Here is a 72,089-nt window from a genome sequence, read left to right on the forward strand (position 1 = left end):
CGGTTCACGCTGATTACTACGCCCTCCTTCTACCGTTAATTTTTTTATTTTCAAATTTTATTCCCTTCCAGTGCTTGTGGGATAGTTTTTGGAGGTTCAAGCTTGACTATAAGTTTAGCCACTAAAATATGGATTATATTGTATTTGAATTGCATTCCCTTCCAGAGCTTTTGTAATAGTTTTTGGAGGTTCAAGCTTCACTATAAATTTAACCACTAAAATATGGATTATATTGTATTCAAAATAATTTTCAGTGGTATCTTTTTAAGTTCGGTTCACGCTGATTACTATGCCCTCCTTCTACCGTTATATTTTTTTTCAAATTTTTATTCCCTTCCCGTGCTTGTGGGATAGTTTTTGGAGGTTCAAGCTTGACTATAAATTTAGCCACTAAAATATGGATTATATTGTATTCGAATTAATTTTTCAATGGTATCTTTTTAAGTTAGGTTAACATTGTGATTAGTCCACCATCCTTGTAGCGTTTTTTTATTTTCAAATTTTATCCCTTCCAGTGCTTGTGGGATAGTTTTTGGAGGTTCAAGCTTGAACATAAATTTAGCCACTAAAATGTGGATTATTCAAAATAATTTTCCAGTGGTACATTTTAAAGTTAGGTTCACGCAGTGATTACTACGCTCCTTCTAGTGGGGTTTTAATTTTTATACTTTTTCCCTGGCAAAGAAAAGAAGGCGCGCAAGTTTTTTTGAGGTTCAAGTTTGACTATAAATTTAGCCACTAAAATGTGGATTATATGTAATGAAAATTATGTGACTACTCTCTCCATTTGTAAATATAAGTCTTTATAGAGATTTAATTATGAACTACATACGTATGTATATAGACATATTTTAAAGTGTAGAAAAGACTTATATTTAGGAATGGAGGGAGTACATTTTTATTTGAAGGAATTTTGTAGTGGTCATTTTTTTAAGTTAGGTTCAAGCTGTGATTAGTACGCTCCTTCTAGTGGGTTTTTAGTTTTTTTTTATATATTTTTCCTCTCTGACTAAGAAAAGAAGGCACACAAGTTTTTTGAGGCTCTACTTTGACTCTATTCTAGCCACTAAACGTTGGTTATATGTAACGAGAATTATATGATTACATTCGTGTATGATAGAATTTTTCAATGGTCAAATATTTAAGTTAGGTTCAAGCTGTGATTGGTACGCTTCTTCTGGCTTTTTTTCATAACTTTTCCCTCCAACTAAAAGAAGGCGCGCAAATTCGACTACAGATTCAGCCACTAAAATATGGGATATACGTAATGAAAATTATACGGTTACATTTGTATCCAAACGAATTTTTCAGTGCTAAAATTTTGAGGTTAGGTTCCAGCTGTGATTGGCCGGTTTGGAACTTGTGAGCACGGGTCAGCAGCAGGGCGGACAAGAGAGAAGTGAGAAAAAAAGGCTTGAGGACAAAAGGAGTTTGTGGGTGGAGCTGCGTTGTTGGGCCGATGTGGCGACAGTCCGGACGCACCCTAATCCTCTCCTTCATTTGACATCAATGTGGGGGATTTTTGACAGTCCAAACTGTTCAAGTCGGAATAGGAGAGATCACTGGAGGCCCGGTTTTGTCCGGATGATCCGTTCCAGACAAATAGGGTAGAAGTAGGGGGAGCCCATTAGAGATTTCCTTAGATTCTTTGGTTCTTTCTTCAGTTCAGATACATTTGGTTGACCCATGATAAGCGCTGGTTTGTTCTTTAAAAGTTCCTCTGTGAGGAGACACTGACCGGCCCCAGTTGACACCCTGCCTAAGTGGCTGGTGATGTTCAGACAGAAAAACTTTGGGAATTTGTGTGTAAAACTTTGACTAAGAGCAGCTCCTTTTCATGCCTGTGGCATCTAGACCATCTGCTGGTTTGGCAAATGGTAAGAAAATAAGCCAATGTGTGCCGTGGAGGTGTAGCTGAGCAGGGGACTTTGGCTAAAAGGGGCATGTAGTTGTTTACAGTACATCTTCAGCTGTTTTGACATTCCGCACGATATTCCAAGCCACGTACACGTTATCGTACTAGCGAATTACTACTCCCCCGTCCCATAATGTAAGACATTTTCACGAGCTAACATAGCTTGTGAAAGCGTCTTGCATTATGAGACGGAAGGAGTACTGTGTAGTTCTAAAAAAAGAAGCTAACCCCATATATCTAAAAAGTTGATCCAGCTAAATTCAATTCTCTCATCATGCAACTATGTCAACTCATCATGATGAGACAATAAAACATTTATTTTTTCAATGTAAATTGGCTCGTTCTATATGGTCAGTCATCCAAATAGCTTCTGGCTTGTATCCTCCTTGTAGTGTTGCTAATGTATTTGGCAACTGGCTACATGAGATTGATCATAGGTTTAGAACCCTTCTCAGAGTGGGGGCGCTTGCCGTTATTTGGTCGCTTTGGCTCTGTAGAAATGATAAGGTTTTTAACGATAAAAGTACTTCTCTTATGCAGGTTATCTACAGATGTACCGGGACTCTTCGTTTATGGTCCTCTCTACAACGTATGGAGAATCGAGACCTGTTTATGGAGGTGTGTACACGATTGGAGGCTACGGCGAGGGATACTTTTACCCAACATGGGTGGCAGCATGATCTTAGGATTGGTCTCCCTCCGCTTTAGGCGTTATACGGATATTGCATGTTTTCCTTGTATTTCGCCTTTTTTTTGAATGAGAGGATATTGTTTGGCTGTGTGCATCTTAGTTATACAGAGGCCGGGTGTAATGCTTAAATCTTTTAAGTAATAAAGCGCCCCTTTTCGAAAATGTCAACTCATCATGTTATCATGCATGAAAAAAGACAAATCTTTAATGCAACCACGTAAACTCACCATGCAACCATGCATGAAAAAAATCCACCTTTAAAATGCACCATGCATGCTACTAAGATTCAATAAATATTTGACAACTATAAAATAATCAATAAATTATATGTATTTTAGTTACAGTTCTCACAATTATAATCTAAATACTAATGTTACCGAAAAAGGCTTTCACCCCGCTTTATAAATAAAGCAAACCACCGAGCACAAAGTCAATAAGGTACCAACCGAACAACACACACACAACGCCACCGCAGGCAAGGTCCAACACACACGCACACAAACACTACCCAAGGTTCAGCTGTGGGCACAACACAACAAGCCCAGCACAGGAATGAAGCATGCACAACACATAAACGGCGGTGGCGGCGAGGTAGAGAAGATCTAATCCGGCTCTGGTGGTGGAGGAGGAAGCGGTGGAGCTATCCGGAGAGCCATAGCGCGAAGCTGGGTGATGATGGAGGTGATGGCGTCTCTCTCCCTGGGGCGGCTAAGCGGCCGCCAAAGCTGCAAGTAACCAGACCATTTGAACAAAGTGTCAGTAGCGCAACGAAGAGGGACATGCTGAATCACAAGCTTATTCCTAATAGTCCACAGCGTCCAGGCTAGCACCCCGATGGTCAACCACCTAATGTGGCGAGACGCGGGTGGTAACGCCTGAAGTTCGGTGAAGAGAACGGGGAAGTTGGTGTGGTCCCATCTTCCACCCACTACTTCACGGAAACAGCTCCAGAGGAACTGCGCGGATGTACAGGTGAAGAAGATATGGTTCGTATCCTCTTCAGGCCGGCAGAGCGGGCACCGCCCATCGCCAGGGCCGTTGCGCTTCAGGACCTCAACGCCGGACGACAGGCGGCCGCGAATCCATTGCCACAAGAAAATCCTAATCTTCCCAGATGGCGGTGAGAGCCTCAGGGCCCGGCGAAGGGGCTATGGCCTGGTAGAGAGATTTAGAGGAGAATTGTCCAGATGGCTCTAGCCGCCACCTGGTGCGGTCCTCTCCAATCTCCAGATCCGGCTCGTGCAAAGCAATGCAGTCAAGCAGGTCCTGCCACGCATCATTTTCCGCCGGTCCAAAAGGTCTCCGGAACGCGAGGTGCCCTAAGTCAATAAGGGCTACCCTACCGAAATCCGTGGATCTACCGCGATGGAGAACATATCAGGGAAGCGAGCCGCGAAGGGGGAGTCCCCAGCCCATCTATCGAACCAGAACAGCGTGGCGGTGCCAGATCCAACCACAATCGAGGTCCCGACGCGGAGGACTGGAAGGAGCTGAATGATGGATTGCCAGAACTGGGATCCGCCGGACCGCTGGCAGAAGGCGAGTGGCTGACCACGGAGGTATTTCTGTTGGATGGTGTGAAGCCACAAGCCACCCTCTCCGTTTGCAATCCGCCACAGCCACTTAGTGGGGAGAGCTATGTTCATGCGTTTGGAGGACATGATCCCGAGTCCGCCCTGATCGCGAGGCTTACAGATCTCCGACCACCGAACCATGTGGTACTTCTGCTTATCGCCCTCGCCATCCCAGAAGAAGCGCCCCTGGACTGTGGCAATCTCATGGTGGAGAGTCTCAGGTAGGTTGTAGAAGCTCATAATGAATAGGAGCAAGCTAGAGAGAGACGAGTTAATGAGCACCGTCCGGGCGGCCTTAGATAGCCAGCGGCCCTGCTAAGGTTCAATGCGCTGCTGAAGCTTCCCCACTGTGGGGCGCAGATCGGCCACCGTAGGCCTCGTGTCGCTAATGGGGATCCCCAAATAAGTCATGGGGAAGCACCCAAGCTGGCAGTTGAGGCGGTCCGCGATGCTCTGTCGTTCGTCTTGGGGGTATCCCAAGACCATGACCGCACTCTTATCGAAGTTGATCCTGAGGCCAGACATCTGCTGAAAGCAAAGCAGGAGGAACTTCAGGTTCATGATGTCGTACGCTGAGCCTTCCACCATTATAATGGTGTCATCTGCATATTGGAGAAGGGAAATCCCATGCCCGCCTACTAAATGCGGGACAATGCCCCTAATATGTCCCGCAGCCTTGGCTTTATCTAGGATGGCTGCCAGAGCATGAACAACCATGTTGAAGAGGAATGGCGAGAAGGGATCGCCCTGACGGACCCCACAGAATGTGGGGAAGTAAGGACCAATCTCGCCATTTATTTCACCGCAGTCCGCCCCGAGGAGACCATTTGCATCACTCGGGTCACCCATCGATCTTTGAATCCCTTCCGGAGCAAGCATTCCCGAAGGAAGGGCCAACTGACCGTGTCGTATGCCTTGTGGAAGTCTAATTTCAGGAAAACTGCCTTGAGGTGTTTGGTGTGCACCTCATGGAGTGCTTCGTGAAACACTAGGACTCCATCAAGGATATACCGGCCCTGGATGAATGCCGACAGATCCGGGTGTGTGATCCGGTCCACTATTGGGGCCACCCTAATGGCATACCCGTTCGCAAGGATGCGGAAGATGACATTGATCACCGTAATCGGTCGGAACTGGCGAATATCCGAAGCTCCAGTTACTTTGGGAATGAGGGTGATAATCCCAAAGTTCAGCCTGGTAAGATCGATGGAACCAACATAGAACTCCTCAAAGAGGGCCATCACCTCAAGTATAATAACCTCCTAGAAGGTCTGGAAGAACTTCACCAGGAGGCCATCCTGTCCAGGGGCCGACGAGGGATTCATGCCCTTAATGGCTGCCAAGACTTCTACCTCGGAGAAAGGGGCCGCCAGGGCCACAGTGTCCGCCGGCGAGACACGTCGGTGGGCCAGCCAAATGTCATGTGTGAGGGCCAGCCCTCCCCGAGGGGAGGCAGAGAATAGTGTTGGGGAACGTAGTAATTTCAAAAAATTTCCTACGCACACGCAATATCATGGTGATGCATAGCAACGAGAGGAGAGAGTGTTGTCCACGTACCCTCATAGACCGTAAGCGGAAGCTTTATGACAACGCGGTTGACGTAGTCGTACGTCTTCATGATCGACCGATCCTAGTACCGAAAATACGGCACCTCCGCGATCTGCACATGTTCGGCTCGGTAACATCCCACGAACTCACGATCCAGCAGAGTGTCGAGGGAGAGCTTCATCAGCATGACGGCGTGATGACGGTGATGATGAAGCTACCGGCGCAGGGCTTCGCCTAAGCACTGCAACGATATGACCGAGGTGGATTATGGTGGGGGGGGGGCACGGCACACGGCTAAGAGATCAATGATCAACTTGTATGTCTATGGGGTGCCCCTGGCCACGTATATAAAGGATGGAGGGAGGAGGAGGCTGGCCCTCATAGGGCGCGCCCAAAGTGTGGAGTCCTACTAGGACTCCCTAGTCCTAGTAGGATTCCACCTCCCACATGGAATAGGAAAAAGGGAAGGGAGAAGAAGAAGGAAGGAAGGGGGCGCCCCCTTTCCCTAGTCCAATTCGGAACGGTCCATGGGGAAGGGGCGCAGCCACCCTTGAGGCCTTTCTCTCCTTTACCGTATGGCCCATTAAGGCCCAATACGAATTCCCGTAACTCTCCGGTACTCCGAAAAATACCCGAATCACTCGGAACCTTTCCGATGTCCGAATATAGCCTTCCAATATATCAATCTTTACGTCTCGACCATTTCGAGACTCCCCGTCATGTCCCCGATCTCATCCGGGACTCCGAACAAACTTCGGTCATCAAATCACATAACTCATAATACAAATCGTCACAAAACGTTAAGCGTGCGGACCCTACGGGTTCGAAAACTATGTAGACATGACCGAGACTCATCTCCGGTCAATAACCAATAGCGGAACCTGGATGCTCATATTGGTTCCTACATATTCTACGAAGATCTTTATCGGTCAAACCGCATAACAACATACGTTGTTCCCTTTGTCATCGGTATGTTACTTGCCCGAGATTCGATCGTCGGTATCTCAATACCTAGTTCAATCTCATTACCGGCAAGTTTCTTTACTCATTCCGTAATGCATCATCCCGCAACTAACTCATTAGTCAAAATGCTTGCAAGGCTTATAGTGATGTGCATTACCGAGAGGGCCCAGAGATACCTCTCCGATACACGAGTGATAAATCCTAATCTCGATCTATGCCAACTCAACAAACACCATCCGAGACACCTGTAGAGCATCTTTATAATCACCCAGTTACGTTGTGAATTTGATAGCATATGATACGTCTCCAACGTATCTATAATTTTTGATTGTTCCATGCTATTATATTACCTGTTTTGGATGTTTATGGGCTTTACTTTACACTTTTATGTCATTTTTGGGACTAACCTACAAACCGGAGGCCCAGCCCAAATTGTTGTTTTCTTGCCTATTTCAGTGTTTCGAAGAAAAGGAATATCAAACGGAGTCCAAACGGAATGAAACCTTCGGGGGAGTTATTTTTGGAACGGAAGCAATCCAGGAGACTTGGAGTGTACGTCAGGGAAGCAACGAGGTGGCCATGAGGTAGGGAGGCGCGCTTGCCCCCCTGGGCGCGCCCCCACCCTCGTGACCGACTTCTTTCGCCTATATATATCCATATACCCTAAAAACATCGGGGAACAGAATAGATCGGGAGTTCCGCCACCGCAAGCCTCTGTAGCCACCAAAAACCAATCGGGGCCCTGTTCCGGCACCCTGCCGGAGGGGGGATCCCTCACCGGTGGCCATCTTCATCATCCCGGTGTTCTCCATGACGAGGAGGGAGTAGTTCACCCTCGGGGCTGAGGGTATGTACCAGTAGCTATGTGTTTGATCTCTGTCTCTCTCGCGCGTGTTCTTGAGGTGGTACGATCTTGATGTATCGCGAGCTTTGCTATTATAGTTGGATCTTATGATGTTTCTCCTCTCTACTCTCTTGTAATGGATTGAGTTTTCCCTTTGAAGTTATCTTATCGGATTGAGTCGTTAAGGATTTGAGAACACTTGATGTATGTCTTGCATGTGCTTATCTGTGGTGACAATGGGATATCACGCGATTCACTTGATGTATGTTTTGGTGATCAGCTTGCGGGTTCCGTGACCTCGTGAACTTATGCATAGGGGTTGGCACACGTTTTCGTCTTGACTCTCCGGTTGAAACTTTGGGGCACTCTTTGAAGTTCTTTGTGTTGGTTGAATAGATGAATCTGAGATTGTGTGATGCATATCGTATAATCATACCCACGGATACTTGAGGTGACATTGGAGTATCTAGGTGACATTAGGGTTTTGGTTGATTTGTGTCTTAAGGTGTTATTCTAGTATGAACTCTATGATAGATTGAACGGAAAGAATAGCTTTGTGTTGTTTTACTACGGACTCTTGAATAGATCGATCAGAAAGGATAACTTTGAGGTGGTTTCGTACCCTACAATAATCTCTTCGTTTGTTCTCCGCTATTAGTGAGTTTGGAGTGACTCTTTGTTGCATGTTGAGGGATAGTTATATAATTCAATTATGTTATTATTGTTGAGAGAACTTGCACTAGTGAAAGTATGAACCCTAGGCCTTGTTTCCTAGCATTGCAATATCGTTTGTGCTCATTTTTATCATTAGTTACCTTGCTGTTTTTATATTTTTTCAGATTACAAAAACCTATATCTACCATCCATATTGCACTTGTATCACCATCTCTTCGCCGAACTAGTGCACCTATACAATTTACCATTGTATTGGGTGTGTTGGGGACACAAGAGACTCTTTGTTATTTGGTTGCAGGGTTGTTTGAGAGAGACCGTCTTCATCCTACGCCTCCCACGGATTGATAAACCTTAGGTCATCCACTTGAGGGAAATTTGCTACTGTCCTACAAACCTCTGCACTTGGAGGCCCAACAATGTCTACAAGAAGAAGGTTGTGTAGTAGACATCAAGCTCTTTTCTGGCGCCGTTGCCGGGGAGGTGAGCGCTTGAAGGTATATCTTTAGATCTTGCAATCGAATCTTTTAGTTTCTTGTTTTATCACTAGTTTAGTTTATAAAAGAAAACTAAAAAAATGGAATTGAGTTTGCCTCATACGCTTCATCTTTTTAATATCTTTCGTGAGTATGATGGAAAGGAAAATTGTGCCAAAGTGTTAGAAGAAGAATGCATTAAAATGTTTGGCACTAAATCTTTGAATGATTAGCATGATTGCAATGTTGTTAGTATGAACTCTTTGAATATCCATAATACTAATGATGATTGCACTAGTCATGATGAAAATGTCTCTTATAAGCATGTCAACTTTTGTGGAGTGCATAGAGTTTTCAAGTACACACCAATTAGGGCAAATAGATTTTGCAAGAGGCATAAGTATTTAGAAACTAAATGGTTACAAGAAAGGCTAGATGTTTGTGCTGAAAATTTAAAATTTCTTCACCATACTTGTGAACTTTGCAATGAACATGGTCATTGAGATCTCCAATGCAAATTGTTTCATGATCGTATCGTGTCCAAAAATTGTGATGATTTGATTTCCCTTGCTCATCATAATGAACTTAGTTTGCTTTTGGGTTATGAAGAAATGAAACGTACAACTAAGCATATTCCAGAATATAACCTTGAGAAATTCCTCGATATTGATCTAGAAGAAATTTTTATGTATTGTGCGGTGAATTGCATTGAAAATCCTTATATTGCCAATTACATAAAGAAAAGAAAACAAGTAGAGGATGAAGAGAATACTAATGAAAGGGAAGAGACTTCCCAATATCCTCCTATTATTTCTTATGATGAATCAGGTAACGAGGAGAAGCCTTCTATTCAACCCATCTCATTAATAAGGAGCTCCAAAAAGAGGGTCAAACCCACACATAATGTGAAGAAGAAAAAGAAAAGACGGAGAAGCAAAGGTGAAAAGGTATCCCTCCCTAATGATGTTGCTCATATTACTCATTGTGATGATGATAATTGCTGTACTATTGGTGCCATCCATACTATTAATGATGAGAGTGATTATGCTTATGATAGGAAAAGGCCCAAGCTTGGGGATGCTATGTTTGATGAGAATGACATGTTTGAGAATATATTTGCTGAAATTAATGTTTTTCCCAAGCTTGGGGATGCTATGTTTAATGAAGATGATGTTATTAGCCTACGAAGTTTTGATATGCAAATTTGTTATGATAGCATGCCTCCTACTTATGATTATTATATTGATGAAAGTGGGTTTGGAAGAGTGTCAACTTTAGGAAGTAATGATCCCACTATTTTGGAGGATGTTGAATCTTATTGTGATAATTATGAAAGTTGATTTGGAGAGGTCATGACTTTATTTAGTGATGAATCCACTATTTCGGAAGAGGTTTCAATCGATTATGATGAGAACAAAGTTGCTACTTATGATGATTATTGTGATGAAACTTATGCTATAAAGAGTAGTGATGATTATATTTATAAAACTTGTCATGATTATGATTATGATCACCCTTTTTCTGAACATTAGTAATTTAATGTGGAAACCATTTATAGTATTCGAGTCTCTTATGATACTCCCACTATTCCGAAAGAGAAGAAATTTGCTTATGTGGAGAGTAATAAAAATTCTATGCTAGTAGATCATGAAAAGAATGCTTTATGTGCTGGTTATATGGTTGAATTCATTCATGATGCTACTGAAAATTATTATGAGAGAGGATCATATGCTTCTACATATTGCAATAATATCAAGTTTCCTCTCTATGTGCTTAAAATCTTGAAGTTATGCTTGTTTTACCTTCCTATGCAAGTTGATTCTTGTTCCCATAAGTTGTTTGCTAACAAAATCCCTATGCATAGGAAGTGGGCTAGACTTAAATGTGCTGCTCATATTCTTCATGATGCTCTCTTTATGTTTTAATTCTTATCTTTTATGTGAGCATCATTGAAATCATCATGCCTAGCTAGGGGCGTTAAAAGTTAGCGCTTGTTGGGAGACAACCCAATTTTATTTTTATTTCTTGATTTTTGGTTCTGTTTAGTAATAAATAAATCATCTAGCCTCTGGTTAGATGTGGTTTTATGTTTTAATTAGTGTTTGTGCCAAGTAAGACCTATAGGATCTTCTTGGATGATAATTATTTGATCTTGCTGAAAAAGACAGAAACTTTCTGCTCACAAAAACAATTGTTAAAAAACACCAGAAAGTGATAAAATACTGATTCCAATTGAAGTAGATCAATAATCAAATTATCTAGGTCGTCCTATTTTGGAAGATTTTTCTGAGTTCCAGAAGTTTGCGTTTGATACAGATTACTACAGACTGTTCTGTTTTTGACAGATTCTGTTTTCTATGTGTTGTTTGCTTATTTTGATGAATCTATGAGTAGTATCGGAGGGTATGAACCATAGAGAAGTTGGAATACAGTAGTTTTAAAACCAATATAAATAAATAATGAGTTCATTACAGTACCTTATTATGGTGATTTGCTTTCTTATACTAACGGAGCTTAGGAGTTTTCTGTTGAGTTTTGTGTTGTGAAGTTTTCAAGTTTTGGATAAAGATTCGATGGACTATGGAATAAGGAGTGGCAAGAGCCTAAGCTTGGGGATGTCCAAGGCACCCCAAGGTAATATTCAAGGACAACCAAGAGCCTAAGCTTGGGGATGCCCCGGAAGGCATCCCCTCTTTCGTCTTCGTTCATCGGTAACTTTACTTGGAGCTACATTTTTATTCACCACATGATATGTGTTTTGCTGGGAGCGTCATTTTATTTTATTTTGTTTTGCTTGCTGTTTGAATAATATACCAAGATCTGAAATTCTTAAATGTTAGAGAGTCTTCACATAGTTACATAATTATTCAACTACTCATTGATCTTCACTTATATCTTTCGGAGTAGTTTGTTTTTGCTCTAGTGCTTCACTTATATCCTTTTAGAGCACGGCGGTGGCTTTATTTTGAAGAAATAGATGAACTCTCATGCTTCACTTATATTATTTTGTGAGTATTTTAGAACAGCATGGTATTTGCTATGGTTATAAAATTGGTCCTAATATGATGGGCATCCAAGTTGGGTATAATAAAAACTATCATAAGAAGTGAATTGGATGCTATGATCGATTTGATGCTTGATAATTGTTTTGAGATATAAAGGTGGTAATGTTAGAGTCATGCTAGTTGAGTAGTTGTGAATTTGAGAAATACTTGTGTTGAGGTTTGCAAGTCCCGTAGCATGCACGTATGGTAACCGTTGTGTGACAAATTTGAAGCATGAGGTGTTTCTTTGATTGTCTTCCTTATGAGTGGCGGTCAGGGACGAGCGATGGTCTTTTCCTACCAACAAGCCTCTAGATCTTATCCTAGGCCTGAACCACCTGAACCTCCAATTACCGTACCATTGGTACTGAATACGACCACCACTCACACCTATTCCAGACCTTTAAACCCCTGACCACCTAGACCTCTAGTAGGAAAGCAACTAAAAGACCCAATCACAAAAATAACCCTCTCTATCCCCCTCAAAACCTTGGCACGAACACTTGTTTCCAGCCACCTATGGCCTTCCTCACAGCTCAAAACATGATAATATTAGACCTAATCCTGCACCTCCACCACCACAACCAATACCCAATTCAATACCATTAAAGGGAGTCAGTGGGCACCGTAAGTAGTAATCGAGAACTTGATGAACATACCAACCAGTATGTGAATCCGTAAGTGGAGGTTTTTTAGGCTATATCTAGCTTTCCCTGCCTGGTGAGCCTAGTCTTTCCATGATTTCAATTCAGAAGGACTATCTGAATGCCATATACCAATCTCAATCCTCCAGCTAATAACCTATCACACATAGTGTGATATCTCCCTTTTCTCCATCTGCAGAAACTCCCTTCCCTATGTGACTTCAGCTTTCACCGGATGCGGAATTCTCGTTTTGTCCTTGGCTTATTCTTTCTCATGTCTCTATATAGGTATTCTTGTCTCTCTGCTCTGTTGAGCCTTGTTGCCATTTCTTATCTCCGGCTATGTGCCCAGCCCACCCGATCCTATTGACCAGTGCTGTCTGACCGAAAGGGAAAGATTGGGGAGAATACCTTGAGCTTGCCTTTTCCATGGATACTCAATGGATTTCCCACGGCATTAAGGATTTCCTGTTTCCCCGAGTCAATCTTCCAGTTCCGGTTCAATGAAGACTATGCTTACTTTCCTTTCTCTTACTGGTTTGTGTTCTATCATGGACCTGTATTCCGTTCCTCGAATCGAGACTTTCTTTTGGTATGATTTTGATAAGAGTTTTCTATCAAAACTCTATGCCATCAATCACTATCCCCGGGGATAGAATCCAGCTCCCGGCGTACCTGATAACTACGCTCATATACGTCAATTCATGGAAGATGCTCAGGGGAACGAATCCATATAGGAAACCCCTCTAGGGGAAGGGACAACTGGTTAGTTTGTGTTAACATATCAAGGGATACCAATCATTGCCAGGTATGGTGGGAAAAAAGCAACCTATTGTATTTTCCTTACTCAAGTGGGCTTTAACTAGAACTGTTTACTTAGCTTGATCTTTGTGCTCTCGGCATAGGTAGGATGTATCTCTGGATTATCCATGGTATGCTTCCATTGTTGCACCTTAGTCCGGTATAGTAGAAGGCGATCCATGCTATTCATGAGTTGATAAGCTCCATTCCATCGATAGGGATCAACCCAGCTGCATGCTTTAAGATCCTAAGCTACACCACAGCTAAATCAACCAACGTCAGGGATTCTAGCTCAAGATCCACTTAACCACTGGTTTTTGGTTCCAGTGGCAACTGAACAGTTTTCCATACCATTTGTGTTTTACCACCCGGTATGGAGCCATCTTACGTTTCGTCGGGTGCTCTTTGCTTGAGTGCGTGGGACCCACTCATAAGGTTTGTTGGACCCGGCTAAGCCCCCTCCCGGTAGGGCTAGAGCGACAGCAAAGAAATGGTCTTCTTAGGTTTGGAAATTATACTACCTCCTGTCGAAGAGCCGTCCATCCACTTACTGCCTGCGACCGCCTTCTTGTCGCCCGCCTTTGTCTCTCCCCTCTTAGTGAACCCACTATCTTTAGTAAAGCGGTTTGTAATCCGTTCACTTCTTGACTTTCCATGGGTTTCTTAGAGAGCAGGTGGTTTTCAGTTCCCCACATTTGTCTACCCCTTCTGTACTGAGACGTGACTTTTCGTCGTCCCTCCATTAAATAAGATCCCTCACTTATAGCTCGACGGGCCCGCACGTGGACGGGGCATACAAATTCTTTTTATAGCGGGATCGTAACATCGTCTTAGTTTTGTCTACACTGGACAAACACGTGTTCCTCAACCCTAGGTAGTGCGTGACTAGGACACACCTAGCCACTCGAGCCAGACTATTGTCTACCTGAATAGCTTTTCGTTTGCCATTAACTGATCACCAATGTTGCGTAATGGTCACTTAAATACAGGGAAAGGTTAGAGGAGCATGTCCTTTCTTTCCTTTCGGTTTGGAAACCTCGACCTCCCTCTCTTCACTGATTGTTAGCGTGCGTTTCTCCGCTCTTGCTTCTTTATGAAAGCAACGCGGAAACGCACCAATCAGTGCTTGACACCCCCAGTAGGCCCCCTCAAGGGGGACGGACACCTCTACTGGGATGAAAGGAAGGTCGGTGGATTAGATCATGAATACTGTTTATTTCCTTTCATACCCAGGAGGTGAGGTAGAGATGGAGGGCGGCCCTCGGGGGGAGGGCCCATTACACTGTTATGTTTGTTAGCATACCAATTAGCATGTCTCATTGGCAAGAGACATGCACTAACAAGCCTAGTGCATAAAGGGAGCCCACCTCTAAGGGAGGTCCCTTTACATCAGAGGAAGACATACGAATCTTACCCCCTACGAGTCCGGTCTCCGGGGGCGCTTTATCCAATACCAGGTACCTATTTCCAGAGGTACCGATCTTCAAGGTACCCATTCCAAAGGTACCGAGCCTTTGAAATCATGCTTTGCTATTAAGGGGAATTCCTCCTAATGTCGGAAACTCTATTTATTTGGGATCGGTCTCCTCGATCGTTCCCTCAAGTGATCGGACACTCCTCGTCAACCTTGAATAAGACCGACATTATGAACTACCATCCACTTTCTCAGTAGTTTGAAAAGTGGCAAACCAGCCAATGTCACTTTTTTAGAAGTTGGAAACAAGCCAATGTTACTTTTTCAGAAGTTGTTGTGACCCATGTGAAAAGGCATATGGTGATCACTGAACCTTTTGATAGCGATGAGTTGTTGCTGAAGACTCTCGGTTTTCTTGAAACTTGGTAATGGCTGCATTTGGTTCGCTGAACCATCTAACGGGACCAAGGATAAGAGAAAGAGCAATGGAATCAGACTAGGGCGCCGTGGACTGGCCTACTGGTAGTTGAAAGGCGTGAAAATTCACTTCCGACTAAGTGTGTCACAGGAAAGGACCTCTTCCGAAATTCATGGACCTAAAATGGAACATGAAATGGAACAGGCGCCTGTGGCCCGGAAGACTGGTATCATAGCCTTGATAATGAATGGGGACCCATGCGAACTTAGTTAAGAGGTAGTTGAACAAGCTTGCCCCAACCGGCGGACGAAGAAAAAACCGACCAGCACCCACTTCTGGAGGACTGTCCGGAGAGGAAGAAGCAACAAACTCACTTCATACTAGCATCGAAAGACAAGAAGGCAGTGATCTGGTAGCGTCCTATGTTTAAAGCTGAACATGCACGGGCGTTATCGGGTCTCATTAGTACGTGACCCGCGCCATACCGAAGTTGACGCCGGCTCCATACTGGGTATGGGGAGTCTGATCCCAGGATCGGATCTCCCTCATGACTATGGACGGAAATTCATTATGCACCTGTCCACGGCAAATGCAATACTTTGGCGCGTTCAGTTAAGTAATGCCCCTTGTGGGAAACTACATTCAAGAACTAATCCATTCGACCCGATGAGGGTCGAAGCCACTGATCGAGTGCTTCTACTTGGTCATCATAGACCAGCAAATCCATTTGAGAGCTGTCTTTCTTTGATGGTAGTGTCCTTTCTTCACGCTCACCATCTCTGCAGAGCTTAACAAGATAATCCACGCCAACAACCAAAGCCAACAAGCCTTCTCTCAGAAGCTCTTTCCTCGTCTAAGCTTTTAGTAACATTAGCTGTCATCAATAGGGTGGAACACATTAACCAGTAGAAACCTTGCTTCAAGGTAGATTCTTACATGTTTGGAGTTTTGTCTGGATCCAGGTACCTCAACTATTGGCCTTACATGGCCTGACATGGGTATTCCCTCTTTCTAGTCCCACTCTTCTCCAACAGAGCTCCCTCACTGAGCGAGCATTCAGCATTCCTAGTATGCTCCACTCATTCTACGCCAAGCACCCAATCACGGGATCAGAATCACACTCTAGATCATACCTTTCACGAAAGAAAAGGACAGGCAGCCGCTGCTAAACCAGATCTCCATCTCTTGACTCCGTCAATCAATCTTACCTTTTAGGGCACAAAGGTATATTTACCATACGAGATGTGTGCACCTACTAAAGGGAATAGAAAGATCTTGGGCACAAATACTCCACTTTTCACGAAAGACATAGATTCACCAATGATTGGTTGGACTAAATACTACATTTATTTGCTCAGAAGAAGGAAAGTTGGCTGTGAGAATGATTTCTCGTACGTAGTCTTTCCTAGGACCATTCCAACAGGATGCTCAGAGGTGGGTGGAGAAAAAGCTCAAAAGGCATACTTCCTGCGCTTTCAGAGGATCTAAATCAGTCTTCATCCTTTCGCTTTTCAAAGCCCCTCGCAATATATATGTAAATTCGTTTCGCAGAAATTCAGAGATTTTCGATCTCCTCGAAAGAAAATGAGTTCGATCTGCAACACCGGTCTCGGCAGCACCAGGATAAAGACCTTCTTTTTACCCATAACCTTTCTCTGCAGCATTGGAACCAAGATCGGGCTTGGCATAGTTACGAGGTTCCCATTCTTTTTAACTAACACTAACTGAAGCTAACCGGAAGCTTTCTTCTCATGCGACTCTTGGATCGAAAAGAGGCTGCTGGACTGGACCACGGCTGAAACTGCCAGGCACGGACTAAAAGCTTTTATCAGGGATTCCCGAGTCAAACAACTACCATACATAGCATAGAGCTGGAAGCTGCACTAGTGTACAGAGAAGACTGGATGTGAACACGGGCGGACATTGGCTATGTATGGGGCACTCACTAATCACTATTAGCAGGAAACAACTAGCAGAAAGAAAGATGAACGCACTTTCACTCCTTGCTCTTCAGCACGTACTCACACGAGGGACTCTCAAATCTCTATTTCAGACCATAATCTTTCGATCCCTTTACCGAAGTGATTGATAGCAGGGCTAAAAAATCATAGGGCTTCTTCTATTTTTAGTGTGAACTCACTTCTATTCTATATAAAGATAGGGGCTTCAGTACTTGGCTGACCGCCCGGTGGAAGACCTGTTCTACCACACAAGGGCAGCTTTCGTAGTCCAGGATTATTTTCCTCATATGTAATTTCACCTCAATGTGGAAATGTCCGATCTTATTCCAAAATAGAAGGTCTTCATGAAGGTCTGTCTTGTTTCAGGAATATAGGTACCGAAGTTCAATAGCGGTAGGTACCAAGGAGAAGACGAGTCAGGGCCGATTGACAAGACTAGCTAGGCTGACCTTCCAGCCATACTCCATCCAATATCGAATGGAAGTGCTAAAGGTTTCATGTGATGCTGACCTCAATGAACCAGACCTCGAGAATTCGTTCATCCCTTCGCTCCGAGGATTGGTCGAGTACTTGGCCACATGCATGAGTAGGCCTGTTGCCGGGATGTCCCATTAAAAAGGCAGGTCCCATATTTGAAATACAAAAATAAGATCAGATAGCGCTCAAGAGGTTTTTCTCCATACGAGAAATCCTTCACTCGCTGGGAATTCAAATAGATGTGTTGAAGATCATCAAAGAAAGGAGAAGACTAAGCAGCTCAATAGGGTCTCAAGTACGACTATAGTACCAAAGCTTGGTGCTTCTACCAGTCAAGCAATTACCACGGGTGGATATTCAATAGAAAGCCTACTTGAGTAGGTCAAACAACGGGGATCTCTCAGTTCCAATGGCTGGATCTCAGAATCGCGTAGATGGGTAGAAGTAATGGGCAAACGCACCTAAGTTAGAGATTTCAACTACTACGGTAGTGATGGGGTGCCTGTTTACCTAAGTAGGCCTAGTTCTTTCTATAATGAGCATTCGCATCCGGGGACTTTGATCCAACTTCAGCTTATGGGGAAACGGCAAGGGATGCACCGGTATCTGGACACGTGATGGACCCAGTAGTAAATATTCCTTTGTGGAAGGCTTTGGTTATACCTGGGTGGCAAAGCGAAGTTTCTGGTGGGTAGGTGTCTAAAACAACCCTCTGCAAGGAAGCACGCCCATATCAATCCTTTAATCGGAGACTAGACTAGCGTTAGGAAGGACAAAGGAGACAGACAGAATTTACATCAGAAAAAAGGACTTTTTGAAGTTTGAGTGAGGATAATTGTCTTAAATTTCAGAGAATCGGCTGAAAAAATGCGGAATTGTCTTCGCCTTTGTAAGAGAAAATGTCCAGTAAAGCCTATCTCGCTTTTAGCCTTCATGGTGAATGGCCCACCCTTTGTTTGAACCTTGTCAATGATTGAACGAACTTACAGATATGAACTGAGTGCCATTTGATGAGTAAGATCGAACAAGGGAGAGGGATATGGAAAGGATGAAGTAATGAAAGAGGAAGTCATTGCTAGTAGTAACGACTTGTCACGATCCATTGGTTCATATAGAATCCATGTCCTAGGTCTATCAAAAAACATTCTTTTCGCTAAGCGTATATAATAAAATAGAGTGAAAGGGTCCACCCCAAAACCAAGGGGGTACTAACTAATAGCTGAGTCCTCTCCGAACCGCAGGAGATAGTTGCCCATCATACGACTCACCAACTTCACTTGCCTCTAAGGGGGGCTCGCTCCGGGCAGGTTCGGATCACTTACTATACACGGCCCTACGAAGGGGTTAGGAGCGTTTTCAAGATGATTCTTTCTTTGTCGAGACAAAAAAGGAACCCATCTTTTCGATTGAAAAATGTGAGTCTGTTTTGCCCACTTTATCCATCCCCCTCTATCAAAATGATCAAAAAGGCATTTCAAATGCTTCTTATTCCCGTGTTTGATCTTATCCATCTCTGCCCCGCTTCCATGTGGGCAGAGACCCCTGTAGAGAATGAAGAGGAGCCAAGGATCTTACTCTCAAGAGTGCTTCGATAGGCTCCACTCTCTCCCCTGAATAAGTCAGGCTCCGTTAGCCTGGGCTGAGATGGGGATAACGAGTCGACGATTGAAGCCCCCAACGTTTTGCCAGACACTGGACAGGGGTAAGCTCTGTAAATATGTAGAGCCAAGTGTAGTGTGGTGTAGTAGTAGGCACATCTAGGCCCCTTCCCGGCTACTGGATCACTCCAGTGCTTCGAGTACTACGGACCCTCTGCCATCCATTGCAGCAGAGCCGTTTCATGAGCGGGGGGGGGGGGGGCTAAGCGCAGTTCTTTGAATCAAAGGTTTCATGAAATCGAAATCGATTCTTTTTTAGATATCTGGATAGATGGATGGATCTATCTTTCTATTCAGATATCTTTTGCAATCAGCCCCAAATCCTTGATTTGGCCAGGAAACAAAGCACTGCTTTGGGCCCAGGAAGCGAAGGGAATGAGCTCGGCTGCTTCTCCCCCACACTTCTTTATTTCTCCATGCCCCTTTCGGATGCGCTTCGCGTGCCATTGGCGCTTTGCTCTCCTCTTATTTTTTCATTGGAGGGTTCGGATGGACTTCGCCGTTCTTTCCCAACGAAAATGGAAAGGGTTGTATCACATCGAGATGTCGATTCGTTTTCCGCCCCAAATAAGATGGGGAATTAGTCACCTCTGTCCCTTCATCTTTTTGAAAGGAATCGAGGCCCAGCGCGGCTCGTGTCGTTCCAACAACCGACGGGGAGCACCTCAGTATACGATCGCGCGCAGTAACAGGAAGTCCTATTACACCTAAGGCCAACTTCCATTCACCAAACCCAGGTTCATCTCGTGTAGTGATTGTGGACTCGTACAAGGATATGGAGTCGACGGTTGATGTATCAGACTCGACCCTATCTTTCGTAGCATGCATTCCCATCTGTGTTGCAACTAATTCGGTAAGCTACGTGTCCCGTGCACGGAAAACTGCCTTCGGTCTCCCAACCTTACTCATGGCAACCTTCCGGCCGCCCAACGACCTATAACGCTAGTCACTACTCCCACTGGGGCTAGGAAGTAAGCCCCACAACCCAAAGCGGCGAAGAACAAATAGAATTTGCTACAAAAGCCGGATAACGGGGGTATTCATGCGTATGAGAACATTGTAATGGAGAAGGTCATAGCCGAAATAGGATTCATTTTGGCTAGAGCGCCCAAATCCGCTATATATTTGACACGGGTTTGCCGTAATGCTGGAACTATGGCGAATGCATCTATCGTCATTGATGCATAAATAAATATACCAATTAGTAGTGATTGAATTCCTTCTATGGTTCCACATGAGAAACCAGTACGAATATAACCTACATGTCCAATCGAACTATGAGCTAGAGGTCTTTTGACTTTCGTTTGGGCCATGGCGGCCAGTGGTCCTAAGATCATAGAAGCAATGCTGCAGAAAAAGAAGATTTGTGGTAATGTACCCCCATAGGAAGCAACAATAGAAACACGTGACATATTTGCAGAAATAGAGATTTTAGGCTCAATAGAAAGGAATGCTGTCACTGGGGTGGGTGAACCCTCATAGATATCAGGTGCCCACATATATAGAGTCAAAAGAGAGATTGAGTCCGAGGGAGAGGGGGGGTTTCTTGGGGCTCAAGAGATTGGATAGATAGGGCCCCACAAGTTGTTAATTCGCCGCTGGGGAATTCACACAAAAGGGAAGGACTTATTCTCAACGAAAAAAGTGCTCTCTGAACCGAACGTGAAAGTTGTTTTCCATCAGACGACTGTTCATGTAACTCCACTCTCGGCTTGGATTATATATCCATTTGGTCCGCTCTCGGCCATTCCACACGCTGCCTAGCAGAGACGTGGCTATCTGAAGTGGATTCTCTCTTTTGTAGTAGATGCCGAACTGCTGCTCAATGGGCGGGCGCAGCAGCTACATGGACCCCTTTCTTTATGTTGTTGCTAGCGCTTTCCCGGGCCGAGCCGGAATTCTTTATTAGAACGTCGGCAGGCAAAGCCCGAAGGAAGGCTGCTATTCCCTCGGCCTTCTTCCTTTTCGATGAAAAACAAATCGACATCTCAATCTCCGAAAGCGTTTTCCTTACCCAGCTAATATCCCCCCTTCGTCGAGCCTTTCCTTTAGTGGTAAGGGATATGCACCTTATCTGAACGTCGCTAGGCATTCCGGAATTCTCCTTTTTTGGCCCCGGGTGAACATAGGCTCAAACATGATTGGAGGGGTCCTAGCTACGCCATGCGTTCAATAAAAAAAGCAAGCCTCTGGGAAGCTGCAGGGATTACAAAAAGAGGGTGCTTTCCTGTGTTGCACCGAAAAAAGGACAAAGGAGAAGACGCTCTTCGACTTTCTTTCTTCCTCCCGCGCCTGCCTAAGCCCGGTCTGCGTTAGAGGGGAATATTAGCAAAGCGGAAAAAGATAGGGAGGGGGAGCTGCATCTTATTCTCTTCGCGAGACTTCAGGATCGGAGAAGCATTCGGAAGGGGCGAGGCCTTCATTTCGTTGGCAGAAGCAGAAACGATCCAATCCATTCAGGGCTTCGGGGAACCCAAAAACGAATTCTGTTTACTTTTTTCATAGATAGATGATATATATAGGAATAATATATACATCCCTTTACTTTAGATGTCTATGTATCTATTTTGGAATCATCTCCCGATTCTCGTTTTTTTCTAATTCGCACTGCTCTTTCTCTCTAAATTGCATCAAATAAAATAGAGAGAGAGCAGATGGATCCTATCCCCTATAACGAACACTCATTCCTATCTATTGATAGAAAAGAAAGATCTTCGTCACGGACTTTTTCTTTGTTCTTTTTTTTAGATTGGAGGAATTCCTCATATCCAAGGCAGCTCCCCACAAACACCCCACCCATATGACTATGCCCCCTTTTGAATCGACAGTAGATTGGGCTTCATAGCTACTTTCATTCTAAAGACGAATATTAGTCAATAGGCAGGCTTCTTTCAGTAGCAAACATATTCATTTTCACCGGGCTCCGCGCACCTTTGGTACTTCTGGAGGGCAAGCAGTTTTATAGTGACTTCTTTCTTAGGGTAGGGCGACGAATACTTCCAATTCCGGAAAGGTCATTGGGTCGCCTTTGGAAGCTAAAGCGAAAGTTGTAGAAAGCCGGGAGAAAAAGCGAAAGCTTGCTCGAAACGGCCTATACCCTAACCCTCGGAAGCGAAGACGCAAAGCGTCACTTTTTTCAAAAGGAAGGAGTTTTTTCTGACTGAATCCATCCATAAAGCCGCCAAGGAAACGAAGTTCGTTCCCTTTCATCAAGTGGGTAAGGTAGGCAAACCACTTAAGCTTTGCCTTAGACTGACGGAACAAAGCTAAGAAGTAGGCTGAATGGAAAAAGGAAAGGGACAAGGGCGGTCGTCGCTTGGCGCGAAGGCTGCTGGTTCGGTACGGTACTAAAGGTCCTCGGACTTCCAGACGGTTTTTCTTTTGGGCTGCTGTGAACCCTTGGATCTCGCCAATACAGCCTCCTATGGTTTTCGTTACAGAGATATCTTTTCTTTTTTCCCAGGGATTTTTTGGGTAATCAGCTCCCATGCTGCAAACAGTCAAATCTGAACCTTGTCGCTCTTCTTTCCTCGTGGGCAGGAAGCACACCAACAGCGTGCGTTGCGTGATTCCACTGTGTTTTTTGCACTTGACTGGGTGGACAGTTGACCGGAAGATAACTTCGATTCGCCCGGCCAGCAGGCGGGCGGCGTGCTTATCTTGTGTGACAACACTACAGTGCGAGTAGCTCTTCTAGTCGGGCAGCTGTGTGACAACACTCCTGAGAAAGCGGCGCTTTTGTGTAACATGCTATGGTCTCAATGCCCTTACGAGGTAGTGATGAGTTTCACGCGCTCTAAGACCGGCCCGTGTGCAGTTAGGAGGATTGGCCGCTATCTGAGCGGTACCACCCACCCTACCCTACTACCTATAGGGGGTCGTCCGTCCTACAGCCGCCCGAAAAGGAACTGCAGTAATCTTGAATAGGAATCCTACAGCGATAAAAAGAATCCCCATAAAAATACCACTAGATCGAGCACCAGTGATTTCATATCCGGTCAAAATCTTGGCTAATTGATCGAAGTGGGTAGCTCCAGTAGACCCATAGATCATGGAACAAATAGGGTGGGTAGGCCCAACCACCACACTACACGTATAGACGCGAACCCCCCTCCTTACCGTACGTGCGACTCTCACCGCATACTGCTCGCACAAAGACTCCAAAATCCATCCCGAGCTTTTTATTCCACCTCTCCCACCTCTCCAATCCTCGATCAAACTAGCCTTCCCCAGCAAGAAAACGTATCCGTTTTAGCAACAAAGCGCTCATCCCTTGCTTGTTCTTGAGCGCGCAAGGCGCTCAAGACGGTGATTCTTGCTTAAAAAAGGGCTAAAGCACTCCAGCTTCGAAGATGGAGTTTGCAACTTCGAAACTACAGGTTTTAGCCCTCCTGCTGGGTGGGCGCTTCCTTCATCTATCGTATGTCTCGCTTGGCTTCGTCCCGAACCAAGGAGGCATGATGGCGGGCGCGTGCGTGTGCCGACTGCAGAGACTACAAGCCGACGCCGGAAGCGACTCGCTTCTATTCAAGATTGGATATAGATGGGGAATCTCTATAGATCGTCTTTTTTCGACAACCTCTCTAAAACGCATACGAGAAAATTGCACTTCACGGCACGGCAAAAAAAAGAGCTTCGCTCGGTTGGCCCTCCTAGGCTTCCGCCTACTTTCTCTTCTCTTAAGTCTACAACAAGTGGGAGAGGCAGGATTCGAACCTACGTAGAAAACCTTCAACAGATTTACAGTCTGTCGCTTTTGACCGCTCGGCCACTCTCCCCTTCCCGGGGATACGCCCTCCTCAAACAAAGGGTTCCTGAATAAGAAGGATGGCGGCCTTCATTCTTAAGTTAAGAAGAGCAGATGGAACTATTAGATTTGCTCGTGTTCCGGGAGAATAAATAAGGTCATTTAGTAAGTTCATAACAATTTATGTAAAGCAAGGGGCAAAGCTTCTACGACAGCTTCCCCCTCATTGCCATCGTCGGCCTTCCCCAGCTCCCCTCCTTCGTCGCTTCTGGCTAAGCATCTTTTGGCGGAGGAAAGGAGGCGACTAGTCGCTTCTGACGAAGCAGCGAGTTCATGAGCAAGTGAATGAACGAGCAGCGAGTGAAGTGCAATAGTCGTAAGTAAGGCTCGCCATGTTCCTAAAAGGAGTGACCATCTTTTCTTCCCTTCTACTGACACTGAGCGAGCAGCAAGCATAGGCAATAGTTTCCGTAGGGGTGGGGCGCAAGCAAGCATTTTCAGGCTCCGCTAGCTAGCGTACTCTTCTGCTATCAATGAAACCGAAAGAAAAAAAACCAGTGCCCTTTTGTATAGATCGAGACGCAGTACTTTTTCTTTACTTCTTCCATACTAGGAAGAATGGAAGGAAATCCTTCGATAACACTTCTTCCTTATTTGAAGAAATGATATCCGACGCCCGTGGAAACTCTTTCATTTCAAAAAAGTTCTTCTTCTTAAGAAGCAAATAGCATTTCCTATTGATTTGTCCCCTGGACTAGACCTATGTAGATTCGGAATTATCCGTCGCTACGCTGTTCCCAAGGACTAGCAAAATTGAAATGGCGAAATTCTTGGGTCATCTCAATGGGTTCAGTGAAAGACGCTAACCGAATAGTTAGAGATTCCGCAAGCAAAGATCATATAGCCTAATTGATTGCAAGTTGAATAGGCTATGACCCTCTTTAGATCGTTCTGTAATATTCCAGTGGTTGCCGCAAGGAATGACGTCATATGCGCATAGTGCTTGGTTTTTGATGACTTGTAGATTTTTGCAATCAGTATGTGAGTTCTTTATGACTAATGTTGAGTCCATGGATTATACGCACTCTCACCTTCCATCATTGCTAGCCTCTTCGGTACCGTGCATTGCCCTTTCTCACCTTGAGAGTTAGTGCAAACTTCGCCGGTGCATCCAAACCCCGTGATATGATATGCTCTATAACACATAAACCTCCTTATATCTTCCTCAAAACAGCCACCATACCTACCTATTATGGCATTTCCATAGCCATTCCGAGATATATTGCCATGCAACTTTCCACCATTCCGTTTATTATGACACGCATCATCATTGTCATTGTCATATTGCCTTGCATGATCATGTAGTTGACATCGTATTTGTGGCAAAGCCACCGTTCATAGTTCTTTCATACATGTCACTCATGAGTCATTGCCCATCCCGGTACACCGCCGGAGGCATTCATATAGTCATACTTTGTTCTAGTATCGAGTTGTAATCTTTGAGTTGTAAATAAATAGAAGTGTGATGATCATCATTAATAGAGCATTGTCCCAAAAAAAGGCCAAAAAAAGAAAGGCCAAATTAAAAAAGAAAAAAAAGAGAAATAAAAAGGGACAACGCTACTATCCTTTTTCCACACTTGTGCTTCAAAGTAGCACCATGATCTTTATGATAGAGAGTTTCTTGTTTTGTCACTTTCACATACTAGTGGGAATTTTTCATTATAGAACTTGGCTTGTATATTCCAACAATGGGCTTCCTCAAATGCCCTAGGTCTTCGTGAGCAAGCAAGTTGGATGCACACCCACTTAGTTTCTTTTGTTGAGCTTTCATACATTTATAGCTCTAGTGCATCCGTTGCATGGCAATTCCTACTCCTTGCATTGACATATATCGATGGGCATCTCCCTAGCCCGTTGATTAGCCGCGTCGATGTGAGACTTTCTCCTTTTTTGTCTTCTCCACATAACCCCCATCATTATATTCTATTCCACCCATAGTGTTATGTCCATGGCTCACGCTCATGTATTGCGTGAAAGTTGAAAAAAGTTTGAGATTACTAAAGTATGAAACAATTGCTTGGCTTGTCATCGGGGTTGTGCAAGATGAGAGCATTCTTGTGTGACGAAAATGGAGCATGACCAAACTATATGATTTTGTAGGGATGAACTTTCTTTAGCCATGTTATTTTGAGAGGACATGATTACTTTGTTAGTATGCTTGAAGTATTACTATCTCTTATGTCAATATGAACTTTTATTTTGAATCATTTGGATCTGAACATTCATGCCACAATAAAGAAAATTACATTGAGAAATATTCTAGGTAGCATTCCACATCAAAAATTCTGTTTTTATCATTTACCTACTCGAGGACGAGCAGGAAATAAGCTTGGGGATGCTTGATACGTCTCCAACGTATCTATATTTGATTGTTCCATGCTATTATATTACCTGTTTTGGATGTTTATGCGCTTTACTTTACACTTCTATATCATTTTTGGGACTAACCTACTAACCGGAGGCCCAGCCCAAATTGTTGTTTTCTTGCCTATTTCAGTGTTTCGAAGAAAAGGAATATCAAACGGGGTCCAAACGGAATGAAACCTTTGGGAGAGTTATTTTTGGAACGGAAGCAATCCAGGAGACTTAGAGTGTACGTCAGGGAAGCAACGAGGTGGCCACGAGGTAGGGAGGCGCGCCTTCCCCCTGGGCGCGCCCCCCACCCTCGTGGGCCCCTCGTGGCTCCCCTGACCGACTTCTTTCGCCTATATATATCCATATACCCTAAAACATCGGGGAACAGAATAGATCGGGAGTTCCGCCGCCGCAAGCCTCTGTAGCCACCAAAAACCAATCGGGGCCCTGTTCCGGCACCCTGCCGGAGGGGGGATCCCTCACCGGTGGCCATCTTCATCATCCCGGCGCTCTCCATGACGAGGAGGGAGTAGTTCACCCTCGGGGCTGAGGGTATGTACCAGTAGCTATGTGTTTGATCTCTCTCTCTCTCTCTCTCTCTCGTGTTCTTGAGGTGGTACGATCTTGATGTATCGCGAGCTTTGCTATTATAGTTGGATCTTATGATGTTTCTCCTCCTCTACTCTCTTGTAATGGATTGAGTTTTCCCTTTGAAGTTATCTTATCGGATTGAGTCTTTAAGGATTTGAGAACACTTGATGTATGTCTTGCATGTGTTTATCTGTGGTGACAATGGGATATCACGTGATTCTCTTGATGTATGTTTTGGTGATCAACTTGCGGGTTCCGTGACCTCGTGAACTTATGCATAGGGGTTGGCACACGTCTTCGTCTTGACTCTCCGGTAGAAACTTCGGGGCACTCTTTGAAGTTCTTTGTGTTGGTTGAATAGATGAATCTGAGATTGTGTGATGCATATCGTATAATCATACCCACGGATACTTGAGGTGACATTAGAGTATCTAGGTGACATTAGGGTTTTGGTTGATTTGTGTCTTAAGGTGTTATTCTAGTATGAACTCTATGATAGATTGAACGGAAAGAATAGCTTCGTGTTATTTTACTACGGACTCTTGAATAGATCGATCAGAAAGGATAACTTTGAGGTGGTTTCGTACCCTACAATAATCTCTTCGTTTGTTCTCCGCTATTAGTGACTTTGTAGTGACTCTTTGTTGCATGTTGAGGGATAGTTATATAATCCAATTATGTTATTATTGTTGAGAGAACTTGCACTAGTGAAAGTATGAACCCTAGGCCTTGTTTCCTAGCATTGCAATATCGTTTGTGCTCACTTTTATCATTAGTTACCTTGCTGTTTTTATATTTTTTAGATTACAAAAACCTATATCTACCATCCATATTGCACTTTTATCACCATCTCTTCGCCGAACTAGTGCACCTATACAATTTACCATTGTATTGGGTGTGTTGGGGACACAAGAGACTCTTTGTTATTTGGTTGCAGGGTTGTTTGAGAGAGACCGTCTTCATCCTACGCCTCCCACGGATTGATAAACCTTAGGTCATCCACTTGAGGGAAATTTTCTACTGTCCTACAAACCTCTGCACTTGGAGACCCAACAACGTCTACAAGAAGAAGGTTGTGTAGTAGACATTAGCACACAAGGTGTTCCTCCAGTATTCGGGAGTTGCATAATCTCATAGTCTGAGGAACATGTATACGTCATGAAGAAAGCAGCAGCAATGAAACTGTAACGATCATAATGCTAAGCTAACGAATGGGTCTTGTCCATCACATCATTCTCCTAATGATGTGATCCTTTTCATCAAATGACAACACATGTCTATGGTTAGGAAACATAACCATCTTTGATAAACGAGCTAGTCAAGTAGAGGCATACTAGGGACACTTTGTTTTGTCTATGTATTCACACATGTACCAAGTTTCCGGTTAATACAATTCTAGCCTGAATAATAAACATTTATCATGAAATAAGGAAATAAATAATAACTTTATTATTGCCTCTAGGGCATATTTCCTTCAGTCTCCCACTTGCACTAGAGTCAATAATCTAGTTCACATCGCCATGTGATTTAACACCAATAGTCACCATGTGATTAACACTCATAGTTCACATTGCCATGTGACCAACACTCAAAGGGTTTACTAGAGTCAGTAATCTTAGTTCACATCGCCATGTGATTAACACCCAAAGAGTACTAAGGTGTGATCATGTTTTGCTTGTGAGAGAAGTTTAGTCAACGGGTCTGCCATATTCAGATCCATATGTATTTTGCAAATTGCTATGTCAACAATGCTCTGCACGGAGCTACTCTAGCTAATTGCTCCCACTTTCAATATGTATCTAGATCGAGACTTAGTGTCATCCAGATTGGTGTCAAAGCTTGCATCGACGTAACTCTTTACGACGAACCTTTTGTCACCTCCATAATCGAGAAACATATCCTTATTCCACTAAGGATAATTTTGACCGCTGTCCAGTGATCTACTCCTAGATCACTATTATACTCCCTTGCCAAACTTAGTGTAGGGTATACAATAGATCTGGTACACAGCATGGCATACTTTATAGAACCTATGGTTGAGGCATAGGGAATGACTTTCATTCTCTTTCTATCTTCTGCCGTGGTCGGGCTTTGAGTCTTACTCAATTTCACACCTTGCAATACAGGCAAGAACTCCTTCTTTGTCTATTCCATTTTGAACTACTTCAAAAATTTGTCAAGGTATGTACTCATTGAAAAAACTTATCAAGCGTCTTGATCTATCTCTATAGATCTTGATGCTCAATATGTAAGCAGCTTCATCGAGGACTTTCTTTGAAAAACTCCTTTCAAACACTCCTTTTATGCTTTCCAGAAAATTCTACATCATTTACGATCAACAATATGTAATTCACATATACTTATCAGAAAGGTTGTAGTGCTCCCATTCACTTTCTTGTAAATACAGGCTTCATCGCAAGTCTGTCTAAAACTATATGCTTCGATCAACTCATCAAAGCATATATTCCAACTCTGAGATGCTTTGCACCAGTCCATGGATGGATCGCTGGAGCTTGCACATTTTGTTAGCACCTTTAGGATCAACAAAACCTTCTGGTTGCATCATATACAACTCTTCTTTAAGAAATCCATTAAGGAATGCAGTTTTCACATCCATTTGCCAGATTTCATAAAATGTGGCAATTTGCTAACATGATTCGGACAGACTTAAGCATCGCTACGAGTGAGAAAATCTCATCGTAGTCAACACGTTGAACTTGTCTAAAACCTTTCGTGACAAGTCGAGCTTTGTAGATAGTAACACTACCATCAGCGTCCGTCTTCCTCTTGAAGATCGATTTATTCTCAATGGCTTGCCGGTCATCGGGTAATTCCACCAAAGTCCATTTGTTTTCATACATGGATCATATCTCAGATTTCATGGCCTTAAACCATTTTGCGGAATCTGGGCTCATCATCGCTTCCTGATAGTTCGTAGGTTCGTCATGGTCTAGTAACATGACTTGCAGAACCGGATTACCGTACCACTCTGGTGCGGAACGTACTCTGGTTGACCTACGAGGTTCGGTAGTAACTTGATCTGAAGTTTCATGATCATCATCATTAACTTCCTCACTAATTGGTGTAGGAATTACTGGAACTGATTTCTGTGATGAACTACTTTCCAATTCGGGAGAAGGTACAATTACCTCATCAAGTTCTACTTTCCTCCCACTCACTTCTTTCGAGAGAAACTCCTTCTCTAGAAAGTATCCATTTTTAGCAACGAATATCTTGCCTTCGGATCTGTGATAGAAGGTGTACCCAACAGTTTCCTTTGGGTATCCTATGAAGACACATTTCTCTGATTTGGGTTCGAGCTTATCAGGTTGAAACTTTTTCACATAAGCATCGCCGCCCCAAAATTTAAGAAACGACAGCCTAGGTTTCTTGCCAAACCACAGTTCATATGTTGTCGTCTCAACGGATTAGATGGTGCCCTATTTAATGTGAATGCAGTTGTCTCTAATGCATAACCCCAAAACGATAGAGGTAAATCAGTAAGAGACATCATGGATCGCACCATATCTAATAAAGTGCGGTTACGACGTTCGGACACACCATTACGCTGTGGTGTTCCGGGTGGCGTGAGTTGCGAAACTATTCCGCATTGTTTCAAATGAAGACCAAACTCGTAACTCAAATATTCTCCTCCACGATCTGATCGTAGAAACTTTATTTTTCTTGTTACGGTGATTTTCTACTTCAGTCTGAAATTCTTTGAACTTTTCAAATGTTTCAGACTTATGTTTCATTAAGTAGATATACCCATATCTGTTCAAATCATCTGTGAAGGTCAGAAAATAACAATACCCGCCGCGAGCCTCAACACTCATCGGACCACATACATCAGTATGTATTATTTCCAATAAGTCAGTTGCTCGCTCCATTGTTCCCGAGAACGGAGTCTTAGTCATCCTGCCCATGAGGCATGGTTCGCAAGCATCAAGTGATTCATAATCAAGTGATTCCAAAAGCCCATCAGCATGGAGTTTCTTCATGTGCTTTACACCAATATGACCTAAACGGCAGTGCAACAAATAAGTTGCACTATCATTATTAGCTTTGCATCTTTTGGCTTCAATATTATGAATATGTGTATCACTAAGATCGAGGTTCAATAAACCATTTATATTGAATGTATGACCATAGAAGGTTTTATTCATGTAAATAGAACAACAATTATTCTTTGACTTAAATGAATAACTGTATTGCAATAAACATGATCCAATCGTATTCATGCTCAACGCAAACACCAAATAACATTTATTTTAGGTTCAATATTAATCCCGAAGGTAAAGGGAGTGTGCGATGGTGATCTTGTCAACCTTGGAATCACTTCCAACACCCATCATCACCTTGCCCTTAACTAGTCTCTGTTTATTTTGCAACTCCCGTTTCAAGTTACTAATCTTAGCAACTGAACTAGTATCAAATACCGAGGGGTTGCTATAAACACTAGTAAAGTACACATCTGTCGGGGGAAACGACATCTATGGAATCACTGGGATCCCTTCTACGGTTGGAGGGCGCGGGGTTGTGCAAAGAGCGGGTCTGGTAGTTAGCACAAAGATCGTTTTACCCAGGTTCGGGCCGCGAGGATGCGTAATACCCTAGTCCTGCTTTGGTGTATATATTTGAGTGTTCTTGAACTCTCGAACTAGCTACGGTGCATGTCTAGTCCAAAAGATCTGAATCCTTCTCCTGGACGCCTCGGGCCTCCTTTTATAGTCAAAAGGGGTCGCCACAGTGGCACACAGGAGGTGGAAAGGTGTACAGTGTACAAGCTTATCGCCTGTCATTATAGGACAAGACGCATTAAATGCACTCCTTAGGTGTCCCGTTGCTTTATTGGGGACGGCAACGAGGCCCGTCCCGTCCGTCGCCGCTCCATCTTGCTCTGACGCGCGTCCAGGCCAACGAGGCATGCGGCGCCACGTAGGCTGGTAGGCTGCTGAGATGGCGTGGTGGAAGGATCTTCACAAAGATCTGCATGCCACCACGCAGGTGCTTGCTGAGTCGGTCTGGAAGCCGCACGTTGCCATGCAGGTGCCTGCCCAGCTGGTTGGGCTGGCAGCTGTATGGGAACGGCGGTGGAGCCTTGGCAGATGCGGGCCTGGCTGTGGCCCCGCGGGTGTCCTTGGCAAGGGTCTTGCCGGGGCCCCGACAAGGGTCTTGCCGTGGCATCGCGCCTTGTCGGGGGTCTCACGGATTTCCTCGGCTAGGATCTCACCGAGGATCGTTGTCTTTTGGTCCTCGTCTGATCTTGTATGTTTATGATCTTCACAAAGATCTGCATGCCACCACGGAGGTGCCTCCCGAGCCTTGGTTCCAATGTGGTTGACGGTGTTGGAACCCTTGGGCTCAAGGGTGGCGCGCCCTACTGGTGTTGGGCAAGCTGCCCCGGCAAGGCTCTTGCAGGGGCTGCGGAGGCCGCTGAGGGAGTCCTGGATTAGGGGGTCCTCGGACAACCGGACTATATCCTTTGGCCGGACTGTTGGACTATGAAGATACAAGATTGAAGACTCCGTCCCGTGTCCGGATAGGACTCTCCTTGGCGTGGAAGGCAAGCTTGGCAATACGGATATGTAGATCTCCTCACTTTAACCGACCCTGTGTAACCCTAGCCCCTCCAGTGTCTACATAAACCGGAGGGTTTTAGTCCGTAGGACAACAACAATCATACCATAGGCTAGCTTCTAGGGTTTAGCCTCTACGATCTCGTGGTAGATCAACTGTTGTAATACTCATATCATCAAGATCAATCAAGCAGGAAGTAGGGTATTACCTCCATCGAGAGGGACCGAACCTGGGTAAACATCATGTCCCCCGCCTCCTGTTACCATCCGCCTTAGACGCACAGTTCGGGACCCCCTACCCGAGATCCGCCGGTTTTGACACCGACATTGGTGCTTTCATTGAGAGTTCCACTGTGCCGTCATCATAAGGCTGGATGGCTCGTCTCGTTGTCAAGGACAACATCACCTCTGGGGGAGCCCTGGCTGTAGGCCAAACTCTCCGACTAGGCGGCTTCGTCATGACCGCCCGTTCGGCCATTGCGCCGACGATGACTTCTCGGGTCATCGAAAATAGCCTCCATGTCGGCTCGGAATTCGCCGAGCAGCTGGATCCAATGGAGCTCTCTTCCTTGAACGAGCTCTTGGATCGCATCGCCGCCTTGGGAGTCGCTACGGACTATAATCAGATCGGGCTTAAACCCGACCAAAGGGAGATTAACTCTCCGTCGGTCACCCATCAGATAGCAGTGGTGGAGGAGCAATGCAGCGATTCTTCCTCTATCCTGAGGACAAACTATGTCCGGATTCCCGAGCTCTCCGAGCCGGATACCCGTCTACGGGAGGATATGGCCCAAGCCTTGAACCTAGAATCAGGCAGCGGGCCAGACCTATTGGGCAACATCCCGAAGCCCAAACTGCCAAGCTCGGAAACTCCTCCACCCCTGGGTCTCAGATCAGGTAAGGGTTCGGACCTAAATCTACCCACCCACCCAGATATAAGTGATCTTTCCCACATTAGACAAGAGCCCCAAGAGACAGTACACCACTATTGGGCCAGATTCCTCCTTGTAATGAGCAAGGTTAAGGACTGTCGCGAGGAAGACGCAATTTCATTCTTTTGCAAAAATTGCATGGACAGGGGAATCCTCAACGCCATAAGTCGCCGTGACATAGCACACTTCGCTGACTTGGCGGCCATAGTACGGAAGTACTGTGCAATGGAAAGCGCCTGGAAAACTCAAACAAAATTTTGGGATCCTTCGGCTCTCACTAAACCCCTCGTCCGAACTAAAAGGGTGTACTCTCGTAAGTCACCCGATCCAATTACAAAGAAACAAAAGCCCACTACAGGGCGTGGAACCGTATTGGAGGGATGGCTTAATGGGCCATGTCGTGGAATTGTCACGGCAGATGTCCTCGTGCAAGGATTTAGTCATGGAGCCATCGCAACTAGGAAGCTTAAAGGGGTTAAACGGGACAAGGGACACGAGGATTATACTGGTTCGGCCCCTTACGGTGAAGGTAAAAGCCTACGTCCAGTTGAGATGGTATTACTTAGGGTTTCGATGACCAGGAGCTAAACCGCTCTGCTTGGCTATCGAACTGATCTTCCTCCTCTGACCCGCCGCCGGGTCGTCCCTTTATATAGAGAGGTTGACGCCCCGGCGGCTCTCAGAGTCCCAGCCGGCTTATAACAGTGTCCGGCTCGGACTCTTAACTATTCTTGCCTTACACTACAAGTCTCGCCATAACGGCGGTTTATCACTACGGGCCTTAAGCCGCCTCCGGGTCTTAAGCCCATTACTGACCCGCCTTCCGCAAGCTTGGCACTGGGCTTCACGTGGTGATCATTATAACGTAACCCGGCCCCTCCTGGGTGGGTGACTCTAATGGTTATATCCTCAACATTAGGCCCCAGATTGATTTGAACCGGTTCACGTCAATCTTCAAAATCTTCCGGCTTCTGCTTGTGCAAAGGTTATAACCCGCCATGACGTCATCTTCTGGATTCTTGGTAACCCGCCATGACGTCATCTTCCATTAAATTCATTTTTTATTCTGCCATATCCCAACGGATCTTATCTTTAATGACCATCCTGAAAATCGAGGCGTTTCTGCGGCAAGATAATCACGTCTTCAGCCTCCTCGTTTCTCGCGCCCATTTACCAGCCGTCCCTTATAAATAGGCCCGGCCCATAGGTCTTCGTCACTCTTCCCCTCCATCGTCTTCCTCCTCTGACGCTCCAGAGCTCGAGCTCCGCCGCCGCCGCCGCGCACCTCGTCTTCACCGACCAAGGCCGCTGCATCAACCTGTCTTGACCAGAAACCTGCGGCGCACCTCTGCTGCTCATCAGCACCAGTAAGTCCTCGTAGTCATGTACCTTAGATCCGCATTAGGGCTCGCGATTTCTCTGTGTTCTTCGTAGTTCATCGCGATTTCTTCACAGTTCCGCCACCGAGGTTCCTTTTGATCCAAAAACGGTACAGACTCCCTGCGGTAGTAGTTTCTCACTCATTTTTATGCTAGTAAATCCCCTTTGTCCGCAACAAGACCTCATTTAGAGCTTATGAACTTCTCTGTATCAGTTTTTAGGTCTAGAAATTTTTCCTTTCTAGACGATCGTTTGATCCAAAATAATCCCTGCAATCTGTGAAACTTGTTTGTGCAACACTTAGACAAAAAACTGCATCTGTTAGCCATGGCGGCTCATATCGCCGGCTTAAAAGAGGCCATGCTTTGTGAAATTTCCGGCTCATTCATAATAGAGTTTTAAACAACTTGAATTACTTATGATATCCACAGCGGCTTAGATAACCCGATACAATCAGCCATATATCATTAGGCCCCTTCATAAGTCGCCATCTTGTCTGTGAGATCCATCAGCACCTGAGCCGGCGAGTGCACAGGGCTTCCTGCCCCGGCGGCGGGGTTTTGAACAGGTTGCGCGCCGGCCATAAAGATTCCAACCCGGCTTGGCGGCTCAAAGGGGTCCGGAATACTGTCGCCATCGGAACAACCCCTGAGCATGCCATCTTGAAGTTGGTACAACGAGTCGGTCTCCTCTGTGGATGACTCGCCGTCAGAGCGAGCGGCCGTCTCCTCGCCAGATCCAGATCTTTCAGAGAGTCCTCCATGGGTGCATCCCACGAAAGCGTGCTTCAAGGCAGGCAGAGTCCGGGCGGGTCGTGCATGCTGAGCCGTCTCGATGAGATCGGCGCAGAGGTCCGGCCCAAGGCCCGGCTCACCAATCTTGCCAATGAAGACATGGATTCCGCCGAAGGGGACCCGGTACCCGTACTCGATTGAGCCGGCGTCAGGGCCCCAGTTTGCATCGTCGATGTAGAGCTTGCCGCGACGACTCTTGGTCATCCGGCCCATAGCGTATCCCTTGAGCCCTTCGAAGCTGCCCTTCAAGAACTCAAATCCACCGTGCGCTGGCCCCATGGTGGGCGCCAACTGTCGTGGAATTGTCACGGCAGATATCCTCGTGCAAGGACTTAGTCGTGGAGCCATCACAACTAGGAAGCTTAAAGGGGTTAAACGGGACAAGGGACACGAGGATTATACTGGTTCGGCCCCTTACGGTGAAGGTAAAAGCCTACGTCCAGTTGAGATGGTATTACTTAGGGTTTCGATGACCAGGAGCTAAACCGCTCTGCTTGGCTATCGAACTGATCTTCCTCCTCTGACCCGCCGCCGGGTTGTCCCTTTATATAGAGAGGTTGACGCCCCGGCGGCTCTCAGAGTCCCAGCCGGCTTATAACAGTGTCCGGCTCGGACTCTTAACTATTCTTGCCTTACACTACAAGCCTCACCATAACGGCGGTTTATCACTATGGGCCTTAAGCCGCCTCCGGGTCTTAAGCCCATTACTGACCCGCCTTCCGCAAGCTTGGCACTGGGCTTCACGTGGTGATCATTATAACGTAACCCGGCCCCTCCTGGGCGGGTGACTCTAATGGTTATATCCTCAACAGGCCATGCAAAATTCATAGTACAGCGGATACCATGCCAACACACAGCCTTAGAGCATGTTGGGTACTCCGGCAGGTGGCCAAGAGCGGTGAGGATCTCCTCGTCAACAATACCGCAGAGCACCATCCCGTGGAAAACAACAATACAGTATTGACAGTCTTCGAGACCTTCGCCTCAAACAATAGGCGCAAACGAGCACTCCACAGCCTTGCCGAAGTCTGCCACGTGGCAGCAATAAATCCATGGAGTGATATGGCTATCACCTCCAATGCCAGTGATGACCTAAATTCCGAACAGCCCGAGCACTAGCCGCCTTGGTCCTTAGTCCAATTGTGGACGGCTTCCGGCTTACTAAAGTGCTCATGGACGGCGGCAGTGGATTAAACCTCATCTATGAGGAGACTCTTCGAAAAATGGAAATAGACAAAAGCCGCATTGAGCAAAGCAGCACGACCTTCGGAGGAATCATCCCTAGTCGGGAGACACGATGTGCTGGGAAAATCACACTAGATGTGGTATTCGGCACGCCGGAGAATTACAGGTCCGAAGAAATCACATTCCAAGTGGCCCTGTTCAATAGCGGATACCACGCCCTTCTAGGGCGGGAGGCATTCACGATCTTCCAAGCTATACCCCATTACGGGTACATGAAGCTCAAAATGCCCGAGCCCAATGGAATTATCACTCTAGCTAGTGATCCGGACATAGCACTCCGCGCCGAAAATAAAACAGCTGCACTGGCCCTCGAGGCGTTATCCGAAGTCCTCGCGGCCGAAGAATTAACTGCGCTGCGCTCCACAGTGGACAGGGACGACGTGATACTCGAAAAAAGATCCAAGTCCACCTCTTTTAAACCAGCGGATGAAATAGTCAAATTCCAAGTCCATCCAACGGACCCTGCCAAAACAGCATCCATCGGGGTACAGTTAAACCCCATAGTAGATGCCGCGCTACGGGAGTTCTTGCGCGTGAATTGGGACATCTTCGCCTGGCATCCTTCAGACATGCCAGGAATCCCACGCAGGCTGGCCGAGCATAGCCTTAACATTCTAAAGGGATTCAAGCCGGCAAGCAAACTCTTCGGCGCTTCTCTGAGCCTAAGCGACAAGCCATGGGAGAGGAGCTAGCCAAGTTACTGGAGGCCGGATTCATTCAAGAAATAAAACATCCGGACTGGCTAGCAAACCTGGTGATGGTACCAAAGAAGGACAAATCATGGCGCCTATGTGTCGACTTCAAGGACCTTAACAAGGCTTGCCCCAAGGATCCCTTCCCCCTCCCTCGCATCGATCAAATTATCGACGCTACCGCAGGACACGACTCATTGTGTTTCCTCGACGCATACTCCGGATACCATCAAATTAAGATGGCGGAGTCAGATCAAGCCGCAACGGCATTTATCACTCCATACGGCCCCTTCTGTTTTAACACCATGCCTTTCGGGCTCAAAAAACGCCGGTGCAACCTATCAACGCATGATTCAGACATGCTTGGAGACACAGATCGGCAAAACAGTGGAGGCATACGTAGACGATGTGGTCATTAAAACCAGACACGTCGAATCCTTAATAGACGACTTGAGGCTCACGTTCGACAATCTCCGAACATACGACATCAAGCTCAATCCGGAAAAATGCGTCTTCGGCGTGCCCGCCGGAAAGCTCTTAGGCTTCATCGTCTCTAATAGAGGAATTGAAGCAAACCCAGCTAAAATCCGAGCTCTATCACAGTTGGCTATCCCAACAGACCTCAAGCAAATCCAGAAACTAACTGGATGCGTGGCTGCCTTAAGCCGCTTTATCTCCCGATTAGGAGAAAAGGCACTACCTCTTTATCGCCTTCTTCGACGCACCGAACACTTCGAGTGGACGGATGCGGCCACGACCGTATTAGAGGAAAAAAAACCGTTTTGGCCACAAACCCAATCTTGGCTGCGCCAAATGTCGGCGAACTAGTGCTGTTATATATAGCGGCAACACACCAAGTTGTAAGCGCAGTGCTCGTCGTCGAACGAGAGACGGACAGACATAAGTTCCCGCTTCAAAAGCCGGTATACTATGTATCCACTGTCCTCACTCCATGCAAATCACGATACCCACATTATCAAAAGATAGCATACGCGGTCCTCATGGCATCCCGGAAACTACGACACTACTTTCAAGAGTGTTCAATTACGGTGGCCTCTGAAGTACCACTCAACGACATAATAAACAACCGCGAGGCCATGGGCTGGATTGCTAAATGGGCTATTGAGCTCCTCTCGTTCGACATAATATACAAACCACGGCGAGCCATTAAGTCACAAGTACTGGCTGATTTCGTCGCCGAATGGACAGAAGCCGAACTCCCTAAAGAGTACGGCGCGTACTCCAATTGGATCATGCACTTTGACGGCTCTAAAATGCTGGCTGGTCTGGGGGCTGGCGTCGTCCTGACATCCCCCACCGGAGATACAGTCCAATACATACTCCAAATATTATACACAGACTCCAACAACGCAGCAGAATATGAGGCCCTGTTACATGGTCTCCGGATGGCAGTTTCCATGGGCATTCAACGCCTGGAGGAGCGTGGGGACTCGAACCTCGCAATATCTCAAATAAATGGAGACTTTGATGCCAAGGATCCAAAAATGGCGGCTTATCACAATGCCGTCCTCAAAATGTCAGCTCAGTTCGAGGGGCTCGAATTCCACCATGTGGTCAGGGAAAACAACCAGACGGCGGATATCCTCGCCCGCATCGGCGCTAAGAGCGACCCTGTCCCGCCTAATATCTTCTTGGAAAGGCTGTTTAAGCCATCCGTGGTATGGGAAGGAGAGACCGGTAACAATAGTCCGGACCCGGCCACAACACCAGACACCGAACACTCTGACGTAATTGGAGGCTCTGCCACCGAAATAACACCTTTGGTCCACGTGATTATGGCCGTCATTGCCCCGTGGACAGAACCCTTCTTGGCTTACCTAACTAGGCAAGAACTACCTGAGGACCCAAACGAGGCACGTTGCATTGTGCAACGATCTAAAGCCTACAAGGTCCACGAGGGAGAGCTTTATAAGAAAAGCCCTACCGGAGTCCTTCAAAGGTGCATCTCCGAAGAGGAAGGACGGAAACTTTTGGCAGAAATTCATGCTGGACTTGGCGGCCACCACGCCGCAGCACGGGCCCTTGTAAGCAAGGCCTTCCATACAGGTTTTTATTGGCCGACAGCCCGGGCAGACGCACAGGACCTTGTTCAACGTTGCGTCGGTTGCCAGCTTTTCGCAAACCAAAGCCATATGCCACCTACCGCTCTCCAAACAATCCCCATCACTTGGCCCTTTGCGGTCTGGGGGCTTGATATGGTCGGACCCCTTAAAGGGGGAAGCCATAAGAAAAAATACCTATTGGTCATGGTGGACAAATTCACCAAATGGATAGAAGCCAAACCAGTTAAAATGGCCGAATCCGGACCAGTGATAGACTTCATATCTGGGGTTGTACACCGTTATGGCATTCCCCACAGCATCATCACCGATAACGGCTCGGACTTTACAGCCGACGAGGTAAAACTTTGGTGCAGCAAAATGGGCATCAAGCTCGATTATGCTTCTGTCTATCACTCGCAAACTAACGGTCAAGTCGAGCGAGCAAATGGTCTTATCATGAGCGGCATTAAACCCAGATTAGTGCGATCCTTGAAGGAATCAGATACGCACTGGGTAGAGGAGCTCGACTCCGTACTATGGGGGCTGCGGACCACGCCGAACCGCACTACCGGATACACACCGTGTTTTATGGTGTACGGCGCAGAGGCGGTACTGCCCTGCGACATAATTCATGACTCACCTCGAGTGCGCATGTATGAAGAGAAAGAAGCCGAGCTTGATCGGCAGGACAGTTTGGACACCCTGGAGGAGGAGTGTGACATGGCAAAAGCCCGTTCCACATTTTATTAGCAACAAGCTCGTAGGTATCAAAGCAGCGAAGTACGGGCCAAAACTTATAACGTCGGCGAACTCGTTCTATGCCTACCGGAGAAGAAAAAGAACAAGCTCAAGCCCAAATGGGAAGGTCCCTTCGTTATTGACCAAGTTCTGACCGGTGGAGCGTACCGTCTACGGGATGCATCGGACAATCGACTCGAGCCAAACCCATGGAACGCAGCCAGACTCCGAAGGTTCTACGTCTAGTGCCGGACACTATGTTCGTCTCCTTACCCCCGTCAATTTTTTTTATATCCGTTATCTGTCTTTTCTTTCTTTCTTCCCTTTTTCTTAAAGGCCTTAAAAGGCTAAAATGTGTCTTGACTACACAATCTTGATGCGCTAGGCGTGCTCATTATACCTGGGGGCTTCTTATACAGAAGCTTAATATAGCTATGTTTCGGGCTCTATGCCCTCCGCACATGTGTTACTCTTCCACATGTACCCCTTTTTCGCCATTATATGCATCGATATGACTTAAGTTTTGGCCAAGCTGGGTTGCCTGGCTCTTGTGTTTATGCCCTACGTTCTCGTTAATTCGGCTAGGGCATAAGGGGAGCACCTCTGCGATTGTTACTGCCGGGTTAGCCGCATGTGTACCTCAGACTGGGTGAAGTCGAAAGCTAGCGTTCTTAAGGAAATATTCGGTCGGTGAACAAAAGATGACATTTATTTATTGTAATACATGCCCCCTGTTTATATCCTGCGTCTCTTTTCGCAGTTCGGACATGCACATTAATGCATGCGTACCCAGGGAAAGGAACCCTTAACGGAACAATTCTCCCTGGAAGATGTTTCTTACTATCCATGTAATATAACATAGCTAGTTGGGTACTTGTCTGTTCAAGCACTTATGACCCCTACGCCTGGTTTCCACGCGTACCCCGGCTTTTACATAACTGAGCGGGTATTCAGATACACTCCGGACTGTCGGGTCCAGAGGTCGAAGCGAAAAGGTCCGCCATGACAAATGATTTACAATCCGGCTAGGGACAATACATGTCACTTGAAGTACACAATCACTTAGACTGACTAAATTCTTCTTCTATACCATCCAACAGGCTGTCTAGCCTACAATCCTGTTGGGAATACTTTGCAGCTAATTCTACTTGATCATACACCAAACTGACGGGGATCTCTTTCCCATCGGACCCACAGGTCCGACCTCGGCCATGTGGTTCGGGTCAGCCTTGGTATATCGCGTCTTCACCATGGCCCAGGCTTCCCTTGCACCTTGTCGGCAGGCTGATATCTTCCATAATCGGAAGCGCCGCCGCGCTCCCTTGAGCTTCTTTACAAGCTCCCCCATGCCTCCTGGCAGGGAGGCGGATGGCCACAGGGCTTGGGCAATGCCCTGCATCACCTGCCGAACTTGTTCGTGCAGTTGCGCGAGCTCTGGCAGAAGATCACCCGCAGACCCGGGCATCTCCTCCGCGGGACGACTCGTCAGCATACCTACAGACATAACTCTGTTAGCCGGTTTCTTCGCCGAACTCTTTAAAAGTTCATTCAAGCACTTACTGAAAATGCCGCGTCGAAGCCTCTTATTCTCCTTTACGGAATTAGCAAGCTAGGCTCGAACATCTTTCAGTTCAACGCCCAGCCGGGTATTGGCGTCTTGGAGATCGTTTTTCTCCCGCCTAACCCGTGTAAGCACGCGCTCGCCAGCCTTTAGCTATCGTTGAGCATGTTGCTCATCCCCTCGGACGACCTCCGGATTCACTCCGGAGTCATCTACAGAATCTATTGTTAGATTTGCATGTATGCCGCATACTACCTGGTACATGTCTTCCTTTGCAATAGAAATAAGTGTTACTAGATGGGGCCTTCTCGGACTCCTTCACTGCGGCAACTGCGGCCTGAAGCTGGGCTTTGCACTCCTCCAGCTCTTGAGACATCCGGGTATTCTTCTCCGTAAGAACCTATGCAAACAATGATCCTTAAATCAGTTGTGCCAACTGTTTCAAGTCTCAGGGGCTACTGATATACATAATTATTAGATTTTCTTACCCGTATATCCTTCACATACTGGTCTGTGGCTTTGGCAAGACCATTTTGAGCAGCTCGGATGTACGCGTCTCCTGAGTTAAACGCATTGAACGCCTCTTGGGAGAAACAAGCATCGCGGAGTACGGCCCGGCGACGCATGTGATTCATGGCACTCTCCACTTCGGAATTCATAGCGGACAGCCTATCCGCATCCTCTGTAGGAGGAACATCCGATGTTGGCCCCATGTTAGCATCCGCCTCTAAGTCCGGCTCTGGAGCCCGGCTGGTGGAAGCATGGCCGGCAACCTCTCCGGATATAGTCCGGCGAGCGTTTTTCCTACTAGGAAACATGGACGTTATTATATTTTAAAAGACGACAACCACAGAGTGGGGTTCTTTTTCATACCTCTGCGACGGCGTCTCAGTCCTGACCGCCTTCCTTTTAAGCCTACCCGGCTTCGGTGCCCCTTGTTGGTGAGTCACTACGGGTTCGGCATGGCGTCCCGAGGGCCTTCCCTGTAAGACACCATATGTGTGCGGTAGGTGAAGTGCAGAAAAAGGGATCCTTCTCGGAAGTTGGGACTCCGGTTTTACTTACATGTGATGCAGGGAGTAGTCCAGGATAATCGGCTATGATGGCCACCATGGCATCGTCGCAGCTCAATTGATAGAACATCCTGTCAATAAGCACCACAAATGTGTCCGGATCCTCTTCGAGTCCGGGGTCGAGGGCCCGGTCAGGGTCCTCTGGTTGTGGAGGCGGGCTGTGGACCTCCCTCACGGCTTTTCGCAGTTCCTGCTATGAAATAGCAAGGTAAATATTTATGACAAAGAATGCGGGAAGGTCTGGAGTAAAAAAGCAGCTCATCTAGTTCGGGGGGTTGTACATGGAGAATCCATCCCGTGGCTTGATACGGATGAACTCCTCTTCCTCTCCTTTATATAAATCAGACAGTATTTTCGCTAGAGCATCGACGGAGTCCAGACCTTTACGACCGCAGCGGGTGGCATCGTCTTCTCCATTGAAGTGCCACATGGGATGTCCCCGATATTGAAGTGGCTGCACCCCCCGCATTATACATATTGACATAACCTCGATTATTGTCAATCCTGATTTGGCCAGCGTTTGTATCTGGCCCATCAGGTAAAGGACCTCTCTGTTATCTTCCTCCTGGGGGCTCCGAGGGCGCCAGCTGCGGCGTTTCTTCAAAGGGTCGTTATTAAACTCAGGGAGGCCCATTCGAACAGGGTCTGGAAGGGGGCCGTCCTCCATATAAAACCACTCCGAAGGCCAGTCTTTGGATGTCTTCTTCGGAGTACCGGACAGGTATCCGGTCCCGGCGATGCGCCATATCTCGGCTCCGCCCACTTGATATATCGACCCCTCCTGTGTACGGGGTACGAGGTAGAATAGCCTCTTCCATAGCTCGAAATGAGCTTCACAGCCCAGAAACAGCTCGCAAAGGGCGACATAGCCAGCGATGTGTAATATGGAGGCGGGAGTAAAGTTATGCAGCTGGAGGCTGTAGCACTCCAGGAGCCCGCGGAGGAACGGATGGATTGGAAATCCAAGTCCCCTTAACAAGTACGGGACAAGGCATACCCGCTCCCCCATCGACGGGTCGGGAAAGCTCTTTGCTTGTTCCCCGCCATTGTAAGTGGCTAGTCCTGCTCGGACGGGGACCATATATGCAGGAGGAAGAAACCCCTGGGTCTGTAACTCTACCAACTGTCTGTGGGAAACGGAACACTTCTTCCAGTTGCCTGGCTTAGGGCTACGGGAGCGAGAGGAGGAGCTACGACGACCGGCCATGATAGGATGGATTTTTTCGGGCGCGCTCCGATGGATACTCGCTGAGGGAGGATGGTGTGATCTGGATCTGAGGATCCCCGATCCCTTAAATAGACGATCTACTCGCATGGTTAGGGTGGCAAGTGTAAAAATGCCCCGACTTCTCGCATTCGCTAGACACGTGGAGGATAGCCATTATTGGGCGCAGAAGCCGAAGAATGCAAACATTTATGGGAAGCCGGACACTACTCAACAGGTACTCAGGACTTGGAGAAGAACCCGCCTTGCAATGCCGAAGACAATCTGCGCGCCGGACTCATCGTCATTGAAGCCTGGTTCGGGGGCTACTGAGGGAGTCCTGGATTAGGGGGTCCTCGGATAGCCGGACTATATCCTTTGGCTGGACTATTGGACTATGAAGATACAAGATTGAAGACTCCGTCCCGTGTCCGGATAGGACTCTCCTTGGCGTGGAAGGCAAGCTTGGCAATACGGATATGTAGATCTCCTCCCTTGTAACCGACTCTGTGTAACCCTAGCCCCTCTGGTGTCTATATAAACCAGAGGGTTTTAGTCCATAGGACAACAACAATCATACCATAGGCTAGCTTCTAGGGTTTAGCCTCTACGATCTCGTGGTAGGTCAACTCTTGTAATACTCATATCATCAAGATCAATCAAGCAGGAAGTAGGGTATTACCTCCATCGAGAGGGCCCGAACCTGGGTAAACATCGTGTCCCCCGCCTCCTGTTACCATACGCCTTAGACGCACAGTTCGGGACCCCCTACCCGAGATCCGCCGGTTTTGATACCGACAGCCGCCCCGGCAAGGGCCTTGCCGGGGGGAGTCCACCTCGCCCTCTTGATCTTTGCGTCTCTGGTCTTGGCGTTGCTTTGTTCGTCTTGTGCTTCTGGTTCCTCCCTTTGCTCTGCTAAGTGTGGCCGCAGGTGCGGCTCTGACTGCCCGTGCACAAGTAGAGGGGTAAAAAGGAGAGCCCCTACTTTTGTACACCGACAACATCAATAACATGTATATCAAATATACCTTTGTTCACTTTGCCATCCTTCTTATCCGCCAAGTATCTAGGGTAGTTCCACTTCCAGTGACCATTTCCTTTGCAGTAGAAACACTCAGTTTCAGGCTTGGGTCTAGCTTTGGGCTTCTTCATGGGAGTGGCAACTTGCTTGCCATTCTTCTTGAAATTCCCTTTCTTTGCCTTTCCCTTTTACTTGAAACTAGTGGTCTTGTCAACCATCAACACTTGATGCTTTTTCTTGATTTCTACCTTTGCCGATTTCATCATCGCGAAGAGCTTTGGGAATCGATTCCGTTATCCCTTGCATATTATAGTTCATCACGAAGTTCTAGTAACTTGGTGATAGTGACTAGAGAACTCTGTCCATCACTATCTTATCGGGAAGATTAACTCCCACTTGATTCAAGTGATTGTAGTACTCAAACATTCTGAGCACATGCTCACTCGTTGAGCTATTCTCCTCCATCTTGTAGGCAAAGTACTGTCAGAGGTCTCATACCTCTCGACATGGGCATGAGTATGAAATACCAATTTCAACTCTTGGAACATCTTATATGCTCCATGGCGTTCAAAACATTTCTAAAGTCCCGGTTCTAAGCCGTAAAGCATGGTGCACTAAACTATCAAGTAGTCATCATACCAAGCTTTGTCAAACGTTCATAACGTCCGCATCTCATCCTGCAATAGGTCTGTCACCTAGTGGTGCATCAAGGACATAATTCTTCTGTGCAGCAATGAGGATAATCCTCAGATCACGGACCAAGTCCGCATCATTGCTACTATCATCTTTCAACTTATTTTTCTCTAGGAACATATCAAAAATAAACGGGGAGCTACATCGCGAGCTATTGATCTGTAACATAGTTATGCAAATACTATCAGGACTAAGTTCATGATAAATTAAAGTTCAATTAATCATATTACTTAAGAACTCCCACTTAGATAGACATCCCTCGAGTCATCTAAATGTTCACGTGATCCAAATCAACTAAACCATGTCCGATCATCACGTGAGATGGAGTAGTTTTCAATGGTGAACATCACGATGTTGATCATATCTACTATATGATTCACGTTCGACCTTTCGATCTCCAGTGTTCCGAGGCCATATCTACATATGCTAGGCTCGTCAAGTTTAACCCGAGTATTCTACGTGTGCAAAACTGGCTTGCACCCGTTGTATGTGAACGTAGAGCTTATCACACCCGATCATCACGTGGTGTCTCGGCACGACAAACTTTCGCAACGGTGCATACTCAGGGAGAACACTTGTACCTTGAAATTTAGTGAGAGATCATCTTATAATGCTACCGTCGAACTAAGCAAAATAAGATGCATAAAGGATAAACATCACATGCAATCAATATAAGTGATATGATATGGCCATCATCATCTTGTGCCTTTGATCTCCATCTCCAAAGCACCGTCATGATCACCATCATCACCGGCTTGACACCTTGATCTCCATCGAAGCATCGTTGTCGTCTCGCCAACTATTGCTTCTACGACTATCGCTACCGCTTAGTGATAAAGTAAAGCAATTACATGGCGATTGCATTTCATACAATAAAGCGACAACCATATGGCTCCTGCCAGTTGCCGATAACTCCGTTACAAAACATGATCATCTCATACAATAAAATTTAGCATCATGTCTTGACCATATCACATCACAACATGCCCTGCAAAAACAAGTTAGACGTCCTCTACTTTGTTGTTGCAAGTTTTACGTGGCTGCAACGGGCTGAGCAAGAACCGTTCTTACCTACGCATCAAAACCACAATGATTTTTCGTCAAGTATGTGTTGTTTTAACCTTCAACAAGGACCGGGCGTAGCCACACTCGATTCAACTAAAGTTGGAGAAACTGACACCCGCCAACCACCTGTGTGCAAAGCACGTCGGTAGAACTAGTCTCGCGTAAGCGTACGCGTAATGTCAGTCCGGGCCGCTTCATCCAACAATACCGCCGAATCAAAGTATGACATGCTGGTAAGCAGTATGAATATTATCGCCCACAACTCACTTGTGTTCTACTCGTGCATATAAGATCTGCGCATAGACCTGGCTCAGATGCCACTGTTGGGGAACGTAGTAATTTCAAAAAATTCCTACGCACACGCAAGATCATGGTGATGCATAGCAACGAGAGGAGAGAGTGTTGTCCACGTACCCTCATAGACCGTAAGCGGAAGCGCTATGACAACGCGGTTGATGTAGTCGTACGTCTTCATGATCGACCGATCCTAGTACCGAAAGTACGGCACCTCCGCGATCTGCACACGTTCGGCTCGGTGACATCCCACGAACTCACGATCCAGCAGAGTGTCAAGGGAGAGCTTCGACAGCACGATGGCGTGATGATGGTGATGATGAAGCTACCGACGCAGGGCTTTGCCTAAGCACTGCAACGATATGACCGAGGTGGATTATGGTGGAGGGGGGCACCGCACACGGCTAAGAGATCAATGATCAACTTGTGTGTCTATGGGGTTCCGCCTGGCCACGTATATAAAGGATGGAGGGAGGAGGAGGCCGGCCCTCATAGGGCACACCCAAAGTGTGGAGTCCTACTAGGACTCCCTAGTCCTAGTAGGATTCCACCTCCCACATGGAATAGGAAAAAAGGAAGGGAGAAGGAGAAGGAAGGAAGGGGGTGCCCCCTTTCGCTAGTCCAATTCGGACCAGTCCATGGGGAAGGGGCGCGGCCACCCTTGAGGCCTTTCTCTCCTTTCCCGTATGGCCCATTAAGGCCCAATACGAATTCCCGTAACTCTCCGGTACTCCGAAAAATACCCGAATCACTCGGAACCTTTCTGATTTCCGAATATATCCTTCCAATATATCGATATTTACGTCTCATCCATTTCGAGACTCCTCGTCATGTCCCCGATCTCATCCGGGACTCCAAACAAACTTCGGTCATCAAATCACATAACTCATAATACAAATCGTCACAGAACATTAAGCGTGCGGACCCTACGGGTTCGAGAACTATGTAGACATGACCAAGACTCATCTTCGGTCAATAACCAATAGCGGAACCTGGATGCTCATATTGGTTCCTACATATTCTACGAAGATCTTTATCGGTCAAACCGCATAACAACATACGTTGTTCCCTTTGTCATCGGTATGTTACTTTCCCGAGATTCGATCGTCGGTATCTCAATACCTAGTTCAATCTCGTTACCGGCAAGTCTCTTTACTCGTTCCGTAATGCATCATCCCGCAACTAACTCATTAGTCACAATGCTTGCAAGGCTTATAGTGATGTGCATTACCGAGAGGGCCCAGAGATACCTCTCCGATAAACGGAGTGACAAATCCTAATCTCGATCTATGCCAACTCAACAAACACCATCGGAGACACCTGTAGAGCATCTTTATAATCACCCAGTTAAGTTGTGACGTTTGATAGCATACAAGGTGTTCCTCCGGTATTCGGGAGTTGCATAATCTCATAGTCTGAGGAACATGTATAAGTCATGAAGAAAGCAGTAGCAATGAAACTGTAACGATCATAATGCTAAGCTAACGAATGGGTCTTGTCCATCACATCATTCTCCTAATGATGTGATCCCGTTCATCAAATGACAACACATGTCTATGGTTAGGAAACATAACCATCTTTGATAAACGAGCTAGTCAAGTAGAGGCATACTAGGGACACTTTGTTTTTTCTATGTATTCACACATGTACCAAGTTTCCGGTTAATACAATTCTAGCATGGATAATAAACATTTATCATGAAATAAGGAAATAAGGAAATAAATAATAACTTTATTATTGCCTCTAGGGCATATTTCCTTCAAAGAGGTCTCTGTAAAAGTCGTCTACATGGGCCCGGATGTCCTCTGGCTGCTGCAGGAGGGTCTCTCCATCCCATAGGAGAGGGATGGAGTTACGTCGTCACCGACCGTTGGCGATGGCCTGGAAGTAGGCAGTATTGGCGCCCCCCTTGAGGACCCAATTATGCGTACCCCGCAAGCGCCAATAAGCCTCCTCATCTGTGTAGATGACCTTGAGCTAGTCCTCTAAGTCGTATCTAAGCATCGATTCCTCGGCAAATAAACCCGCACCATTCGCGCAGAGATCGAGGGCCTGGATGGCCTCTAGGAGGACTTTCTTGCGCTCCCAGATATCACGACCCACGTTAGCCCCCCATCCTTTCATGAATTGCCATGACCGCTTTGCACAGAAGTGCCAGGAGTCAACGGCCGAGAGGGATCGATGGGGGGCCTCGCGCGCCTCTAGCCACCTACCGACCATAGCAGCGGCAAACCCAGGCTGGCGCAACCAGAAGGTTTTGAAGCGGAAGCAGGGCGGTAGGGGAGGACGCTTGTTCTTCGAAGAGAGGAGGAGGGGGACGTGATCGGATCCAATCCGAGTAATCGCCCGGAGTGAAGCTAGGGGGCAACGAATGTCCCACTCAGGAGATGTGAAGACCCTGTCTAAGATAGAGCGGGTCGGCTCCGCTTGGCGGTTGGTCCAAGTGAATCTGGCGCCGACTCTATCAAGCTCGCGAAGCCCCATGTCTGCGATGTAGTCATTGAACATCTGCATCCGGGGGAAGTTAACCAAGTTGTTACTCTTGTCGTCTTCCGACTGGATGAGGTTAAAATCTCCGTCCGCCACCACCGGTAGCTGGGCGGCTGCAACCTTTTGGCGAAGCTCAGCGAGGAAGGCTTCAAAGCGTCGATGATCGGCTGGGCCATAGACCGCTATGATCTCCCATTTGAAATTGAGGGCCCGTTCGAAAATCTCCATGCTAACGAAGAACTCGCCTCGGTCCATGCTTCCTACCTCAAAGGTGGCATCCTTAACCCCTAGAAGGATGCCACCCGAGTGGCCCGCGCTCCCACTAGAAGGGAGCCAGTGCCAAGAAAATAGATCGGAGCTCAAATGTTCGAGCTCCGATAGGGAAAATTCCGTACGCGTCGTTTCTTGGATGGCCAAAATGTCGATTCGTTCATTGCGCATGTACTCTATCAGTTGGCGGCGTCGGCCATCTTGGCCGAAACCGCGGATGTTCCAGAACAGCGTACGCATCACGGGACCATCGGGGGGCTGCTTGACCCAAGACTCGAGATGCGCCCTGGGCGCGAAGGGCTGCGGTGCGGGAACGGGTGCGGCCGCGGATCTCCGCGGGGTCGGCCATCGCCCGTGACTGAGCGTTCGGGGAGGCTTCGGCGGAAGGCCCCGAGGGGGTCCGGAGGCGCGAGCGGGCCTCGGCAAGACGGCCGTCGAGGATCTCCTGAGCCCAAATCGCCTCAATTTGAACTAAGGGGGGCGATCTCCCCCCTGAACACGATGGCCGAATCCGCAGCCACCTTAGCGAGGTGACCGAGCGGAGCCACCTCTAGAGCAGAAAACAAGCAAGTAGCAGAGTTGACGGGGATGGACGGAGTACCTGGCTCGAGGTTCCAGGCAGCGGCCCGAAGCTCTGCCTGCTCGGGGATAGGCAGAGCTGGGCTACCCTCCGGCCTGGCCGCCTCGATCCGAGCACTGCGGCGCAACGATGTTACCGGGGTCGAGGTCGATCTGCCCCTCCTGGAGTAGGCCGCGGTCCGAGGTGGAAGTGGGGGGCGGCCACCGGGGTGGTCACCACTGTCGACGTCCCACCTAAGGGAGAGCACGTGGAGGCCGGGGGCCGGGTCGACGGAGACGCGAGGGTGGCGACGTCCAGAGCCAGCGGGGATGGGGTCATGTCCGGCCCAGGGGGGATCAGTCACCCCCTGGTCCGACAGAACCGGCTCGACACGGGGAGGAAGGGGGCGGGTCCCTGTCCTGGACACGCCCATCCCCCTCGGGAGGAGTAGGAGCAGCCGGAGGGAGCTGTGGGGGCAAGCGTGGGGTCAGCCCCAGCCAAGAGCACAGAAGGAATGGCGGGGGGAGTACCGTCGGGGGAGCGAGGGGACGAAGCCGGAAAGCCAGCAAGGCTCGCGTCAGAGGCGTCGCTGCCGTCAGTGGGGGGTGGATGATCCGACCCGTGGGCGCGGCCGGCTCCCGATCTAAATACTAATGTTTCATACAACAAAACCTCATTGAAATAATTGCAATTGATTCCCTCAGCAACGTGTGGCGTTTCATCTCTAGTTACAATCGTGTCAGGTCAAACTTTAGTTGTGCCAACCTTTTCCCAGACTTATGTGTTGAATAAACCATTGAACGAATTTTGGTCGGTATACTTCTCTACCATCTCAACTATAGATATGCACACATCATGCATGAAATTATTACTTGAAAGACTAAACCATGCCTTTTTTATTTTATTTTTGAGAGACGGGTAGGTGCACGAAATGTAGTGTTAGAAATATGCTTGCACAAAGGGACAATGCCGGAATGCCGGAAAAACACACACACACACACACACAAATATAGGTGACCAAAATCAATGGGTAAGAGTTAATAGTAGATCCTCACAAAAAAAATAGTAGATGTTTTTTCTCCAAGCCATCGGAGGAAAAAATTACTGTCGGCTCTATAAGAGAACCGACTATGAAATCGTCCATATCACAAGCGGTTTTTTTAACTCCTTTGCAGCACATTCACAATTGGCTACAATCGAGGCTTGTGGCATCTAACACTAACTAGATTAACGCACCACTTACAAATGTTCATTCAACCTTATATACCGCCAAATTGTTGCCAATGTCGTAAGCCCTAAATCATGTCTTCCTTTCTCTCATCCTCACACTAAAACTAACAATTACCATTGGCTCGTTCAACTCTCTCGGTCAAACGACTCGAAGACAGATTGATAATGAAGATGTTTTTTTTTTGAAAAGGATAATGAAGACGGTTTGAGGAAAAGAACATAGAGAAATGCATCGAGCTTCCTCATCTCATTTTCTGCATAGGAAGAAGTCAAAAGAATAACATTTTTCTTCATCTATAGTACTTGTAATTTACGGTTTTCTTATTTCAATCAACTAATGCTACTTCTGAGAAACTTCCATCATGTTGTTTGAACAAAAAAATCCTGTTATTGTCTAATTTATCTGGTTATTTCGGGAGCAAATAAAGAGATGCCAATTCATTAAGTGCTCGTAGGACAATATGTTAAAATCAAGCTGATATCAAATATATCACATAAAAATGACATGGGGATGTAAACTAAAGATACTCTTCTTGAAAATGACATGCATTTATTAAGTGCCCGTAGGACAATATGTTACATTTACAAGGGGATGTAAGGAACTAAAGATACTCTTCTTGAAAATGACATGCATTTGTTCATGATAGAAATGCAATTTGACCTAACATCACACAAGAGAACCAACCACATCCTTCTTCACAACTGCAGAAGAAGGCAAGGATACAACTTTCTGTCTCGATTAGGACTTCTCAGAACTTGTTGGAACTTCAACATGACGGAATTTTTTATTCTATGTGCTAGTATTATTTTTGCAGCAAAACAAAACAAACTCGATCTTCCTCCATCTTGAAACTCCAACAAATTCATCAAGCAGGTCAACCCTTTGGTTAACCCAGTTAAGTAAAATGTAGTACTAGTAATTACACCCACGAATCATGCGTACGTAGTAGTAGTAGCAGTTGGCCAGTTGAGTGACGAATGCATCCCGTGCGCGCCAGCTTGCGCGCGCTCATGTCCAGAGCGGCTCGTCGGCCCAGCCGACGTGCCCGGCCTGCATGATGCCGCCGCCGCCCACCGCGCTGCCGTCGACGACGTAGAGCGCGTCCGCGGGCGTGGAGCCGACACCAGGGGGTGCGGCGAGCTGGGACTGCGATCCGCCTCCGGCAGCACAGTAGGCGTCCTGCGGAGGCGCGGCGGCGGCGGTGGCCACCTCGACGCAGAGCAGCGCGACGAGGTGCGCGTGGTGGGCGCGGGCGGCGGCGAGCTCCGCCTGCGCGCGCGCGAGCTGCGCCTTGAGGCCGTCGACCTGCCTCTGGAGCTGGCAGATGGCGCCGGCGCTGCCGTAGACGGGGTCCCGCGCGCGCGCGGCCGCCTCGTACACCATGCTGCTCACCGCGTCCGCGCGCTGCTCCTCGGGCAGGTCCTGCAGGAGCTTGATGATGTTGCTGGCGCCGAAGACGCGGTGCGCGGTGGCGAACTTGTGGGGGTCCGTGGGCGGGAAGTAGGGCGCCAGCACGCAGCGGTCCACGCACCGGCGGCGGAGGATCTTGCACGCTGCGCACGGGCTCATCACCACCGCCGTCCCCGTCGCCATTGCCGGCGGCGACGTCGGGGTCGGTGAGGAGTGCAACGGCGCCGTGTCGCCCGACGACTCCATGTTCGGTTCGCGCGAGCTTGATTCACTTCGAGCTGAGCTGAGCTAGCTGGTTGCGAAATTCTGTCGCCGTTGGTGCGGTGTATATATAGGGTGTCCGTGTGGGAAAGCTAGGAGTAGAAGCTAGGTGTAGTTGCGGAAAGTGCATTTGATGGCCGATCGAGCTGCACGGAGCCGTTTATTTTATTTCGTGGAAAATACATTTTCTACACTTAAAAAAAACCTTTTTTTTAACACAACTTAAAAAAAAATCTGAGATAGAGTATACACATAAGCACATATGTGTAGTATGTACGTATGAGATTTCATGAACATATATGTTTATATGTGATGTACAAAAGAAAAAGACAAATACATAGATTAAAATGAGATTTTTCTTGTTGAATTTGGGCCAGATTTTTGTGTTTTTTGTGTAGCATGACAATAATCTATTTGATGAAACTTTACATATAGTTAAAGAACATGTATATATAGTTGCAGATTTTTTTTTGAAACATTTACATATAATTTTTTGATTTTTTTTAAAACAGGCTCAATGGACCCCGTCCTAACAAACGATGCACTCGGTGTAGTAGTTGTTATTAGGATGGAGAGTTGATTGAACATTTTTGTTGTTTGCGCATCTTCAAATGAAGAGATAATTCTAATTTGGACAACCTATTAATAACGAGTAGACGATTTGCGCTAGCTTTTTGGGAAAACGAGTTGCACTACATTTGGGAAACTTGACAATTTTGCACCTTATTTTGGGTCCATATTTTCAGAGAATTTTAAGATTCCTACTTACCTCGTAGCAAGTAAGATGATAATTTAATCCTAACTAATGGTAAATTTGACCACAAAAATATGAGAGATACAAGATGAATAGGATGTATTTTTTTTAACTTTTTTCTGTTGAAACACCGATTACAACATAGACGCACACCACACCACATAAATACTATCACACAACGTCTTCGGAAGTTGGATCGGAGTTGCGGCGCTTCAAGGTTGACAATGTCATGTGCCTCACTATCGAGGTGAACACCATCTCCCACTGAAAAACTAATCTACATTAATGAGACACCAAAACGTCAAACCTGAAATTTGATCCCTAGTGGGCTCGGATACCACCACCCTCCTACCCATCGACCGCTGGTGATTCTCATATTTTTGACAAATTTGGTGATATCACATTCGAAATAGTCACCTCCTTAGATGCATGTCCTTTCGACGTAAAATTTATCATACATGTGCATATGATATCTTGACGTTTCGGTTTCTCTTCCCACATTCTAACGTGTTGGAAGAAAGATCTCATGTACTTTATATTCAATATATATGGATAATGTTTTTGTACTTAAGTATTCATAATGACGTTATATATGTGTTTCTTGTAATTGGCAGAAATATAACTTACTTGATTAATATTTGATACATTTTTTATTTACTTAAAACATGGGTATGTGACGTCCTTCATGTGTATTTAAAAAACATCACACTTTTTTCTTAAGTAATTAACAATTGTAACGGTATAGAGCTTCCCCCCTTCGTCTTCAAACAAATCAGAAAATAAGTACACATGTTTGTTTAGTATAACATTAACTAGAAATTTTATATCTTTCATTGTTTACTTTCAAGATGTAAGGACGATATGATGTCTTTCTAAATTTGTAGCGATAAGAAGTCCACAATATCCCTACACAATCATTACCATCATCTTACTCACAAGAGGTAATAGTGATATTAACCAACGGATCATAAAGCATTTTATTTCTCGATCAATTTGAGAGCCTCTTAAAAGAGCTCATATTATCAATTTGCACCACATTTTCATGCATCGGATTTGACTAACCAATATTGTAGCAGATGTATTGCACCAACTTGACAACATATTTTTTTCCTTGCTGCTTCTAAGCAAGCCGATGGGCCAAAGAAACAATTTGATCGTCTAGCCCGAACCAGGTCGGAAGTTACAGGTTTGTTTGCTCGCATGTGAGCTTAGGGTTAGGAGTTAATTAGGAGGAGAGCGGCGAAAGAGGGGCAACATGGGCATGGAGCATGTGTCACAATCCACCCCCTTCAATTCAGATTCTAAAATTGCATATGATAAGGGTGTGATGTATGGTTCATTGTCAAGATAAAATATGGTAAACATTCTAAGACCCAAAATGTGATGCAAAGTGGTGTAATATGTAACATGTTACAAATAGGTGGTCTAGCCTTTGGATTAGCTTCAAAAAAAATCCAAACATGTTTTCGCATTTTCGCATCTTCATGAAAGGGTATAGAGCCTCCCCCTTCATAAAATAGTGTGCACAACCTAACTAAAATCACATGTAATTTTCAAAATGGGCAAATAATTAGTTATACTAGTCGCCAACCCGTGCAGTTGCACGGGCTAGCTATTTGCCCAAACATATGGATGTTTTAAAATTCGATTCCTTGTGTAAGTATCCTTTGTCAAGAATGAAATATTAATCTTCCGAACATATAATACTTTGCACCAGAATATATGCAATTCTTCAATTGGAATTCTTTATTTAAGTCCTTCTATGGTTCTATGGTTACTAAAGAACATATGTTTTCTCAGTTGTGAGGATCATAAAAAATTACATTATACACATGTTGCAAAATCTATATCCATTTTCTGTTGCAGACAAGCATAGTACATAATAGTGTGGCGGAAGTAAATTAAAAATATGCATTGGAGTAGAAACTGAGGCACAACTCGTGCCTTTCTCCTAAAAAATAACTTAGGAAACGAATAGTCCCATTTTCATTTTCTCTGTATCTTGTTTTCCTCTCTTAATGAGTTCAGCAGAGCAAAAAAATGATTTCTGCAGAGATTCAGCATTTCTCTTAAAAAGGAAATTGAGGTAGGAAATAGTCTAAGTTATAGCTCAGAGCCTGAAATATTTGGTTTATGAAAACGTTTTACCTAGTCAATGAAGATTAGAAGTTTACATGAGTGGCCTGTGATCTTCTCCCTTCGTTCCTAAATATAAGCCTTTTTCAGGTTTCAAAATGGACTACATATGGAGCAAAATGAGTGAACCTACACACTAAAAAAACGTCTATATACATCCGTATGTAGTCCGTATTGAAATCTCTAAAAAGTCCTATATTTAGAAACGGTGGGAGTAGCATATATAGTGGTATCAGAAAATATTGAAATTAAACCATAATGTTTCATTTTGAGTGGAAATTTCCAATCAGGATGCACCAACGTACCCAGGTGTGGTAATACAAACCTTTTTGAAGAAAAATACATGATGAATCATGCCACTTCATTTACAAATTTTCTTAAAAAACACTTCGTCGCAGAACATTTAAAACCGGTTTTGCCAGCCTAGAGCCATCTGAAGTAGAAAAGGTGAATCGCCATTAAAGTATCCTACATTAACTAAACAACAGGGTGACTACTACAATAGTAGAAACATTTCAACACAACCTTTAATTAAACCTCATTTTTAGAGGAGATCCATCCTATGAAAGTCCTCTTGTGCTACGTTTCAGGTTCTACCATGTTCAGCTTGAATGAATTTCGATGAGGATCTCAGTCAATACACCATGAAATGAATAAAGTGCTCCAATATTGCAGATTTTGAGACATATTTTGTTGCTTCTGGTCTGGTGGAAAATTGAGATGGCATTCTGGCAGTACGGGGAGTAAGAACCTCGAGGAAGCCATCATGATCACAACCAATCAATCCATGCCTGCTTATCTGACAATACTTTTCTTCCTTTGTCCAAGAAGAGAGCAACAACAACTATATTTATCAATATATGCATTGTTAACTGTGTTTCATCTATTCAACGTTGCAACAATAGAAGCATATAAAACGATACATATAGGTTGTGCTTCTACTAAATCCTCCATCGGGCATCATGAAACACAAAATTTTCAGGAGAGCACCATCAGGTTTAATCTTGTACATCAAGAAAAGGGATTTTTGGTCTAAACAAAAAACATGCAGTGGATTCAGAGGGATTGCAGATCATTTGACCTTACATATAAATGTCGAAAATGTTTAAGATAGAGAAAGCTCCTAACTCATATCTTCTGTATCATGAGCTCAAGACACAAAGAGTAAAAACCGAAAAGGCAGAATGTATGTGAATTCTAGAAGGTAACATTATCCATGGAACATTACATTTGAGTTTTATTTGTGCTAGTGAAGTTAACATTATATGTGAACTACCAGAACTATAACAACAAAGCATATGGTGAGCTAACATATATGTGATATATTCATAACCAAACTGCTAAATGAATGATGCTTATATTTACATGGAGAACAGCCATTCTAGCTTCTATAAGAACAGGGTAATACACTAATATTCCATTTAAAAATTCAACTATGTAAGGAGCGACTTTTCATAAGAAAAACTGAGGCTTTTCTGAGAAAAGAAGTTCAGTATTTCTGCAACGACTTGGATAATTATATGATCTGGAAGACGGAAATTTATAAGAAACCGTTTCTACAGATATGTTAGCTTATGTACTTTAGAAAAAATGATGTGGCCTAGAACTGAGAATAGCAACATTTAAGCAACAACAAATAGTACCAAATATGCCTGAATTTAAGATTAAATTTACCCTAAATTGGGAGAACCATACAATTTGGTTTCTCTTTTCTGGTTTCAGAAAACAGCAGAATCTGGGTGTAGAAACTCGAACGACTGATCTTGATTAGTATTTTTAAACAAATAAAGGCTCTTATTTTAGGATATTCCTCCTACGGCAACACTTTGATTTACTTCACTTGAGAACAAAGCACTCACCTTTTATCTCGTCTAGTAGGCATGAACGGCACAGTATCTGCACAATAAGACACTGAGATGATAGAACTTTGAATGTCAAATATTCCATGCTTATAATTTAACTGATTGTTTATGGGTGTCAATTCTCCAATGTCATATAGAACGTCTACTCGGCGCATGAATTATTTGAATCGTAGAACTGGTAAGTAGCTAGCACATAGGCCTATCAACTGAATGCTTCCTTAAATGAGAAAATGTAAACCTTAATTGCTCACACAACATTTATCGATCTGGTATTCATAAGAAAACTAAATCTTGATATATTGATTATTTTCTACTTTGAAACTTGTACGTTCTTTCAGTTCATAAAAAGGTGAATCTAAGAAATTGATTCATATGCATGAACGATGGTTCATATATGTGCACAGATATTATGCATGCAAAGAACATGGGAGAAAGTAAAGGATAGAGGAAGCGACTTCTACATGATAGTCAGTTCAACAGCGTTGCACATGAAGCCTGCTTCTTTTCTCTTGCTATGTCACTTCCCATCCTTCCATCATCACCTGTTTATGCCATCCATAGGTTCGTTTCTTCCAGCCGCCGGTTCTCTTCCAGCAGCGAACATCCTATCCAGTAACCTGTGTTGAAGTTTATGTAAAGGCTCCACGCTTTATAATGCTTGTAAAAATTCATGTTACTCGACCAAGGACGTCGAACAACACACATCTGCACATCTATTTGATTCACACTGAACATAAAAAATCTGTTCTGGCGCACCTGTGCATCGTGCGACGTAGCAGTGTAGCATGAGTTACTCGCCTGTCGCCACCACCTGGATGTCTTAATAAGAACGATCTGATGGACCTGCAGAAGAGACGCTATCTTGAGATTTCCTTTTCATTTATTTTTTTGGATAACATATTCTTAGGGGGACTATTTCTCGAGTACAGATTCTTCAAAAACAAAAAGGATCCTGCCCTCGCCACCATTGGCGAGTTGCCCACAAAAGCACTCGAGCAGCGTCGCCTATAATAAGAAGAGTAGAGCACGACAAAATCTGCTCTTCGGGTCATGCAAGAACAGTAGGGGAAACGACGGCCGTGTGGAATCGAGGGCAGCTTTTTCCGGGTAGAGAGGAAGGAAGGAATCTGCAGCGATTTTAGAGGAGAAGTTGTTGAAACCTAGATGAAGGAGAGGAGTCATGGCTGGAGAGAGAGATGGATTATGGATACAGCTTGTTTTTTAGTTTTTTGATGAGGAGTCGTGAGAGATTGAGAGATTGCCAAAGAGATTCGTCTGTAGGTTTTTTTGCGGTTGAAATTGTTTCTTTAGTTGGACGATACGTGAGAAATTGAGCCATGGTAGATTGACCCAATTGAGTGATGGTAAATCATTTTTTTAATTGAACAGATCAGGAGTAGACGTGACAAACTGAGCTATGGGAGATTGACCCAATTGAGTCGATTGTAAATCATTGAAAAAAAAAATCATATTTTAGTCTTTTAGATAGGTTGAGATAGAAGTTATTTAAAAAAATTGAATTATTTTTTTAGATGAAATGTATGAGTCGATCTACATCGTAATAAATCGGTCCCATCTGATTAATGGCTCGTAAAATCTAATTTACATGGGAATTTCTAGGAAGTCAAGAATTAGTATAGGTATAGGTATAGATAGATAGATAGATTGAAATTTGAGCCCACTATCAATCGATTTTGGGGGTGAATTAACTGGTGCATGCATTTCTACTGTTGCTATCATTGGCATTGGGAAGACTAGTCCAACCAATATCAATGGTTTTGCTATCTCTTAGGCAACCGAGAAAATAACTATTTCCGAGTCAACTCTAATAACCCCTTCTATCTCCCAATGAAAAAAAATAGCCCTTCTATCCGAGTGAGGACTTGTGTAGGACCAGCTACATGTAGCCCATTATTTCAAACAAATTGAATAATGATATTTCCAAGTTACAACAAAAAGCATGAGAAATCTTATACATATTCACGATGATCTGTATTGTTTAAAAATATTATGATTTGCAAGCTACGCAAAAAAATGAAATCCCGGCCCAACAATAAAAAAAGTTGGCCCATTTTCATGTACGTATTTGTCTTTTTTGCCTATGCTACATATGAAAATATATTGTAATGGAAATTTTCTCAAATGTATTATATATGTATTTCTGTATGTACAAAAAAACATTTTTTGCACTGCAGAAAATGGTATTTTTAAAACAGGCTACATGTAGCCCGTCCTACATTGGCAATTTTCGCTTCTATCTACATGTTATAAAAAGGGTGAGAAGATCTTGGTTGAGCTGTTATAGCTATTTGTAAATTACCCATCACTTTTTTTTATATAGTTACATTGTTACATGAACAGCGGTGATTGAAATGACCTAACTAGATCTATGCATGCGTGACATCATGCTGACGTAGGATGCATGCACGTCCCGGCAGAATTAGCTAACTGATCCTCCTTTCGATATGAGATCGATTTGGACACAGCCTGTGTTCCACGTACGTTTGTGTGCATGTAATCATAGCAGTGGCGTGAACCTGCACGTACCGCACTGCGCTCTCTCTCTCTCTCTCTCTCTCTCTCTCTCTCTCTCTCTCTCTCTCTCTCTCGTTTGAGTGGGTGATAGCAACGTGCAATATATACAGCACCGATATACGCTGTGCATACGTGTACGTAAGCCCATAGCCACGCAGAGAAAACATGTATATGGCCATGTAGCAACATAATAGTTATGGAAATCAAACAGCATTTCTCTATGGTACGTACGGTAGGTGTAGTGGAATTCCCGCCCCTTGTGTATTAATTGATTGATTGATCTTGCTCGGAATTCCAATATGTATATCTCTTCTAAAGCTGGTATGATTATGTATCCTGATGCCGTGTGGACTTTATTTAGTTTTGGTAGCTAGCACTAGCAGCTAGTGTACAATAATAACCAGACTTTTCAAGCTCATCATTGTTGCTAGTTACCCGAATCAACCGAACCAATCCTTTTACCCACCTTTACATTAGTTTGCGGTCAAATCATCTCAGAGTAGCTGATTGCAACTGTATCTTGGCATCTTGCCGACATATATATGCACCAATGTGCAATACCTCATCGGTCGCTTGTAGTCAATACTTCAAACTTTGACCACTAGTATGTGTGTAAAAGTGAATGAATATTGGCCATGGGGAGATCGCATACTGTAATTGTGTTTGAACCTGCTAAACATTTTTACTATCTTTATTTATGTGCATAGTAAAAAAAAAGAAGTCAAAGTATTGTTCTAGACTCTAGAGACAGCAAAAGTCAAACATTGCTTATACTTTCACCTAGACCAGCTAACTCTGCCTCAGAGCTCGGTTGGAGTCAGACAGGAAAAAAGGTACTCCCCCGTCTCAAATATAGTGTATTTGTCGTTAAAATTTAACCAAGTTAATAGAAAAATTTATCAACATCAAGAACACCAAACAAGTACTATTAGATTCATCATGAAACATATTTTCATATGATATATATTTGATGTTGTACTTAACATTAGTAATCTGACGTCGCACTCGATCGACAATACGCACATATAGATAATAAATGGAGTAAAAATTAGGCATGCACGGACAGTGAGCGATCGTAGTCCCGACGGCTGCTGATGTCTCTGTAATATATTCCACGCGCGTAAAACCAGCCGTGCATTCCACATGCACGCATGAGCCTTCATGTACATGGATTTGGAGCGAGAGGATGGGGTGGCTGGAAGTCTGGAGCGCACCTTGTGAAGCCCCAGTTGAGCCCAAGCTGGCACGTCAAATACACGCGCACCGCAGGTTACATGCACATAGACTACCGGCACGTTACGCACAGTGCCGCATGCAATGCAAGGATAGAAAAGAAAAGAAGCTAATGATGGGCTCGTTAGGTATAGTGATCCATTCACATATGAACGTCCGTCGTCTACAAAATGACTTGAGACTCAACGGCTGGCTGCTGCTTAGCCAGTTTAAGTGTGAACTGAACTGGGCTTTGCTTAGCCGTTGTGTGCTTGCGGTGCAACGCACGGTGAGGGTGAGGGTAGGCATTGTGCTTGCTTGCTGCATGCATGCCGTGTGTGTGTGGTGGGTCCAGAAATCGTCTATCATCTGCACGCCGTTGTGTTCTTTTCTCGTTTCTCCGATCTTCCTTTCCTATGTCTTTTTCCCTCCCCGGAGAGGGAATTTGGATACTCATGCAATAATGGCGGTGTACCGAACTCTTCAATTCGATCGTCGCCCAGTCGGGCGCAGCCGCGTGCACGCGTCGTATATACCTATCTTTCCGCACGCGAATAATTAGGCCGGCCGTCCATGATCAACGCGCGCGTACGTAAAGCTGATTCGATTCCATCAACACGTACTCTACGTACGTACCCACTAGTCGCGCACACCACTACGTACTTGATGATAGGCGAGAGTTACATTCCGTGCATGCAAAGCTTTTTTTGTTTTTACTATTTGTGCGTGCTTGCAGGCTCAGGGCATCTCCAACGCCGAACACCACGAACGTCTGTGGACTTGTGTTTGCGGAGAACGCATGAGTATTAGAGCCAATGCGCCGATCCAAACTGTTCGTCCGTGTCCGTAAACGGATCATCGTATTTTTTCCTGCGTGCAACCCATTCCATGCCTAAATTTGGACGGGTTTACGTCGGCGCGGACACGCAGTGGACGTGCGCGACGTCCGTCCTTGTTTTCCCCTAGCCCGCCAGTCAGTGGCACGTTGGTCATTTCCTCATTCTCCCGTCGACCGTCACCACACCCAGCCGCCGCCGCCAAGTTTCGGTGCCCAGGCCGGCCGCCCGCACCCAAATACCTCCCCCAGCAGCACGCCACCCTCGATTGCCCCATACTCCGGTGTTTGGGGACTATTTTCGCCGCCGTCGCAGCACTCTAATGTCAGTGCCACCCCTCGCCTTCGCCGCCGGCAGCACCGCCTTGCGCATCTAGCTCGCTCGCCGGACGCCGCCACATCCGCCTCCATGTTGACAAGCCAGCTACCTGGTCTCGGAGAGGTGTGAGGCTCTTCACCGGCCGTCTTCTTCCACCACGCCTGCAAGGTGTTCGACGGTTTGCCCACAAGGTACAAATGGACTCCTACGATAAGTACTCTTTCCACAATTTCATTTGCGATTTGAATGATTCTTCATCCGATGATGAGGAGATTGTGGTTGCTGCTTTGGTCGTCCATGACCACATTAGTAGGTAGCGGCCGGTGTTCATGGGCTCGATCCCGGGGCATACTCCGGTGCTGAATCGCAATAGAGAGAGCGGGTATTGCCTACTCTGGCAGGACTGCTTCGAGTCCGCTTACCCGCTCTTCAAGCACAACCTATTCTGGTGCCGCTTCCGAATGGCTAGACATGTGATCAACTATATCCTGGAGGGGGTGGTGGCGTACGACAACTATTTTGAGTGCAAGGAGGATGCCCTGAGAAAGTTGGCTTCTCCTCTTATCAGAAATGCACTGCACCTATTCAGATGCTTTCATACGGAGTATCCAGTGATCTCATTGATGAGTATATCTGAATGAGCAAGTCCATGTGCCTAGACTCCCATGTACAAGTTCTGCAAGGTTGTGGTAGAAGTGTTTGGCGCGAAGTACTTGAGAGAGCCAACTGCTACAGATACAACCCGGTTGTTGGCGATCAATGCCAGTAGGGGCTTTCCGGGGATGCTTGATAGCATATAATGCATGCACTAGGAATGGAAGAACTGCACTTCTGCTTGGCAGGGGGCAGTATGGGGTCATGTGAAAGCTTGCACTGTCATACTTGTGGCCGTGGCTTCAAAAGATCTCTGGATTTGACACTCTTTCTTTGGCATGGCCGGCTCTCACAATGACATTAACGTACTTCAACGCTCTCCAGTGTTCGCAAGGCTTGCAGAAGGCAACTGCCCAGTGGTCAATGTTGAGATCAATGGCCACAACTACAATAAAGCATACTACTTAGTTGACCATATCTATCCTTAGTGGACTACTCTTGTGAATACAACCCCCAACCCTGTAGGAGAGAAGAGGAAGAGTTTTGCCTAAGCACAAGAGAGTGCTAGGAAGGATGTGGAATGTGCCTTTGGTGTTTTCTTCAATCTCGAATGGGCATCGTCGGTATCCTGCTAGGACTTGGAGCACCAAGAAGTTATGGGAGGTGATGGCTGCTTGTGTGATTATGCACAATATTATCATAGAGGATGAGTGTCCGAATGAAACCTACGACCAAGGGTTTCAATTTTGGGGTGACAATGTTGTGCGTGAGCATAGAGAAGCGGCAACGTTTGCAGAGCACCGAATTTCACCATCAAATGCGTGATTGGAAAACTCACATTCAACTGCAAGATAATTTGGTTGAGCATGTGTGGGCTCATGTTGGCAACCAATAGATGTATTGGCTATATTTTCTTTCAAATGTATTTGTGACAATTTAAATTTTATTTGGCTTGTCAACTATGAGATATTATTTGGTTGTGAAACTACGAGATATTTGAATTTGGTTGTGTGAACTTGAGGCAACTTTTTTGATATGTATGTAAAAGAGCAAAAAATAGGCCGCATATCGGCCGCATGGACGAAAATGCACCCACGCGTTGGACGCACTGCTAACTCAAATGCGGAAGAGGGCGGACGCGTCGACTCAAGCGAACAAAAAGTGGATCGTGCGTCTGTTTGGGTCAACGTGTTGGAGTTGCTCTTAGGGGTTTGATTGGATTCAACCCGATTTAGCCGTGCCAATGCTTGAGCGCGCCAAAAAATTGGCGAAGCCAGCGCCGGCCCACCCACAACTCGCCAATGATTGGCATCAAAATCAATGCAAAAATGAACCGGAAGGATGGGCCAGCCAGGGCGTAAACTATTTTAGCTCCCTTCCAAACAGTTGCCCACGCAGAAATCAACATCAATAAATTAGCTAGGCAGGTTTGGCCGACCCTATACAACAAATATCCGTCAGAGGGAGCGCTAAGCCACCGACCTATTGTCCTTCACAATCCACCACATGAGAGAGAGAGAGAGAGAGATGAACCTGGGGCAAAGCGCTTCATTCTCGGTGGTGGTACAACGGCGTGAGATGACGAGGAGAGGAACGTGCATGAGAAGAGGTGGAGGTGTGCTCGACATTGATGGATTCTGGACCTGGCAACACATCCTTCCTTTGTACATGGCCTCCCGCGGTGGAGGAGGCGGCGACAGCGACGATGGGGCCAACCTATCCTTCCAAATCTAGCAGGCCCTACTCCCTCTGTACCATGATGCGCGAGCTCGACAAGAAAGCAGTGTCGCAACCGACATGCGGGGGGGGGGGGGGGGGGGGAGGGGCGGGGCGGGAGGGGAGGAGGCAAAGGAGTAGTGGCGAGGCGGGATGCGAGAACAGGCGGCGGCGGTGTAGACGATGGGCTAGGGTTAGGGGAGTCAAGAACCGAGGGGAGGGGAAGATGAGGAAAAGAGAATAGCTTGCTATTGGTACCCCCTCTCTTGGGACGCGAAATGATTAATATGTCTCAGTGGGAGCATGAAATTTACACTCTGATGCAATTAAGTTTTATCGGACGGCTCAGAACGGTCAGGCCGAAGATCCAACGTCCCAAATGACTTGAGCCCCAGATCAGACGGTCTGTATTGCGAGGAACTTTCGATCGGACGGCCGAGAATGCCTAATCGCTCCTAGGGCCTCATTCCCTCCGGGCGTTTACTCATGGGATTGCAACCAATTCTAGTTCCATCTGGATACCACCCTTGCCTCTAGTCTATTCTTTTCAATAATTATTCTCAATTCTTGTAATGTTTTGTATGAATTTGTAGCCAACAGTTTAAGCGAAAAAAGCGAAGGAAAAAAAATCATTTCTCACATATATACATCCGTCCTTTCGTTTTCCTCTGCGTAGTAAATGTTCTAGGCATCCCATATTTGGCTGCTAGGACTCCATTCAAATATACGGGTTTTGGCCAAACATAGGCCAATTTTTCATGTCGCACGTGGAATTTTCTTGTCAAATTTAGATATATTATCAACATGTTTTTTTTCAAAAGAAAAGCACTACCACAAGATGCTCCGCAAGACATGAATCAGGAAGAGGAGATCCATTTTGATATAGGCAAGAGGAAATTGATAAAACATTACCATCCTAATTTCAAATATTTGGTAAGAAGAAAGTACTTGGCTGATAAACCTTGTCAGCCAAGAGAAATTAATATTTATTGAGAGTTTGGGACTAAAAGGATTGATTTGATTAATTAAGAGCTCCACTGGAATTTAGCTACTTAAATACTTTCATTTCACCATTCTATTTTGTTCCACTTGAAATTTAATTATATTTTTATCTTGTAGGATATTGAATCTTAGTGTCCGATGATGTATTTTGTAGTTTCGAAATGGAAGGCATCATTTTAAAGTAATTATATTCTTTGCTTCCTTAATAGTAAGCATTTTATAGCTGCATTTTGCATTTAAATGGTCTTCTATTATGTCAGCTAGATGTTTCCTTTTTACGGGGTATGTCAGCTAGAAGTTACAAAACACATTTTTATTTGAAATTTTAGGCCGTGTTAAAGTGGTACATCAGGGTAACATTTGCTCCAGCTTACACCCTGACTCCGACGACGACAGAGGTGCCGCCGGCTAGCCATACAAGGTCATCGTCTGCTACAAATTAGTTTAGGTTTTTTAACTGTAAGTTAGTTTGTGTTTTTAAGTTTTAAACGGACGAAATATCATCTGATTTATGTTTTGGACGAAATATCATCCAATTTATGTTTTGCATGAACCGCGACTTCGATTTATGTCTTGGACGAAATTATCTGATTTATATTTTGCATGAATTGGATGGACTGTACTTGCAACATCCGTAGACCGGACGAAATCATCTGATTTGTATTTTGCATGAATTGGATGGACTGTGACTTGCAACATTCGTAGACTAGTACTATGCCCGATTTGAAGGCCGGCGTTTGAGATGCCCTAAGCCACTTTTTTGGGCTTGTGCCCTAAGCTTTCTGTTTATGGCTTCCGCCTCTTTTAACAGTGTGATGAAAAATAAAAGGTCTATGGTTTCTTTTTGTAGAAGAGTGTTGTCCATATGTAATGACACAAAGCAACACTTTTATTATTTTATTATTTATATATTGATATAAAAAGTGTTGCTCTGTGACATTACATCCGGTGCAAAACTCAATTTGTTTCCGTTGCAAATTGGTTCAAAGCAATCCACAAACTGAGGGGTTTGATGGAGGAATTCCACCGTTGCCTTGCCCCTCTATTTATATCCTCCTTGACCTCCCGTCTCCTCGTCGCCCCGCGAGGTGGTGCTAAATTTTCTAGCTTCTCCAAAGTGCGAAACGGTTCGGCTAGCCTTTTATGGGCCTAGTAATTGAATACTCGTGTGTTGGGAACTACAAACTCAGATACGTCACAGAGACACTGATCAAAATAATTCGTGATGTGCTTAGAGCAAATATAATAAGCTTATGTAAGCAGGCTGTAAGGATTAAAATATAATTTTTCTGCTGATGTGGAGGGAAGAGAAAAGGAGCCGGCTACAGAATAAGAGCCAGCTGCAGCACGTGCTCCTAGGCACTATGTGAGAGTGGGAGGTGGGCCATGTATTAATGAAGGCCCTGTTCGGATCCTCTCTGCTCCGTCATTGTAGCTCCCGGAGCGGAGGGAGCGCCAGTACAATTGCTAGGAGCGGCTCAGACCGAGCTCCTCACGCGGAGCGGAGTCGGCAGACTGGAGTGATTCCGAACAGACACGAAGTAGCACATCTTTGTATCTTACTATTATACTTGAAGGCTACAAAGTTGGCTATAGATGACATGTCAATGTCATATAGCCATCAGCTGGCTGTACTATTAACCATGCTCTTATCACTACATTGTGATAAATATGGTCTTGGAACCAACCTCACTACCTCCTCTTGCTCGGTCATCCACTGCTGACGACGGAGGTCTCTTCTTCGTGCTCCCATGTTTTTCTCATGGAAACAAATAACTGCATGGTCATGTTATTGTTTTATTTTTCATCCAAACAAGAAATTACATATACTTAATTTGACTGAAAAACTGGTTAGGCCCAGCTGTTATACAGCGGTGCCCAGCTGTTATCCCTGGGTGGGCTTGGGTGCCAACACACGAAATTATTAGGCCCAGCCGTTGGTTGCTCGTGCATGTCTCTCTCTGCGTGGGAAAATCAGGCATTTCCTATTCTGCGCTTCGGTCGCCCGTTTCTTCGTCATTTGCATACCGGCGCACACCCCTAATCCGCCCTGGCCCAGCTCATTCACCTTTTTTTTTTCTGTTTTCTGTAAAACTTCAAAAAACAAGCAGGCGCCGTGTGTCGAACTTGAGACCTATTCCTTCAGTTCGAGTTGCAGTAACCAACTACGGAACATCATAGGGTGTGCACATTTACTTCCCTTTATCTTTTTCTTCTTTTCTACTATTTGTCGTTTGTTGGTTGGTTTTCTAGGTGAGTTTTATTTTGGTTTTTTCTTTTTTCTTTTGCTTTTTTTAAATGCATGAACTGCAAATTTGAAACTTTCTTCAAACCTGAAATTTTTTTCAAATTCGCAAACTTTTTCTTGATAATCCACGAACTTTTTTCAAATTCTATGAACATTTTTTTTGAAATTGTCGTTTTTTTAAAAATTCAGGCCTTTTTTCAAATTTGTGCACTTTTTCTTAAATTTATTAACCTCTTGAATTCTATGATTTTTTCCCAAATTTGATGATTTTTTTGTTCAAATCGGTCAATTTTTTTCAAAATCAATGATTTTCTTTTCAATTTTATGAAATTTTCTTCAAAATCGATGAACTTTTATTCATGAAAATAAAAAAAAGTTCACAGATTTTTGAAAACCACTAGCCATCTAGGACAGTGAGTTTTTTTTATTTGAGGCAAGTAGTACACATGTCGTACTGCTGTTTTTTTAGGGGAAGGTCGTATTGTAGGAGGAGGCACAATTGGGTTGCGGCCCGCGAACAAAGCTAGCTGCTTCAAATTGTCCGTTAGCGAAATATATTTTATTATCCCTAAAAAAGCCAAATATATTTTATTTGCCTAAAAAAACAAATATTTTATTTCCATAAGATTTAAATTTCTGACACATACTGCACGGAGATTAATCTCAAATTCTGCTTCGCCCTAAAAACAGTAAGCCAAATAGGGTAAGTCCATGGTGCCCCATGTTTTAAAAAAAACTAGGTTTGGGTACAACTCCTTGTTTTTCGTGAAGTTTGACACGGATGCTCCAACAAATACGCATAATTTTCTCCTCTGCTCTTTCGGCTAATAATAATCTCATGTCGCTTCTTTACGTCTAATCTCACCAATTCATATACGTATCCACTGATGATTCAACAAGCGACCACATAAATCAGCAAACAGAGGTGAGGAGGATCAGGCAAAGCATGGTCAGGGTGATAAAGCAATCACCACATGGAGGACATAAGCATGGTCAGAAGGAGGAGGATAAAGCAATCATCGGAGGCTGGATGAGGGGAGGCAAGAACAAGGAGCAAAAGGGAGGGGTGCGGAGGAGGCAACCGTCGCCGGTGGCGGGATTGGGCGCGCGGGGGGTGCAGCCCGATGAACCTATAGGTGGCGACGCTGGATGGGAGACGAGGGGAAATGTTTACAATCTATTAATGTATAAGTGATAATTCATAAACATTTTCTTATGTGTAGATTCATCCATCTATTGCAACCATGCATGACTTTTTTTTTTTTTGAAATTTCCATCAAAAATTGTCAATCCTAAAAGAAAAGTTATTCTTTGTATTTAAAATTACTACCAATGACCTCTCTTTTATGTTATTATTAAAGCATTGACCATAAGTGAGTCCATCACAACAAAAGGAGACCCCAATTTCATGGGTGACACTTATTCTCCCGTTGCAATGCACGGGCCCTTCTGCTAGTCTAGTTCAAAAAGTCCTTGTGGAGTTGAAGGAATATTACGTACGATTGCCACCTATGCAAATCCCTGCTTCCCTCTGCGAATGGCCTATCCCACAAGTATAGGGGATCGCAACAGTTTTCGAGGGTAGAGTATTCAACCCAAATTTATTGATTCGACACAAGGGGAGCCAAAGAATATTTGCAAGTATATTAGCAGTTGAGTTGTCAATTCAACCACGCCTGGAGATTAATTATCTGCAGCAAAGTGATCAGTAGCAAAGAAGTATGATAGTTTTGATAGTAGTAGCAACAACAATAGTAACGGTAACAGTGATAGCAATGATTTTGTAGCAAGTGCAATAGTAACAGTGGCAGTAGTAACTGAAGGAAATATGCCCTAGAGGCAATAATAAAGTTATTGTTTATTTCCTTATATCATGATAAATGTTTATTATTCATGCTAGAATTGTATTAACCGAAAACATAATACTTGTGTGAATACATAGACAAACAGAGTGTCACTAGTATGCCTCTACTTGACTAGCTCATTGATCAAAGATGGTTATGTTTCCTAGCCATAGACATGAGTTGTCATTTGATTAACGGGATCACATCATTAGGAGAATGATGTGATTGACTTGACCCATTCCGTTAGCTTAGCACTCGATCGTTTAGTATGTTGCTATTGCTTTCTTCATGACTTATACATGTTCCTATGACTATGAGATTATGCAACTCCCGTTTACCGGAGGAACACTTTGTGTGCTACCAAACGTCACAACGTAACTGGGTGATTATAAAGGTGCTCTACAGGTGTCTCCGAAGGTACTTGTTGGGTTGGTGTATTTCGAGATTAGGATTTGTCACTCCAATTGTCGGAGAGGTATCTTTGGGCCCTCTCGGTAATGCACATCACTTAAGCCTTGCAAGCATTGCAACTAATGAGTTAGTTGTGAGATGATGTATTACGGAACGAGTAAAGAGACTTGCCGGTAATGTGGGAGCCAATATGAGCATCCAGGTTCCGCTATTGGTTATTGACCGGAGACGTGTCTCAGTCATGTCTACATAGTTCTCGAACCCGTAGGGTCCACACGCTTAACGTTTCGATGACAGTTATATTATGAGTTTATATGTTTTGATGTACCGAAAGTTGTTCGGAGTCCCGGATGTGATCACGGACATGACGAGGAGTCTCGAAATGGTCGAGGCATGAAGATTGATATATTGGAAGCCTATATTTGGATATCGGAAGTGTTCCGGGTGAAATCGGGATTTTACCGGAGTACCAAGGGGTTACCGGAACCCCCCGGGGGCTTAATGGGCCATAGTGGGCCTTTGTGGAGAAGAGGGGAGGCGGCCAGGGCAGGGTCGCGTGCCCCTCCCCTTAGTCCGAATAGGACAAGGAGAGGGGGGCGGCGCCCCCCCCCTTTCCTTCCTCTCTCCGTCCTCTTTCCCCCTCCACTCCTAATCCAACTAGGAAAAGGGAGGGAGTCCTACTCCCGGTGGGAGTAGGACTCCACCTGGCGCGCCCCTCCTGGCCGGCCGCACCTCCCCCCTTGCTCCTTTATATACGGGGGTAGGGGGGCACCCTTGTGACGCCCCCGATTTGACCGTACACTAATCATGCACACAAATGTGTACGACCAAGATCAGGGACTCACGGGAAGGTATCACAACACAACTCTAAAACATAAATAAGTCATACAAGCATCATAATACAAGCCATGGGACTCGAGGGCTCGAATACAAGTGCTCGATCATAGACGAGTCAGCGGAAGCAACAATATCTGAGTACAGACATAAGTTAAACAAGTTTCCTTAAGAAGGCTAGCACAAACTGGGATACAGATCGAACGAGGCACAGGCCTCCTGCCTGGGATCCTCCTAACTACTCCTGGTCGTCGTCAGCGGCCTGCACGTAGTTGTAGGCACCTCCAGTGTCGTAGGAGTCGTCGTCGACGGTGGCGTCTGGCTCCTGGACTCCAGCATCTGGTTGCGACAACCAGATAGAAAGGAAAGGGGGAAA

At 45.4% G+C, this 72,089-nt stretch overlaps 1 protein-coding gene, 1 non-coding gene and 1 pseudogene across 2 annotated transcripts; all 3 read right to left on the reverse strand.

The window, feature by feature from the left end:
• Positions 1–21,849: 21,849 nt before the first annotated feature.
• On the reverse strand, positions 21,850–50,299 carry LOC141027424 (uncharacterized; annotated as a pseudogene).
• On the reverse strand, positions 23,796–23,878 carry TRNAY-GUA (transfer RNA tyrosine (anticodon GUA)). The gene has a single exon. It is a non-coding gene; the product is annotated as a tRNA-Tyr (tRNA).
• Positions 50,300–51,902: 1,603 nt separating the features above from the next.
• On the reverse strand, positions 51,903–54,523 carry LOC109762153 (LOB domain-containing protein 11). The gene has a single exon (XM_020320976.4). It carries the CDS (start codon positions 53,394–53,396, stop codon positions 52,749–52,751), a length of 648 nt encoding a protein of 215 aa, XP_020176565.1. The 5' UTR covers positions 53,397–54,523; the 3' UTR covers positions 51,903–52,748.
• Positions 54,524–72,089: the final 17,566 nt, after the last annotated feature.

Source organism: Aegilops tauschii, chromosome 1 (genome assembly GCF_002575655.3).
Source record: "Aegilops tauschii subsp. strangulata cultivar AL8/78 chromosome 1, Aet v6.0, whole genome shotgun sequence".
Lineage (NCBI taxonomy): Eukaryota > Viridiplantae > Streptophyta > Magnoliopsida > Poales > Poaceae > Aegilops > Aegilops tauschii.

What these genes read in the sequence shown, in the direction of transcription:
- LOC109762153 (XM_020320976.4), bottom strand. Translation starts at nt 53,396, where the DNA reads ATGGAGTCGTCGGGCGACACGGCGCCGTTGCACTCCTCACCGACCCCG.